This window comes from Peromyscus maniculatus, chromosome 16 (assembly GCF_049852395.1).
Source record: "Peromyscus maniculatus bairdii isolate BWxNUB_F1_BW_parent chromosome 16, HU_Pman_BW_mat_3.1, whole genome shotgun sequence".
NCBI classification, from domain to species: domain Eukaryota; kingdom Metazoa; phylum Chordata; class Mammalia; order Rodentia; family Cricetidae; genus Peromyscus; species Peromyscus maniculatus.
Window position 1 is genome coordinate 64683142 of NC_134867.1, and position 71144 is coordinate 64754285.

General features: G+C 48.8%; 1 protein-coding gene and 1 non-coding gene across 20 annotated transcripts; both read right to left on the reverse strand.

The window, feature by feature from the left end:
- Positions 1–1687: 1687 nt before the first annotated feature.
- Unc93a (unc-93 homolog A) lies at positions 1688–42388 on the reverse strand. 19 transcript variants are annotated; one of them, XM_076552910.1, is made up of 10 exons: positions 42327–42386; positions 37165–37711; positions 22048–22193; positions 17722–17903; positions 17025–17254; positions 15441–15566; positions 12671–12891; positions 10069–10204; positions 8912–9043; positions 1688–2079 (listed from the first exon to the last, which is right to left on the reverse strand). In XM_076552910.1, the coding sequence occupies exons 3-10, from the start codon at positions 22132–22134 to the stop codon at positions 1814–1816; spliced, it is 1380 nt and encodes a 459-aa protein (XP_076409025.1). In that variant the 5' UTR covers positions 22135–22193; positions 37165–37711; positions 42327–42386; the 3' UTR covers positions 1688–1813. The 19 variants fall into 19 exon arrangements, with proteins under 19 accessions (XP_076409025.1, XP_076409027.1, XP_076409029.1 ...); XM_076552912.1 differs by lacking the exons at positions 37165–37711; positions 42327–42386 and adding exons at positions 32776–33077; positions 33312–33464; XM_076552922.1 differs by lacking the exons at positions 37165–37711; positions 42327–42386 and adding exons at positions 9138–9170; positions 33154–33265 and having other exon boundaries at positions 1921–2079; positions 10069–10143.
- Positions 15192–15354, reverse strand: LOC121823300 (U1 spliceosomal RNA). The gene has a single exon (XR_006064715.1). It is a non-coding gene; the product is annotated as a U1 spliceosomal RNA (small nuclear RNA).
- Positions 42389–71144: the final 28756 nt, after the last annotated feature.

The window sequence follows — 71144 nt, forward strand, 5'->3', positions numbered from 1 at the left end:
CTCCTCTTACGAATGCTGTGCCATTCTCGGGATGTGACGCAGCGACTCGGGGTGTGGGGATTGTGCATGCATGAAGCACCTTTAGCTACAGGGACACGTGTGTAGTACAGGCAAATCTTTCCAGCTTCCTGTTTTAAATGTCCCCACCTCTGTCACTGATGCCCTCAAGGCACTAGCTGGGGATGAGGAAAGCTCACTGGAAGACAAAGTATTACTCTCTAAGGAATACTGTATTCTGTGTGGGAATACTAAGACATGCAGGCAATCCACAATCTTAGGCCAGGTTAGCCCACCCACACAGATGAGTTATCTGATAGCAAGCCACCCAATGCATTCATCAGGTAATGTCTGTGGTAGTTCCTCTCAGCCACTCCTGAAAAATAAAATTAGTACTGCTTGTGGCTCTGTCTCAGACCCATACCAGAGGACTCTACCATGACTGGGACCTGCTAGCAGCTCTGTGGTCTCCTCATGTTCACACACATGCATTTCCTATCTTCCTCTTTGTATTAGCGTTCTCAGGGTACACCTAAATCAAGTTCACCTCACACCTGTTCCCATGCAAGACACAACCCTGAGCCTCCAGGCTAGAGGGGATGCAAGGGTCCTTTGCCCTGTTGAATACCTTCTACATGAATTTGACGTCTTCAGAAATGGCCAAATTCCACACAGAGGTAAAAGAAAAGAAGACATGTCAAAACCACATGGGAGTCTGGGCAAAGGTGCCAGGGACTGAGAGAAAAAAAAGTGTGTGTGGAAAAAAGGCAGCTGTCACTGATAAAGCTGTTCAAGATGAGGAAGAGTGAAGAGACACGACTGGGATGATGAATGTGGATGGTGACTGTAGCGGACGGTGACTGTAGCGGATGGTGGCCGTAGGACTATATATGCTCACGTGTGGTATGTGACACTCGTGCCATGTCTGATTCCACCATAGCCATAGCATGAGCACCTGGCAGGTACTATGCATGAATTATGTTTGACTTCACCACAGTGATAGCTGAGCATCAAGCATACCGTTTGCAATCCTTCCAATGGCCTCTAACACGCACAATCCCTGACATGGCAAGTGTGTGTGTGTGTGTGTGTGTGTGTGTGTGTGTGTGTGTGTGTGTGTGTGTGTATGTGTGTGTGCGGTGTCTGTGTAGTCTGTGTCTCTGTGTGTGTGTGGTGTGTGTGTGGTATGTATGTATGTGTTTAGTGTGTGTGTGTGTGTGTGTGTGTGTGTGTGTGTGTTTGGTGTGTGTTTAGGCTAAAGGTTGACATTAGGTGATGCCAGCTGCTGTTAACCTTAGTTTCTAAGACAAGATTTTCACTGAACCCGGAGCTCCTGGGTCTGGCCAGCCAATGAGCCCGATGGATCTTTCTGCCTCTGTCCCGCCAGTGCTAGCGTTCCAAGTACACATTACCATTACCATCCTCCACCCCCTTTAACGTGTGTCAATGGTTCAGACTAGTGTTCTCATGCTTGGCCTGGAAATCTCTACTGACTGAGCCATTTCCCTGCCCCTGTACATAGCCATTGCTTTGTTTCCGTAGTACTAGGGACTGAGCTTGTGCATGCTTAGCAGGCACACCAGCACTAGGCTACAAAATTCCCAGTCCTTTGCATATACTCTTGATCTCTGTGAGTAGAAACCTGGACGGGAATTTGTTAAATTGAAAAAAAAAATACATAGAAACTACACATGGTCATCAGAATGTCCACATATTGCTGAAACAATCATGAATAACTGAGTCTATCTACTGAATGTCGCTACAGGGAACTGCTCTGCTGGTCCAGGCCGAGTTTCTGGCCGTGGCGTGGCTGCACTCACACTTCCGTTTTCATTTCTTCTTTTTCTGCCTGGCTTTTCTCTTCTGTAGCCACAGACTTGTTAGTAGTCTTGGGTTCCAGGTACTCAACAATCCCATAAGCCATCATGGTCACAGTCAAGACGCCCAAGAGAATGCCGAGCTTGGTGCTCACACACAGAAACGAGCTGTACCCGAAGGCGATGACGTACCCTAGGGACTCCCCAAGGCGGTAGTTGGCAAAGGCGGCTTCTTTGTTCCTCACAAACAGGACACCATAAAGAGCTGTGGAGCAGATGAGAGTGAAAACGCTGCATAAGACGCCAGACAAGACCCTGTGTGCAGGCGTGGGAGCCTGAGATCTGTCTGACTCCAGTGCCCATAGAAAATGCCAGGCACTGGCCTATAACCCAGTGCTGGGAGACGGGAGGGAGGAAAGCTGGGGCTTGCTAGCCAGCGGACTCAGCTGAATCAAGGAGAGACTCTGAAAAAATAAGATGGAGGGTGACTGAGACAATGCTGACCTCTGGTGCCACATGCACACATGTACATACATGCACACGCGTGCGCGCGCGCACATGTGCACACACACACACACACACACACACACACACACACACCACCCATAGACACCCACAGACGTACACAAAGACCTCAGACACGGTCCATTAAATTAATCCTGAACATAGACAAGCCTCGTCACTGCCAGTTTTCTTGAAAAAAAAATCTGGATTTTTTCTTCTTCTTAAAAAAAAAAAAGCACAGAATTATGCTGCTAAGTCAGGTGATGTCCTCTGGCAGTGGACAGTACAGGAGAGGGAACACAGGAGTCCCAGAGCAGTAGCTGCTGGACGGAGCCGGCCAGTCCTCACTCTAAAGATGAAGGAAAGCAAGGAGTTCAGTGTGTGTCGTGTGGAGTTTGTGACCCCTGGGGAAAGACCATAGAGTCAACCCAATCATAATGAAAGAGTTTATTGACTAGCTGCTAGCAGGGCAAACAGTCTCTGAGCCAAATTCGAGATTCCTGTGAGAAGAGTTGAGAGAAGAATTTTTAAAGAGGAAGAGCACGAGACCCTCCCACAGCTGTGCAAGCCAGCAAACGCTGGTCTGTTCTGCCAAGCGACGCGGCTAAGGCCACTCAATCTTCGGGTGCCCGCAGAAGCAAAGAAGCAGTTAGTCTTATAACAAGTAGATAGTCACGGCTGTACATTTGCACATTTTGGGTAGGGGGTTATTGAGTCGGGGTTATCGGGAACTTATCTTCCAGGAGCTGGAGTCAGAGACAAATGGCTGGTGGGTACCAAGATGCATGCCTGGCATACAATGGAGTTGCTTTAGCCAGTATAAGATGAGGTGGAGCTCGTCACCCATCCCCAGAACCAAAGGGTAATGAGTTACAGTCATGGAAGCCGTATTTGTCCTTCAAGGGTATGCCAGTCACTTGGGCAGTAGCAGTCTAGCAGGTGATACCCACTGCCCAGTGCTTAGAGATGGAGTCAATGCCACTCGGAAGTCCCCAGACTTTTATTACTAGCTCTGTGGCTTCTATTTTTATTTTGGTTTTTTGTTTGTTTGTTTGTTTTTGTTTAAGACAGGGCTTCTTTGTATAGCCTTGGCTGTCCTAAAACTTGTTTTGTAGACCAGGCTGACCTTGACCTCACAGAGATCTGCTTGCCCCTGCCTCCTGAGTGCTGGGATTAAAGGCAAGCGCCACCATGCTGGGCACGACTTCTCTTTTTTAATGTCCTCAGCAGTCTTGATTTTTTTTTTTTTCATTTTAAATTGACACAGAGCGCCTATGTGTGTGTATACATGTGTGTATTCCTGAGACCTCCTGAGTGGAAGAGCCTGGCAGAGAGATGGCAAGAGAATCCATGTTTGCCGTAATCCCCAGCCAAGGGTATTTTTTGTGGGTTACAGAAAACTCGAAACTCGCACAGCCTGATGCTTCTCTGCTTCTGAACAAGCGAGTCACTTTTGCTTCCGGTGCTGGGCAGGGCGTTTTTTGACAGATCTGGAAGAGAGCAGCAAGGATCCCATTGCAGGACATGGCTGAGTGGCAGGTGCATCTGGGAGGGGGTGGATGAGAAGAGAGCAGGCCCTGGTGGTTTTCTGTGGTCTGTCCACACCCCGGATTGCTGTGCCAGCTCCTACTTACACACTCTCCCCCTTCACCAAGACCACCCTTAGCCCCTACACCATCCCTAGAAATCCTGTTTGACTTCCCACCATGGTCCAGGGTGGAGGACCCTAAGACAGAGGACCCAGGATAAAGAATGCCATGAGGGAAAGCCCTGGAATAGATGGGGTCCCCAGAATGAAGGATCTTGGGTAGAAAGGCCCAACATGGAGGATCCTAGGATGGAGGACCCAGGATAGAGATGTTCTATATGGAGGACCCCAGGGAGGGAAAGTCAGAACTCCAGAACTGATAACCAAGGCTGATCCGTCTGGCAACTGGACCAGCGGAAGTGGCCCTGTCCCTTCCTCTCTGCCAACACAGTTCCCTCAGAAGCTACGTTCCAGACAGCCGAGAAGCTAAGGATTTGGGTGTGTAGCCTGAACTGCCTTTTCAGAAGAATCAGGCACCTGGGCAGAGCAAACCCCCTCCCTCCAGGAACGCCTGTTAATCAACCCAGCCCTGAGGGCGAGGTGTCCACGCAAGCTATCACTAGACAGAGAAGGGAGGGGACGAGGTATCCATTTGTCCACACTGGTAACAACTAGACAGACAAGCCAAGGGAAGGCACATGAGAAAATAGGTGTCCATACCAGCAACAATATCCAGATGGATGGGTGAGGGGGCATGGCAAGCAGGTGACCACCCCTGTACTAACTACACAGACATGGATGCCAAGTGCAGGGTAACACCCAACACAGGGTCTCAGAGCAGGAAACAGAGGCTTATGGTAAACTGGGACCCCAGGGCATCTGCCCTTTGCGAGCCACAGGGAGCCCATGTCCTGATGGCAGCCATCTTCCCCTGGTTATAAAACCCAGGGACCGGACTCTGGCTGGGTGCAGACTTGGTGCAGTCTATGTAGCTTGTCTGGATACATAAGACTATTGTGAATTAACCTGTTTGTTACAAAGAAATCTGTTTTGCCCTCAGCATCATCAGCCTGACCTGTCTGCCTCATCTATTCGGGGGCACTCGAGGCTAACGTGACTCAGACGGAGTCCTTAGTCTGAGGTGATGTGAGGAGCAAACAGGCATCTCATCTGTCGCAAAGACAGGTTAAACAAACAGGGCACTCAGAAGTCAGAGTCCGTGCACCCGTGAACTGGAAAGCGAGCCCCTTCAGCAGCTAACAGGGCTAACAGATGAGCGTTCTGTGTCTTGAATGCAGCACAGTGGCATGTGAGGGTTGCTATAGCAACTGCACCCGCCCTCCTCCCTCAGCTGTCAGAGAGGAAGAGCAGCTGAGGCACAGATTCACTGCTGGGAGGTGGAAACTCAGAAGCCCTCGGGGTACCCAGCCCCAGCCAGAGGAGCAAGTGTCTGAGCCCTACAACACACTACTAAACTGAGGAGTTTGAAAGATGCTGACTCAAACAGTGGGGGGCTGAGCTCATTCATTTCTCTGAATTAGATGAGAACATACCACCACGTCTGTCCTTTGTGTGTCTATGTGCATGTGTGTACAATTGGGGGCCAGAGGAGAACACTGAGCATCCTGCTCTGTCACCCTCACCTTATTCCCTGAAGATGGGGTATAGTCAGAAAGTTTCTCCCATCCTGCCAAGCCCCCCCCCCTTCACAGTCCTACAGCCCGCTTATAAAATAACCATGCAGAAGCTTATATTAATTATAACTGCTCGGCCATTAGCTCAGGCTTATTACTGACTGGCTCTTATACTTAAATTAACCCATAATTCTTATCGGTGTTTAGCCACATGGCTTGGTACCTTTTCTCAGTTCTGTCTTGTCATCTTGCTTTCTCTGTGTCTGGCTGGCAAGTCCTGACTCTTCCTCTTCCTCTTCCCAGAATTCTCCTTGTCTGCTTATCCCAACCTATACTTCCTGCCTGGCTACCGGCCAATCAGCATTTTATTTATCAACCAATCAGAGCAACACATATTCACAGCATACAGAATGCCATCCCACAGCAACAGGGTCTCTCACTATAACTGGAGCTTTCTGTTTCTCTGCTCGACTGCCTGGCCAGCAAGTCTCAGCAAATCTCCTGCCTCGGTTCCCCAGCACTGGTTCCATCCTGAGGATCTAAACTGAGATCACCACATTGTTCACGTTCTGACCCACTCTGCATTTCCCAAGCCCCACACAGTACTGCTTGTGAGGTGTGGCCAAAGCTACATGCAATTTGTCGCGTCGAAAAGGGGCAGACAACCATCTGGATGACGTGTGGGTGTGCTGTGGTGTGGGGAGCTGGGTGGAACTAGCTGCAGGGACGCAGCGCTAAAGCGACACTCCTCACTGGGGTGGCCGCCAGCACACACTTTCAAAGAAACCAGTTTGTCTTTTAACAACAACAAACACACTCTTACCTATACAAAGAAGGTTGAAATTGTTTCATTTTTAAAGTGTCCCTTATTCAATGGAGTCATTGTTCAAGTCACTCACTGGACTTGAGTGCTCATGATATATAGATTGGGTCTTAGGTGATTTGAACAGTTTAACAAAGGTGCCTTTGTGAGTGGTTTATGTCCAAATAAAGAAAAGGAGAGTGAAAGTGATTATCTATGTATTCCAGAGAGAAAGAAAACAAAATGTTTTTACTGTGAAAACTTTAAACCTCTGCAGTTCTGGAGGATGGGATAAAGCAGGCTGTCTGTCCGGGTGCCTTCTCTGCTTTGGTAAATGCTTTTGAGAATTCAGTGAGTTAGGAAGGTTGTCAGCATGCAGAGGATGGGACTCCGTGCGTGTTTCAGTGAACTCTCGGGCCTGGGTGCGAGTGCAGGGCTGGATGCCGTTTCTCTCTGGCACTGGCTGGATAGACTGTCTAAGATCCCTAGCTGATCTGCCATGTCACTGCTTTATAATTCTGGACTTCCAAGAAGAGCTAAAGTGAGTTTCTGATTACCCTGCCCCCACCCTCCCCACAAACACACACACACACAATGAACCCATATATTCCTAAGAACAGGAGTGCACCCCAGCCCATGAAAAGTCCAGCTGTTTGTTCCTAGTTACTGACTTTGGTCAAAAACGAACAAACAAAAAACTAGAGGAAGGCACCAGCCGCACACACACATTTGTCACTTGGGCTCCACTGAAGCCAGCTGAACTAGACCCCTATATCCAGCTGTGTGAGGTTTCTCTAAGGCATTTTTTTCCATCTCTTGTAAACAGACATCACATGGGGATGACAGCCAGGACAGCTCTGGAGGATGCGGTCCACCATCTGCAGCAACATGCTGTGATCTCATACAAATACAGAAGAAGTGGCCAGGTCTCCCATCCCTGGAAACCCTGGCCTCAAGCTACTGTGGGTTTTCTTTAACCAGTGTCTAAGCCTGAATGTGTCCTGAGTGTAGGCGGAACGGCACTGTAGTGGGAAAGAGGTAACTTCTGAACCATATCCATCTCAGGGCTCCCTCAGGCCTGGCTCACCCAGACCTTCCAGACTCCAGACACAGAGCCTGCCCTTCCCTGATTGTTAGCACAATCCAGGCCATTAGGTATTTGTGGGAGACTTAGGGCTGAGGGTTCTGACCTTGGCCTCATTACAACATAACCATCACCCAAATGCACATCCGGTCACGTATCCTGCACCAATGTCAATATCCACACAACATCCTGCCTTCTTCTCTGTGGGAGACTGGCTCCCACATTTATTTACCTCAGGGATTCTTGAGGAGTAAGGGATAAAAGATTTAGATAGAAATATAGAGGAGAGAGACAGAAGCACAGGATAGCCTCGGGAGGGCGGGAGGGCCTGGGTCAAAACCCACCAGCCCCTTCTGTCTCTGCTAAAGGGCTTTGTAAGAAATGTCAAGGGGTAGAGCAAAGACCACCACCACCACCACCACCACCACCACCACCACCACCACCACCACCACCACCACCACCTCCACCACCTTCACCTCCTCCACCACCACCACCCGCCCAGTGCAGCCAAATGTAGACCATCCCAGACACCTGGTAACCATGCAGGTGGTCAAGCCATCCCCTAATGCAGCTCTGCTAGATAAAGCAAGCTGAGATCTCACTAGGAAACCTCTGTGGGCTCCCACACTTCTCATCCTAGTGCCCTTCCTTTGAAAGTCCTCTCAGATGCTCTCTGGGTAGACTCAAGAGCTTCCAACAGATCCAGTGCCAATACCCTGGCATTTCTGCCACTTTGCCATACCACTGACTCTCTTGGAGTCTCTCTGGTGCAGCCCCTGGGCCTGGTGTCTCTACTCCACAGACCACGGGGACAGCGGCATTCCAGAGCTATGCGGTCCTCCTGTCTAGCCATGGCCCTCACTTGCTGGTCTTGCTGATCTCCTGATCATGCACTCTAACTGGGGAAGGTCTTTCACAGGTGGCTTCTACCATGGCTTCTTCATAAGTTATTTCAACTTTCTACCACTAGTCAGTTCTCCAAGATCAAGGGGTCACGTTCCCCATCTCTGGCTCTGTGGGTGAGGGGGGCATTGGACCTTCTCCCCTCCATTTCAGATGCTGACTGTCTATCAGGGGTATTCATCTCTGTCCATAGGCATATTCCTCCTCTATGTCCCTTTCTCCACCTCCTATGGCCTCATGTCCACAGGACACAGGGTGGTAGATGTACTAGTGTTCTGTGGCCCCTATCTGGATTCTCTATAGATCCTCCTTGCCATCACTTCCTCTGGTTCCTCATCTGTGCACAACTGTGAGCAACTCCAGGAGACCACATTGCTGCATGGAGCCCCTGGCCTCACCAGACCCTCCTTCTGCATCATGCATGCTCTGAGATAAGAACACACTTCAAACCTACAGCATGGTCCTTGAGACCTATCTGTTTCTCACCTCCCTTGGTTCCATGGTTGCCTTCTAATGGGGACTTCGACTAGACACACCCAGAAAGCTTGGATTCCACCTTAATGGCTGCCTTCCGGCCTTGCTACCCTCAAGACAGCTGACTGAGGGAGACTGAGGCACCGTGAGCCTGTGCTGGGTACTCACCATTGTTCTGTGTCTGCCAGACTGCATCTGCCATCCCCCACAGGCCAGGGATGATAAAGAAGACAGGTAGATGGGCCGGGTTTGGGTGCCACAGGAGGAGGGTGATAAAGCAGGAGAAGTGGATGACGGCACCTGGTCGGAGGAAACAAGACAGGACAGTGGGTGGCGTCGCCTCTGCTTCTGGTGGCCAGGGCCTCACGCAGCCTGGGTTGGGGACCATCTGTACCCATGTGCTTCCTCCAGACTTTCTAATGCTTTCCTGCAGTGCACAGACAAAAGGTGATGCAGAAAAAACACAGGTGTGTGAGTGTGTGGCTGACTCCAAAAGGGGGGCCCTCTGGACCATGAGGACCTACAGGACCCACAGTCTTATGGGGCTCTGGGCTGTGGAACCCTAGCCTGTAGCTGGGGGACCAGTAAGTTGTCTCCCAACAGTGTGAGCTAGGCTTCTAAAGAGTATGGGGTGGAGGAGGGGAGACCAGGAGAACCCTGAACAGTGATATCTGGGCTTGTTCCTTGGGGCATGACTTCTGTGCAGACCTCTGTGAGGCAGAACATGTACTTCCTTGTTGTGCGATAGAATATCGGTTTAACTATGTAAAGGTGTATTGCATTTGTTTATGCTGCATTTGTTTAACTATGTAAAGATGTGTTGCTGATTTACCTTGCCTGCCTAAGGCACATGATTGGTCTAATAAAAAGCTGAATGGCCAAGAGCAAGGCTGAAGAGGGATAGGCAGGGCTGGTGGGAAAGAGAAAAGAGGAGCTGGCCAGATGGTCAGCTGGGGGCCAGACAGTCAGACATGGAGGAAGCAGGAAAGTAGGACATACAGAATGAAAGACAGGTGAAAAGCTCTGAGGTAAAACAGATGATCAGAAACAGGCTCGCTAGCGAGAAACAAGCCTAAGCTAAGGCCAAACATTCATAAATTAATAATTCATCTCCATGTCATAATTTGGGGGCTGGCCGTCCAAGAAATCCAGCTACACTTCCTCTTGTTGGAGGAAGGCAAGGGGTGGCAGGGGGCACAGGGAGGGCAGGAAAGCATGCCACCTACAGGGCTCCCCTTTTCTAGCCTCTTCCACAGCCCCCACTGCCCCGTGTGTTTTTCTTTACATAGTACCCTGAGCACAGGCTCACTGGTGTGTCTACTTACCCAGCGCGAAGAGTGCAGCCCTGCCCGTGTACTTGGAGATCTTCCCATACAGCAGAGAGCACAGTGAGGAGGCACCTGAGAAGCAGATCATCACATAGCCCACAAAATGGATGCCCAGGGCACAGGTGGCAAAAGACTAGGGAGAAGCATAGAGCTGCATTACTGGTGTGTATAGGTCTCACTACGGCTTCAGTCTGCAGCTGCTGTGTGGAAGTTAACATGCTGATGTGGCCGAGGACCTGCCTCTCCCAGCCTAGGAGGGCAACACTGGTATGTAGGACAGGGTCTACTTTGGATCAGAATGGACAGACATCTTGGCAAACCCCTTCCTACACATTCTTTTCCATAGGTGTGATACACTATTTTACAGAGTGTTAACAAGGACATTGACATATCTCATAATTTTCTATTAGGCCTAAGGACAGGTGAGGGAAATGGAATCTCCATAGATGGCTAGGGAGGCCACTGGGCAGCCTCAACACTTGACCTCCATTACTGGCAGAATCGAGGACACTTGAAGACACTTGTAGGAAAGGCTGGGGACAAGAGGATGGCTGCCTTGGCATAGCTGGCTGAAGCTAGAATGACATGATGTCTGATGGGAAGGGAAGCCCACGCAAATCACCGAGGTGTTCTGGACGTTCCCTTTTGAATCTGTTAAAACCATCTTAAGAATGGTGCTTCTGATATCACACCTGGCTCCAAAGCACCACAAGGAAAGGCAATGACCTGGTGCCTGTTGGCCAGCCAGCCAGCCACAGAGCACAGTGGTGAGGAAAAGAGGATGAAGATGATAAGGACATGAGTAGATGGACATTTCCTGTAGCAACTGCCCTGTCCCAAATAACAGACTCAAAGGCTGGATATGAACTATAAATGATGGGCCAATAGCTCAGGCTTGTTACTAGCTAACTCTTACACTTAAATTAATCCATATTCCTTATTTACACTCTGCCATGTGGAGGTACCTTTATTAGCATGGCATTTCATCTCCTGCTCCCTCTGCACCTGGCTGGCGACTCTGGACTCCACCCTTCTCCTTCCCAGCATTCTCAGTTTTGCTTCCCTGCCTAACTTTATCCTGTTTAGCTATTGGCCAGTCAGCTTCTTTATTAACCCAATCACAGTAACAAATATTTACAGTGTACCAAAGGATGATTCCATAGCAGACATGCAGGGCGTGGATGAGGGAAATGACTGCAATGAGCCACCTGATGATGGAGAGTACATGAACATGATGAGAACCAGTGGGGGATCTAGACAGACAAGCACAGGAGGCCAGGGTGATTCCAGGCCACCCCAACCTCTCTTGCATCCACAGCCTCAGCCCCTCAGCCTGCAGAATGTGGCTGTGATATCTGAAGCTTTCCCTTGAGTTCCCTTAGCTGCTGCCAAGACAGTCTCCTTGGGCCCTCCCAGGCCATCAGTCTTCCCTTGAGTCCCTAAGCCTGAGCCCATGCCACCTTCCTGGGTGGTACCTCATTCCTTGGTTGCCAGGGTTGGTCCCTTTCTAACCTTCTTTAATAAAAATGCAAGACTGAGCCGGGCGGTGGTGATGCACGCCTTTAATCCCAGCACTCGGGAGGCAGAGGCAGGTGGATCTCTGTGAGTTTGAGGCCAGCCTGGGATACAGAGTGAGTTCCAGGAAAGGCGCAAAGCTACACAGAGAAACCCTGTCTCGAAAAAAAAAAAAGATGCAAGACTGATTCCTGTCCCCCTCACCTAACCCCCAAAGGTGGTACTGCTAGATAAACCCAGGACACTTAGATATCGCACAGGGCACACTTGTCCAGAGATAACTGCAGTTTATGGAAAATTGGGTTAGGTTGGATGGCTACTGTGTGCTCTGTTGTTCTGGAGCACTACTCCTGGCTAAGGACGGGGTAGAAATTTTCCTAGTGTGAGGAGGACAGGACAAGGTTTAAAGGTAGGACTGGGGAATGCCCTGCCTCCCCATCTGCCCTAAGACCACCATGAGCCAGTGTATACTGGGGAAGAGTCTCACCCAGGAGAGAACTCCCTCCTTCCCACAGCACCAGGATTCTTCAGAAAGACGGAGCCTGGGGACGGCCCCCAATAGAAGACAGAAGTTGTGATTTGTATCAGTCACTAGAGAACGGCCCACTCTGTGTGTCCCTGTGGCCCGGGTCGCCCCACATGGAAAGGACTTCTGTGAGCACAGAAAAGTTTAGAAGTCCAAGAGCTGAGACTGGCAAGCCACACGGTTTCTAGACCGGGGTACACCATATGAAAGCTGGCACAGGAAGGAATTTCAACACTGCTCGAGGGTTTAATATCTTCCCTTATTATTTAGCAGCACTGAGAACACAGGGTCAGCAGAATGGACATGAGTGTTACACACAGCTGCTAACAGCTGCCTCCCACCAGCCTTGCCCTTCCTAGGGAAGACATTGGCCAGTAGGAAGTCCTCCCTTCAGCTGAGAAGTTAGAGACGGGTGCCTCAAATCCGAGACTCAGCCTCGGTAGAACAGGGAACCCGATCCCACCCAAGGGCCCCCGGGCCCCTGGTCTTGGAACACCTTCAGGTCCCTTTAGGTAGGGAGGGCATGGGTACACAGCCCTGGGCTGCTTCCTCTCCTACCTTTGTGTACTCTCCATTCATGAACCCCTGGTTCATCCCACTGTACAGCGGCAGGAGGATCAGGAGGCGCAGACGCTTGTCGTTTTTAAACAGCATGAAGGTGGCCAGTAAAGTCGACCAGAGAGGTGGTGATCTGGGCCCTGCTTCTCTCTCGTTCTCCATTCTGTCTTCCACAGACTCGAGAAACACGATCAGCAGCAGGATAGCCAGGATACTGCTGCCTGGAAGGACACACAGACAGGTGTCGGTGCTGCCGGGGTCAGACGTGGCCCACCCCTCATCTCCACGGACCATGTATGTGTTAGGTCTACAGTTAACCCACCACAGTGGATCCGCACGGCTGTCACCCAGAGAGGAATAGCACGCTTTTTAAAGAAGATTAAAAACAAAAGTCCCCCAAGACAAGACAACGAGAGGAAAGCAAAGCGGTGTGTCAGTTGAAGAGGCACGTAGAAACCTATCCGTGCATTAAACACCCTGAAGGCCCCGCAGACATAGGCTGTCTGGGGACAGGCTTTGGAGAGGGGTGTGTTTTGAGGGACAATTAACAGAGGGCACCATGAGTCTTGGGACCTTTTACTGCATTTGTACTTTGAACGGTGTCAATGGGTTATCTGTGTGTGTGGCGGGGGAAGAATCCCAAACTGTTCATTTGACCCTGAACATTCTGCACATCTAAAAACTGCAAAATGCAATGAGCAAATGAATCTGTCTTTGCCATCCCCCCACCTCACCTCTCCAGTCACCTCCATCTCCCTGCACAGGAAACGGATGTTTATGTGGGTGTCCGGGCTTCTACAGAGGTCCTCCTGTCCCCTAGTGATATGAGGTGCCTTTTGTGACATCTTTTGAGCACTGCCATTCTACTTTCTGGCAAGGGCAGTTTCCCCTAGGGATTGACATGTCCAAACTCTAGGTGTGAGGTTCAGCCAGGGAGTGTGTGTCAGACTCCATCAGGACACTGTGGCCCAGCCTTGCTGAACTGTGGGCTTGGTGAAGCCAGCTGCCCTGGTAAATGTTTACAAAGATGGTTCACCCAGTCTCAGCGCCCATCATAGAACCCCCCCCCTTTCACACACTGACACCCAGAAAAGTCCAGATCTCTTCAAAGCTTTCTACAACTCAGCCACTTACCCTCCTGACTACTACGCACACACCCTCCAGCATCACTTTTAATGCAACATTTCAGTGTTGCTTCTTAGGTGCCCACGAGGCTGGATGGCTCTTGCCAGGGGCCTGTGGATGTGCCCCCCTCCACTGTGAAAGAACCACAAGGCCTCAAGAGAGGAGTCATTGAATCGCAATGACCCTTTACATGAACAGGTGTCTGGACCTGGGAAGTACAATGTGTCTTCTTTCCAACCATCCCAATGCTGGCTGGTAGTAAATATTAGAAAACACTTGTCTCTTCTTCATCACCATCAGGTAGGCAGCTCCTTCTCTGTGGCCTACCCTGCATCAAAAGACTTCAAGTTTGGAGAGGTCTAAAGAACGCCATCTCTAACAAGAAGCAGTGAGAGCCTGTGAGTGGAGGGTCTTGGTCTCAGAAGTCACATCCTCTTACTCAGAGGTGTGTGTATCCAATGCCAAGTGGTCCTTGACCTTCCAAGGCATGAACTGGCGTCCTGGAACTGAGACACTGCATTCTAAAGACAGACCCCAAAAAACATCATTATGAATGCAACACGTAGAGCCCTCGACAATCACTCCAGGGAGATGGCACTGTGGGCATTATTGCCCATTTTGGCCTTTCTTGTTTATGGTGACATGCTCGAAAGAGAGTCATAGCAGATTTCCAGGTATCAGAATAAGACAATGTCTCCTCCACCTGGCCTGGGGCACAGTCTCCTTGCTAAGCCCCTTGACCTGCTACTTAGAGGACAGAATTCTCCAGGGATACATAGTTCTATTGAACAGCACTGATGAATCATATTCATCGGTGCTATCTGTGGCTTCCCACACACACACACTTCAAAGACAACAGGGAGTGAGGTAGTGAGACCACTTGATGCTCAACGCCTGAATCATCTACTGCCTGACATGGTCGATCAGGAAGAGTACCCCTCCAGTTGATGAGCGCTGCCATTGCACACACCCAGGTTCTCTGAGGCTGTCTAGGCATGGTGGAGAGGAGACAGGGACATCATTTTAGCCCAGTACTTTCCACAGGCGTCTGGCCTCCCCACTGCAGAAAGGGGATGGGGTGGGTGCTGAGGAACCACACGCCAGGTGAGCCCTTGCTGTCCCCGCCACCACATGAATGTGAACAGGACATTTAATGAATAAATGTCTAGATCACAGATGATCAGGGACGGCGGTAACATGGAAGTTCCCGGGACATCTCCCTGGCCCCCACTTTTCACTCCCCTTTCTGCCCACATCCTCCTCTGAGAACTGTGTGCCCTCACCGTGCATGGTCACAGGTGGCTTTGTTGCACATCACTGGCCCCTGAGCTTGCTTTCGGGTCAGCCATTGAGATGGCCCAGCCCTACCACACGCAGGGCTTTCGCTTCCTTTATTAAAGGGCAGACACAAACATAGTCCCTCACTACCACAAACTATACGCTGTGTTCCCTACGCTTGGGGAGATCACAGGCGCCAACATATCCAGGCTGCAATGGACAAGCACTACCCTGGGAAAACCACCTTCCTGATTGTGGCATCGTTTCTGCCAGGGAAGTGTGGCAGGGGTCTCTACGGAGAAAGTTCATTCATGGGCTGGAGGAGAAGGGCCTTTGCCACAGGGGGAGGTTGGGCAGTTGTACACACCATTGAAGATGCTCAGCAGGGTGTAGATGAGTTGCTTGGAGGGCTTAGAGGTGTTATTGGAAGCCACGGTGGCCATCAGGCAGTCTTTGGCTCCACAGGACTGGAGCTGGGAATCTGGGATGGTCACTGAGGAGGTCGAAATCAAGACGACAAGGTGAGAATTCTAGTGACTACGCGGGATACCTGAGGCCAAAATCAGCAGTGAAAGCATGGTCACCTAGGACAGGTGACTTCATGTCTGTCCTGTTTCAGAAAAATGAGTGCTAACTCTCTTATTGGTTAAAAAACAATGGGTGTAGGCTGGGAGAGATGGTCCAGCAGTTACCCCCGGCTATTCTTGTAGGGGATCCAGGTTTGGTTCCTAACACCCAGCACTGGTCCACAATTGTATGTCACTCCAGTTCCAGAGAATCTAATGCCCTCTGGCATCTGTATGTATTACTTGCACATGGGGCATAACATACATGCAGGGAAAACACCTGTACTCATAAACTCATAAAGTAAAAATAAATACATATGGAGAGAGGGGGTTGGTTTGGTGGTTAATACCTGCCCAATGTGTCACACACACACACACACACACACACACACACGCACACGCACACGCACACGCACACGCACACACGTGTACACACACACACACACACACACACACACACACACACACACGCACACACAGAGTTGGAACTACTGTTATGGTTAATGATGTCAGCTTGCCAGGAGCTAGAGTCACATAGGAGACAGCCTCTGGGCATATCTGTGAGGAGTGAGGGACTATTATCTGGGATAGATTCGTCTCTGGGCATGCCACTGGAGAATTACCTTACTACTCAGGGAATGAGTAGTGGTCTGGCTGCATCTAAGAGCAGTCTATGTCCCTCCACCTGCTGTGACAGAGACTGGGTTTGATATCAGTCTCTGCAGCTTCTTGCCTGAGTGGTAGTGATTGTGAACAAGACCACATGCATGGCCCAGTGTCTTCCCTGCCTTGGACACACTGTCACCAGGAAGGGAAGAAGACTGGTGACTTCTGAGTTTCTGTCAGCATGTGCCGCCTAGGAGAAGCCAGACACATGGCCAGGGTGGAGGGAGAGAAGCCAACCTACTCCAGAGTTGTCTCTTCTGGAAAGCTCTGCTGCAAGAATGGAAGACTAAAGCCCCTAGCCTGGGAGTGGCATGGAGTGGATGCTGACTCTGACCCTGCGTGGGTGGGGTTGAGGGGAGACAGACATGGAACATTCCCCCAGTCATGGGATAAGGGGTCTGACAGATGGTTTTAACACTGGCTTGTGGGTCAGTTTTATAGGGAAATAAGCCACGTAAATTCTCAGCAACTCAGGACCCACATTACACTAGCAAGAGTTGGTGAGTGCTCAGTTCCCCCATGACACCTTTCCCCGAGGGGTTCCCCGACCTCCACAGGGTACCTGTGGAAAAGACAGCTACTTAGCCTCCTGACTGTCCCCAGACTGGCAGGGCCACCTGCCTCCACTGTAAGGTCAGGTATATAGGTGGAATTGGGACCTCACTTTGCTCTCATGGAGACCTAACTATTCCCAAGGCCTCTCAGCCCTCACTCTTTACCATGAGTGGGTGTCTGGCTGAATACCAGTGAGGAAATCAGGTTGCCACACACTCCAGAAGACTGGAACACAAGGAAGAAGACGCCAAAGTACTGGTTCACCACGTCCTTGCCCAGCTTCTTCTCTTTCTTCGCTTGCAAATTTCCCACGATGGTGATGTAGGTGCACTGAGATGCCCACAGGGGGGCCGCACCCAGGCCCAGCAAGATGGATGTGGGGATCAGGGTGTACCTGCAGAAAGACCCAGCAGAATAGAGGAAGGGATCAGGGTGTGTCCATACAGAGGCCCCACAGGATGGAGTGGGATCAGGGTGTGCCCAAAGAAGCCAGTGTAATCCCCTCTCAAAAGCTGGGGGCACAGGGAATGGATGTTTGTCCCCTGCTGGCTGAATCTCCCTGAGAATCATCAGACTCTCTAACCATTAGGGCCTTGAGGATGTGTGTGTGTGTGTGTGTGTGTGTGTGTGTGTGTGTGTGTGTGTGTGTGTTGGGGGTGGGGGAGTGAGGAGAGATTCCCAAGAAGAGGTACGCTCTGGGATAGGGAGCATGAGAAGAAGCCAGCAGGGACACGGGAAAGATAGAGAGGGTGTCATGATGCTGTCCCTCTGTAGAAGCTCAGAGGACAGTGGTCTGCATGGGTGCTCAGGGCACACACACTAAGGGAGGGCTGGCGGGGGTGGGGTGGGGAGGGGCTGTACCAGTTGGCGTAGAAGTTGGCCAAGGAGAAGGTCAAGTAGCAGCTCATGGAGCCCACCATGGTCCACTTGCAGCCAAACTTCTTGATGAGGAGAGGTGAGAGGAACATGGAGGAGAGCATCATGCTCCCGTAGATGGTGCTGAGTGTCGCCACCCCCAGGCCCCCCTCACTGTAGAGGCTGCTCTGTAGAAGACAGACCAGCCGTCAGAGGAGGGGACAGCTGAGGGGACTGTGTGGGGTGAGGAACCAAGGTGTGATTGGGTGCTGGGCCCAGGTTCAGGGCCCCTTGAGCCACCCTGATGCCAGCCTTCTTAAACAAGGACACTGCAGTCATGGCAAATAAAGCCAGCTGCAGGGCCAGGCTACCAGGGCGGAGGCATCCAGGGCTCAGAAATGGTCGCTGTGAGGCCTTCGGCTGGACTTGTGCTTCCAGTCTCCAGGTTAAGGTGGGAGGAATCCATAGTGGAGCTGCAGGGAAGACCTGCTCAGAGCAGAGACAGTGGCCGCCATCTGGAGCCCCGCGTGTCCGGAGCCCTGCGCTGTACCGTGATTTGTGCTTATTCCACAGGAGTACCTGGCATGCCGCTGATGTGAACTGACCCAAAGGTCAAATCCCTAACCAGACCCAAACAGCTCAAGGGCCACTCCTGGACTTTGTTGTCCAAGAAACCAGCAGAACCCTGTCTTCTTCTGTCATCTGTAAGAGAAAGTGAATGAGAGGAGGAGGAAGGGGGAGGAAGAGGAGGAAGGAAGAGATGAACAAAGTCCAGGAAGAGGGGGAGGAGCAGGAGGGAGGAAGAGGAAGGGAGGAATGAGGAAAAGAAGGAGGAGGAGGAGGAGCTAGAGGAGGAGGAAGGGGAGGACAAAGAAGATGGAGGAAGAGGAGAAGGGAGAATAGCAAGAAGAGGAGGAACAGGAGGAGGGAGGGAGGGGGAGTGGAAAGGAAGAGGAAAGGGAGGAGGAGCAAACAGGAGGAAAGGGAGGAGAAGGAGGAGGAGGAGAGGGGAGGAGGGGAAGAGAGTGACAGATGCCACCCCCCCACCCCCCCCCACCCCCCCGCATTGTCCTACCCATCCTTCCCACATTCTGCACCCACACGTGGCTCAGCTGTGCCCAACAGACACTGTGGCTTGCTCTAGCCAGTCCTTAAAATCCCTACAATTAACGAGGACTATGGGGGTCCAGCCCCTTGATAGTCCCCTCCCAGGGTCCGCAGAAGGCTCTATCAACCAGCAGAGAATCTTTAGGGTCGGTGAATCAGTCTACGCACTCAGAGTTCTTTGATCCATTCGCTTTAATTCCTCTGGCATAACATCCTTTATACACAGCTTCAGTTCTGTTCTCATGTCTAGCTCCTTTCTTGTCTGATTTCTCTCTATATTTATCTACTGTCCCCTCTATGTTCTATGTTAATTCCTTCATCTAGTTCTGTCCCTTCTAGGTTCTCATCTATCTAGTTCTTTCCCCTATAAGCTCCTCTCCTGTCTCCTTCTCTCTCATCTGGCTCTTCCTCATCTTGTTCTTCCCCATCTGGCTCTTCCTCATCTTCCATCTCGTTCCTCTAGTCCTCTCTTTTAGCTCTTCAATCTAGTTCTTCCCCATCTCAGCTCGTTCCTCTCAAGTTCTTACCCATCTCGTTCTTCCATTCTCTTCTCTCTTCTCCCTCTCTCCTCTGCTTTACAGTTATATATCTCCCCAAAATCACAATCCTCCCCTCCACCCAGGACACTCAGCCTGAACTTCCTCAGGCAGTGATTGTCCACTATCAGGATCAAATGGAGGGTTGATAAGAATTACAAAGAAGGGCACTAGTTGTTAATTACCATTTGTGACCCAAAGGGGAAGTGACTAATGAATCAACTAAAGGCTAAATATGGGTAATATCTAAGAAGAGGGGTCTTACGTGCACAACTATAACCTTAAATGTGTTTGGTAAAAGATGTTAAAAATCTATAAGTTGCTAGGTCAATGGGAGAAAATAAAACTGTCTTCTTTTTTCCTGTGGCTCCTATCTGTCCAAGCTGTCTGCCGTTTTTCTGCAGGGTGGGGGAAAGTGTGCTCAGTCTCTAGGCAACCTGTGTACAGCTAGATGCCTCTGGTGATAGCTAAAGGGAGATCTGGAACTGGAGGTAAGGTTTGGGAAAGGAGGAAGTTAAGCTTAATTAGCACATCCACCAGGCCTTCTCAAACAGGTAGCCTGGATGCTTAAGTCTGTTCTTAGAGAGTACAAAGGTATCTCTGATAAGGTACTTTCCTCCATCCAGTGATGGACCTGGCCGGATGCTACCAATAATGATAATTACAGGAAGGCTTGAACTGGGAGTTCTGGCTGAGCATAGCTGTTATCACAGAAGGTTATCCAAATATTCCTAGAAGTGGTTAGGTAAGTAGTTAGAGGTCTATAAAGTTAGTAAGGCTGTAAGAAAGGAGGGGTCTGAGCTAAATTGTGTAAAGCTATTACTTAATGTCTAACTGACCTAGGTGGTGTCCCCTTGTGGAATTTACCTGTAAGTCAGGAGACTTGCATGTGGGCTGTTATCATTGTTAGTCCACCTGGGACTAACAATGGGCGCCCACCTGGGTGGTGTTTCCTGTAGTCCTTGAAAGTGGCTAAGGGAGATAACTGGTTCCAGAGAAAGCCTTTCCTGAGGCTGTTCTCCAAATACCTGGAATGTGTATGTCCAGAGAGTGATCAGTCTACACTGTTAGTCCTTCTTAGGGGAAAGTCAATTGGGAAAACTATGAAGGCACACATGATTTTCATAACAGAATACAGCTGATATATAACAAGCCAAGTAACACCAAAAACTCCTTGGGATTTGGCTTCCTCTGGAGGAATTCCCTGATCTCTCCAGGTAGTGACTTTGCCATAACCAGCTGAGTTCTTATGATATATTTCTGCGGCCCGCAAGATACAATCTGTGTAAAAGGTGGAGTCGGGCACCTTCCCCTGAAGTGGGGTTGCCTGGGTACTTGGTGTTTATTGAGCAGCTAGAAACATGGTCCAGCCTGGCCCTTTTAGAAAGAGTTTTGGACGGGGCACATCTCACTCACAGCAGTGAGCGTGCCTGCTTTGCAAGTCTCGTGAACCCCTGAGAGCTCTGGTCAGCGTTGGGCTCCTCTATCGCCCACATCACTGCAGTAAATGAGGGAGCGGCATCTGTGAATGAAAACTGCTTTTGATAGTAGACCACTGAAAAGGAAGACCGCCATCGACATTTAAGTAGAGCCAGAATTTTAGAGCTAATGGCTCTTTCCACATGAACGCCCACACTCCAGTATCTGGGCTGGCATGTGCTAGACGAGCTCATCCGTGCAACAGACATACAAAGGCAAGCACATACAGACTGCACAGAGTAGACCTAATTACATAAGTGTACCACCGTCTCCCAGTCAGGCCAAGGATCGGCTTGGAAGTACTTTCCACTAGAGGGCTGTGCAAGACTGTGAGACAGACACAAGCGTCAAAGCATCCACCACCTTCAGCTGGTGAACACACAGGAGCCGTCAGAAACCACAGAGCAGGCATCAGCACTGAGCGGGTGCTGCCGGCACTGCATAGAACCCTGTCAGAAAAGAAAGGAAAGGAAAAAAATGAATGGAAGGACAGCAGGAAGGAAGGGAGAGAGAAGAAAGGAAGGAAGAAAGGAAGGAAGGAAGGAAGGAAGGAAGGAGGGAGGGAGGGAGGGAGGGAGGGAGGGAGGGAGGGAGGGAGGGAGGGAGGGGAGAGGGAGGGAGGGAGGGAGGGAGGGAGGGAGGGAGGGAGGGAGGGAGGGAGGGAGGGTGGATAGATGGATGAATGGATGGATGGACAGACAGACAAGACATATCCCACTTTTCCTGTAATTACCACAGGAAAAATTGTCAAATCCTCCTCAGGCCAAGGGGTTCAGGCCCACATGACCTAATGCCCAAGACCTCCAAGCCCAGCAGCCTCTTGGAGGTAGCTGCTTGGTTTCCATGCAGACTCAAGCAAGAAGGATTCCATAATGGTTCAAAATGCAGATGATTTTGTCAAAGTTCATAGTTTTGCTTAAAGCTTTTTGTAAGGTCAAGTAAGAATTAACAAACATTTCTGCCCAACCTCAAAGCCCAGAGCACCGAAAACACACAGTAGTTTCCTTCATCTCTTTTCAACCACTCAAAGGCAAAGTGTCCTCCTGCTTGTCCCAGGTCACATACACCTGAGCTGTGGTGTCACTCTGGGGGAACAAGACAGAATCTTGTAGCGCTTCATTTGGAAAAAAAAAAAAAAATCGTTCCAGGGAGTGTGGGCGTGTGTGGGGTGTGCTGAGGTGAACTGGAGAACATGATATGTAAATCTCACCTGCAGATTCTGCAGGCCTCCAAAGGCCGTGAAGTTAAAGAAGAATCCAAAAGAAACCACCAGGATATTCCGTAAGTTCTTCTCCATTATGCAGATAGATGTGTCACCACCAGTGGATGTCAGTGAATAAGCATGCTTGTACTTCCCTAAAAGAAACCAATTGGAGCATAAGAAATGGAGTCTGTACCAAGAGGCGATGGGTGATTGCTGCGGGCCACAGGAATATATCATAAGAACTCAGCTGGTTATGGCATAGTCACTACCTGGAGGGATCAGGGAATTCCTCCAGAGGAAGCCAAATTCCAAGGAGTTTTTGGTGTTACTTGTCTTGTTATATATCAGCTGTATTCTGTTATGAAAATCATGTGTGCCTTCATAGTTTTCCCAATTGACTTTTCCCTAAGAAGGACTAACAATGTAGACTGATCACTCTCTGGACATACACATTCCAGGTATTTGGAGAACTGCCTCAGGAAAGGCTTTCTCTGGAATCAGATTATCTCCCTTGGCCACTTTCAAGGACTACAGGAAACACCACCCAGGTGGGCGCCCATTGTTAGTCCCAGGTGGACTAACAATGATAACAGCCCACATGCAAGTCTCCTGACTTACGGTAAATTCCACAAGGAGACACCGCCTAGGAGAGGTGGACTTTAAGTAATAGCTTTACACAATTTAGCTCGGACCCTCCCTTTATATACCGGGACTTCCAGGGCACAGGGGGAGAAGAGAGAAGAGAATGGAAGAACTAGATGGGTAAGAACTTGAGAGGAACAAACTGAGATGGGGAAGAAGTAGATTGAAGGGCTACAGGAGAGTACTAGAGGAACGAGATGGAAGATGAGGAAGAGCCAGATGAGAGAGAAGGAGACGGGAGAGGAGCTGATAGGAGAAAGAACTAGATAGATGAGAACCTAGAAGGGACAGAACTAGATGAAGGAATTAAGACAGAACCTAGAGGGGATCGCAGACAAGTGTAGAGAGAAATCAGGCTAAAGATGACCTAAATATGAGAGCAGAATATAAGCTTGTAACTGTCACAGAATAATAAAGTATATGGACTAAGGAGTTTTGTGTACATAGATTCATTTCTTTTCATCAAAGATTAATTATCAGCTGGTTGTAGATTCTTCCCGGACCCTGGGAGGGGACTATCGAGGGGCTGGACCCCCATAGTGCCCGATAGGTGATGTCGTTCTGTATGCTATGAACATGTGTTGCTCTGATTGGTTGATAAAGCTGTTTGGTCAATGTTGAAGCAGAATAAGGTCAGGCAGGACACTCTAAAGAGAGAGGAAGAAAGAGAGAGTAGAGGAGACACTGCTAGCCACCACCAGGAGAAGCAAGATGTAAAAGTACCAGTAAGCCACAAGCCATGTGGCAAAGTATATAGATTTATAGAAATGGGTTAATTTAAGATATAAGAGCTATCAAGCGAAAAGCCTGCCATGGCCATATTTTAAAAATAATATAAGCCTCTGTGTGTTCACTTGGGTCTGAGTGGCTACAGGACCAGGCGGGACATGGGAATTTCATAAGTGGCTGTGAGACCTTGGTGCCAGGTGAGCACAGGGAAACTTCCAACTACAAAGAGGTCCCATTGTCTCTGAGTTGAAGGATGGCCACTAAAGCTTCGGATAGTTAATGCACTGGCATTTGCAGGTCCTGGTCCGAGTTATGCTTGTTCTCTGGGAAAAGATCATGACTCTCACCAATCAGCTCCTCTGCAATTGGTTTCCTGTTCCTTTCAGATAGGAATATCACATCTTGTGTACCTTTGATAGTAACTCCTATGTCTAGAGAAATTGCCAGTGGTGCAGAATGTGGACAGTTCTTCTGTCCTAAAGAACAAAGCAGGCAGCACACACCTTTAATCCCCACACTCGGGAGGCAGAGGCAGGCAGATCTCTAAGTTCGAGGCCAGCCTGATCTACAGAGTGAGATCCAGGACAGCCAGGGCTAAACAGAGAAACCCTGTCTCGAAAAACAATAACAACAAAAACAAAGCAAAAAGCATCAACTTTTAGATGCCTCATCCAACTTCTGAAAAATATTTAATGTGATAAGATCCCAGGGCCAAAGACTTAGTGCAGAGACGTAGTAATTTCACAATGTTGCAATGATGTTTTAAGTGATGAATATGGTACTTCATTACATGTAGAGAACAATTTCACATGTACCATTTCATGTGTAATAATTAGCATTTGAAATCTGGGACCCATCATAAGTCAGCCAAGCCCAGGTGCCACACACCTCTAATCCTGGCACTCTGGAGGCAGAGGCAGGCACATTTCTGTGAGCTTGAGGCCGGCCTGGTTCACTTAGAGTTCCAGGACAACCAAAGCTTCATAGTGAGACCTTGTCTCCCCAAAGCATCCTTCTACCCAGTTGTTAGTAAATTTAGCTTATTGCTTTTAGAATGTTCCCCAAGTGCTGTGTCCTTGGTCATTTCTGCCAAGTATGGACCAAGCAAGTGAATCTTACAGCTTTAGTAACTGACATGACCACCAATAATGGAGAGAAGGCTCTCGTAGCTTAACTGGTCCCTTTGAAAAGACAAGCCTTGTGGGATACAAGGTTTTAAATATTCACTGAACGTGGGTTATTATGCTGGTAACAGACATGAGAACAACATTCAGCTAGCAAGTTATTTTAATGTGTGTGTGTGGGGGGGGGCAAGACTACCCAGTCAGTGAAGCATTAGGACCTGAGTCTGATCCTCAACCCAAGTAAAAGTACCAGGCATGGTGGTGTGCCCTTGTAATACCAGGGCTTGGGAGGTGGAAAGAGGACACAGAATCCTTGGGACCCACTGACCAGCCAGTCTAGCCTAATGGGTAAGCTGCAGGCCAATGAGAGAGCCTGTCTCCAAAGAAGTAGACAGCATGCCCGAGGGTGACATTGGAAGGTGGCCTCTAGTTTCTGCATGCCAGTGCACCTGTGCACACGTGAGCACACACACATGCTTTTAAAAAGTGTTCTAACCCTGGAAACAGCCTGGCACCATCATCCGAGCCCTGACACATCTTCAGTCTCTAAACTTCAGTTTCCTCTTGAAAAAGGAAGCTGTTCAAGAGACTAACAGTGCAGAGAGCCCTGGGACCACCCTAAATCGTAGTAACCATCAGCAAATGACCATAAGACGAGACAAGCTAGAATACTCTATCTTTATATGTAATACTTAGCATCACATGACTATTGCATGCTAACCTTGCTACCAGTTAATGAACTTTTAACTTCCTTTAATGACGTCTATAATTTTTTGGAGATGTTTTAGTAGGCTTCAATTCCATCACCCTGTCTAATTACCCAAAATGACTTGTGTGCAATGGGAGAACTCCTAGTGTTTTCTTTTGCTTTTAGTTTTTTTTCTCCATTAGTTTCTCAAACTTACCAGGACTATGTTCTGGGTTGGCAATTGGCCCTGGAAGCAATTTCTAACACCTGCTGTCTCAGCTCCTCATGGTCCTTCTGTGACTTCCAGGGACCTCAGTGTCTGTGAAAATCCCCCAAGTTTCCCTTTGGCAATTCAGACCCAATGTCCTTTGAGCTGCTCTCCTGGCTGGGAATTGGTTGGTGACATCAATGTTTCATCATGTCTTTCCCCAAGTATTGTCGTTTATGTCAAGGGGGAATGTTGAAAATAGGAAACACTGAAATCTGTGAGAGATGTTTTTCAAGGGATGTCTAAAGCATTGTGCTGTGGGACGGTCTATATGTCAAATTTGCTCTGATTGGTCAATAAATAAAACACTGGTTGGCCAGTGGCCAGGCAGGAAGTAGGTGGGACAAGGAGAGAGGAGAATTCTGGGAAGCGGAAGGCTGAGGCAGAGAGACACTGCAGCCGCCGCCATAACAAGCAGCATGTGAAGACGCTGGTAAGCCACCAGCCACGTGGCAAGGTATAGATTTATGGAAATGAATTAATTTAAGCTATAAGAACAGTTAGCAAGAAGCCTGCCACGGCCATACAGTTTATAAGTGATATAAGCGTCTGAGTGATTATTTTATAAGTGGATTGTGGGACTGCGGGGCTTGGGGAACCTGGAGAGAAGCCCTCCAGCAACAAATGGCTGTGTTTACTTGGTTGGGTCTGAGCGGCTGTGGGACTGGCGGGTGACAAAGATTTGTCCTGACTGTGGGCAAGGCAGGAAAACTCTAGCTACAAATGGCGCCCAACGAATTGGCAAGAGTTTCCACCTAAAACCTGAGAAAAGATTCTAAAACGGAGCTAAAAACAGCTTCCTAATTGTCTCTCTCAAATGAGCAGCAGCTGCCGGTTTGAGTTACTGGCGGGTTCCTGGCGTGTGCGCTCGATCTGCAGTATGGCGGGAATGAGGCCTCTGCAAGTGGCACATTAAGCTGCATGGTGGATTTAGCCTTTGCTAGTACAAAACAAAAAGAGGTTTCTGGGTTACACGCTGCTTTGATAAGAAGCATAGACCCACTATTTCTGAGAATTGATGGCTCCTCAAGCTGGCGGAAAACGTACCACCGCCATGTTGGGAAGCTGAAGTGGGCGGAGCCAGCAGTCACAGCGTCTTCTCAGTCTTAGAATGGTGCAGTTTAAAGCAACAGGCTCAAGGTAATATAAAACATAAGCCATGTAAAGATGGCTACCACACAGAGAATCTGGATTATGTTCTCTTTGATATTCGTAACTGAAGAAAAACATTTGATTACAAAAGCTGTTGAGTTATGCCAAAATGTATATTTTAAAGGTACCTTCACTTCAAAATTTGGATGTAAGGATATGTTGCTTTGGAAAGGAGGCTCTGCTTTTGTTTCCACAGAAAGCCAGAGGCTATGGATTTGTTCCAGATTAAGATACATCAGGTTTGACCAGCCAAGGCCACCTGAAAGGTCTCCGATGATACCATGGCCCAGATGATCCAACATCCAGAATCGTTTCAAGGCAACTGGCTCAGACGATACGGTCTCACGGACTACTCCATGATCCTTAAATTTTCTTTGTGTCCCCATAAGATACAGCGCCCCCCTCCAGCAGGAAGTAGTTAGAGAAGCTACGCCCAATTTCCCAAATATACCAAGTTGGCTTTGCGATGTATAAAAGTTAAAACCTTCCTTTTAAAAAAAAAAGAAAGGGGAAGTGCTGTGGGACGGTCTATATGTCAAATTGCTCTGATTGGTCAATAAATAAAACACTGGTTGGCCAGTGGCCAGGCAGGAAGTAGGTGGGACAAGGAGAGAGGAGAATTCTGGGAAGCGGAAGGCTGAGGCAGAGAGACACTGCAGCCGCCGCCATGACAAGCAGCATGTGAAGACGCTGGTAAGCCACCAGCCACGTGGCAAGGTATAGATTTATAGAAATGGGTTAATTTAAGATAAAAGAACAGTTAGCAAGAAGCCTGCCACGGCCATACAGTTTATAAGTGATATAAGCGTCTGAGTGATTATTTTATAAGTGGATTGTGGGACTGCGGGGCTTGGGGAACCTGGAGAGAAGCCCTCCAGCAACAGCATTGCCCAATCTCTAATGTGAAAATGAGTTTTAGATGTAATCTTCTCATGGCCAAAATAAAGGATGCTCTTAACTGTTCCAGATCCTGACTCCTGCCTGGACTGACTGACGTATCCCTGCAGACCTATCTTGGATGGGAGGAGAGAATAGCAAGCTCCATACCTGGAAGCTGATCTGACCACGAAAGAGAACCGGACCACAGCCAAGCTCCCATGGTAAGGCACTCAGACAGGGACAGTACAAGTATCGGGCATCACACTGCCTTTCAGTTAGCATCTGTCTTAGGGTTTCCACTATGGTGATAAAATACCATGACCAAAAGCAATTTTGGGAGCATAGAGGTTTGAATAAGAATAGCCCCCATAGGCACATAGATGGGAATGCTTAGTCATTAGGGAGTGGCACTATTTGAGGAGGGTTGGGAGCTGGCCTTGTTGGAAGAAGTGTGCCACTGGGGACGGGCTTTGAGGTTTCAAAAGCCCAAGCCAGGCCCAGTGTCTCTACCTGTGCCTGCAGATCCAGATATAGAACTCTCAGCTCCTTCTCCAGCACCACGTCTGCCTGTGTGCCGCCATGCTTCCTGCCATGATGATAATGGACTAACCCCCTGACACTGTTAGCCAGACCAGATGCTTTCTTTTATAAAAGTTACTGTGGTCATGGTGTCTCTTCACAGCAATAAAACACTGACTAAGAGGGGAGGAAAAGGTTCATTTCATCTTACAACTCTTGGGTCACACTTCACCAATGAGGGGAGTCAGGCCAGGAATTCAACACAGGAACCTAGAGGTAGAAGCTGAAGCAAAGGCCACAGAGAAACACTGTTTGCTGTCTTGCTCTTTCTGACTTGCTCAGTTTGCTTTGCCAGCGGTGGTACCACTCCAGTGGGCTGAACACTCCCAAATCAATCATCAGTCAAGACCATACCCAACACCTGCCAACAGGCCAATCTTAGTCTTCTCGGTTAAGACTCCCCCTTCTCACATGACTCCAGCCTACATCAAGTTGGTAAGCAGACCAATGAAACTCCCAGAACTAGAACAGCATCCACATGGGACTTAAGCCATGGTCTTAAAGATGTGCTTAGACATGAGATCTCTTAATGGAGAGTGAAGGAAGGACCCAGTGCTTCATGTGGACCACAAGGAAGAAAAGCCTTTTAACCTCAGGATGCAGTGGTAGAATTTCTAGCCACTCCCCCAGCTACATGACTGCACATGTGCTGTCCAGTAGCCAGGCAAGATGCTTAGTCATCCTAGGGCCTTATGTTCTATGTAATCTGTGCTCTGTGTGATAATGTAATCTATGCACATACGTGGCATAGCTACTTAAACCCATATGAGCATGTGGGGGTGGGGGAGAAGATCTATAAAAGTGGGTTCCACTTCCCCTTCCCCTCTCTTCCTGTATGATCTTTCTGTAGGCCTAAGCACCCCCTTCTATTTCCTCCCCTTAATAAACTCTTATACTGGCTTTTCTTTCATGATAAAACAGTGCCATTTAATAAATAACAGCCAGATGCCTCACCAGCCATCAGAGGCCACTGTTCTGCCACTGTTCTGGACTTTGAACTTGACCATCACTTTATTCAGTAAACTCTCTGCTGAGAAGCTAAAGATCACTCCTAATCTAGAGGGAAGTCTGTGCAATGGCTTGCTCTTTTAGGGACAGCACGCGTGTGAACAAGCTGCTCTCAGTTTTCTTGGCACTCATGTTTGAAATCTAAAAGCCGTATCAAATAAGTGTTCATTGATTCTCTTCATTCCCTACAGGAAGAGGAAGCATGAATATTTAGAGGATGGAGATTCCCGCCTCCTTTAGGAATTCTAGGGTTCTCGTGCTCTAGGAATAAGCACACTCCGTGCCTCCTCCTCTTCCCTTACAGTTTGTGTCAGTGCAGCTGTAACCTGGGAAGAGGTTTCCTCTCAGTGTGCATGGCCAAGTGCCTGCAACCCCAGAGCTGCCTGCCGGCCCCACAATGTGGAGCAGCCTGGCTAAGCAAATGACTGCCTGAGTGAACGGGGAGCTTGCCTGGACTCGGTGTTCTTCCTCAGTGAGGCACAGCCAGAGCCAGTCTGAGCAAAGGCTCCATGATGAGTCTGAAGTCGACAGTGAGGCCAACTTTCCACCCCTTTCCAGAGAGTCCAGACCCATCTTAACAACAGACTGTAGAGACTGCCCTCACCCTCTCACTACTGATCGATCCCATGGAGCCAGCCCCAGGTCGGCAGGCAGCGTGTGGCCCGCTGGGCATCTGAGTCTTGATGTCTGTCAGGGGCTCTAGAACACACTTCTACTGTTGACATTTAAGTGGCTGGATGAGCCCGCCACTCTTGACTACGGACCCTGCAGAGACACTGACCAGGAAATCCAATCCAGTGAAGGCACAGCCACCCTGTACAGAAGGCCAGACCAGGGTCTGGGGCCCAGTCCTACCTTACCCCCTCCCTGCTGCCGCCACAGTGCCTGGCTAGCCAGAGCTCAGGGAATCATTCACTACTCAACTCCCACACTCTAAAGCATGACACCAGGCTCTGCTTTAGGATACAGCTGTGCATACATGCCTACACATCACACCTTTTGTTTTCTAAGTGTCTCCTTTTTCTCTCCAAACGCTCCTCCTCTGCGTCTATCCACGGATCCTTCCTGAGGCCGTTCTGCACCGGATGTCATTGCAGAGCTGGAATTGACTGCCTACAGTGTGGCCGGGAGCCTGTGCTTAGGGGACAAAGTGCCAGAGGAGAAGACAAATACAAACCAACCAACCAAGCAAATGCAGAAGCCGATGAAGCAAGCTCCCGTGACTGTAAGAGCTGGACCAAAGGGAAAGCGGCCAGCAACACACACATATCAGTCCACATCTGCAAGGGAGGTAGAGTAAACCCCACCACCAACAGCAGCTCTGATCCACAAATGTCCCCAAGGGCAGAATTTCTGCCATGGGGAAGGGAAAGCCAGGGTAGCGCCATCAGCTTAATGGAGCAGGCAGCTCACCATGTGCATCGTAACCAGCAAGTGCTATGAAAGGCCAAAATCTGGACAGCTAAGAGACACCTTCATTCGTATCCACGGCACTCAGACAAGGTGCCCACAAGCAGTTAACTGAGCTGGTGTGTCCTGCGCATTTTTGCCGTTGATTACTCCCTCTCCACAAGCAAAGTGGTGTTAAATTATTCTAGGAGAGCTCATAGGACCTGTTTGAGCCTTGTTCCCACGACATGTGCACACCCATCAGTAGTCTGTGCCCATGCTAGATAAACGTCATCCCGAGTCTGTTTCCCTAGCTTGGTGGCCTACTTTGATTCCATTTGTTACTGGGCACGCGGTTTCTTTAATCCTGGAGCATATTAGATCGCCAAAGAGGTTTCCAGGTTAAATTTTTCCCCCGTGAAACAGGATTTCTCTGTGTCGCTCTGGCTGTCCTGGAACTAGCTCTGTAGTTTCAGGCTGGCCTCAAACTCACAAAGATCCACCTGCCTCTGCCTCCTGAGTGCTGGGATTAAAGGTGTGTCGCCGCCGCCGCCACCGCCACCACCACCACCACCTGGCTTCCAGGTTACATTTTTAATGCACTATTCAGAACCATTGTGTCTCCTCCAAAGTCCAAGGGTTGGGCAACACTTGTTTTTGTGATAGCAAATAGCAAAGTCTGTTTGTAAAGTGCCACTCTGCTGGCAATGATCAGACCAGAACTATTGAACCAATCTTAGGGATGATTTGGGGGTAGACTCCAGAGTCAGGGAAATTACTCAATGTTATTAAGGCCATTTATAAAGGCCACTGTGGTGTGGAGAGATGGATCAGCAGTAAAGAGCACTGGCTGCTCTTTGAGAGGTCCTGAGTTCAATTCCCAGCAACCACACGGTGATTCACAAGCATCTGTAATGAAATCTGGTGCCCTCTTCTGGCCTACAGGCATACCTGCAGACAGAACACTACATGATAAATAAATAAATCTTTTTTAAAAAATTGAAAAAAAAAAAAAAAAAGGACCAGTTGTTGCTCTTCCAGAGGATCTGAGTTCAATTCCCAGCTCCCACATAGTGGTTAACAACTGTCTGTAACTCCAGTTCCAAGGGATCCAATGCCCTCTTCTGGCATCCATGGGCACCAGGCATGCACATGGTACAGAGACATATATATATAGGCAAAATACCCACACACATAAAATTAACAGGAAAAAAATTAGTGCCTGGCTTGAAATATATAGGTAAAGCTCATTTTCACGAAAAATCACATATGTATATATGTGTGTACGCACGAATATTGTTGCAGGATATTTGATCGCACTGTGAACCCTGAGATTGTGTTATTTACTGGAAAAACCTGTTTCTAGCTGTGGTGTAGTTCAGCCCTAGCACACACCTTTAATCCAAGAGCTTTCTGGTTCAATAATGTAAACAGGATTTTAAAAAGTCAACCACAGGTCAAGAAGCAGAGCAAGCAACCAGTTGACAGGAAGTAAACATGGGATAAGAAAAAAAAAAAACATAGAGAGTAAGAGGAGGACAGATAGAGAGCCACACAGGAAGTAGAAGGGAGGGACATTTGTTTGAGGAGAGTTTTTGAGGTGGTGTAGGAGAGAGAGGTTTCTGGGACATTGGCTGAGGACGGTCAGCCGGGTGCTTTCTCTGCCTCTCTGAGCTAGCAGGCTTTCACCCCAGCATCTGGCTCCTGAGTCTTTACTGGTAAAATCAAATGACTGAGATTTTGTTAAAAACAACAGAATATGTTGTAAAAGCATGCATCTGTGAGACACATCACATTGTGTATTCAGTGTGTGTCACGTCTGTGTATGCGTACTGTGTGCACCCACCTCCATACAATGAGTTTCTGGTTTGATGCATCAAGCTCTCCTCTGGGCAATTGAACTTACATAGGGAAAGGCGTGCACCTTTCTGTGTGTGATGTATCTACATACTCTTTTATCCTCTTGGAAGATCTAATTTTACAAAGAAAAATATTCTTTTTTTTTTTTTTTGGTTTTTCAAGACAGGGTTTCTCTGTGTAGCTTTGAACCTTTCCTGGAACTCACAGAGATCCGCCTGCCTTCTGAGTGCTGGGATTAAAGGCATGCGCCACCACTGCCCGGCCAAGAAAAATATTAAGGGAACAATACTTTCAACAATACATTTTCCTAGGAAGAACTCTGCAAAGAAAACTAAGACACCCACTGAGTACGAGCAACCCCTTTCTGCAAGAGTCTGCTGGGGTCAGCCAGGGTCATGATAGGCCCCATGTCTGACCTCTTTCCAACCATCATATGCAGATCCAGTCACAAGAGTTGCTTTATTTTCCTGGGTCACCCGTGTGCATGATCTCTGTTCAGCCTGCTTCGTGAAGGCATCTGTCCACACCCAAGCCTAGGGACTTATTCAGACGTTGGAAGGAGCATGCCAGCACTCGCTTAGAAATGCTGAAGGTGGGCAGACTCAACCTGTTCTGCTTGGGCCTTACTCTGCACTGCTCTCCTTCCTGCAGGTCTCCTGGGTCATCCCCTGGGGCACATGGATGGGAAACACCTTTTGGTTGGGCTGTTTACCTAGATCTAAAAGGAAGCTCCAAGTTAATTCCTGAGCCCAGATAAACCCTGGTAGACAGCTGTGCAGACTGGGACTGCTCACCTAGCATGTGTCTCCTGAATTCTGTGCCTTAGGTATGGAAGTGGCTGGTCACAAAACCAAGCCAGACCCCTCCTCCCAGCCTAGACCTCTTGGGTGGCCAATAGGACTGGGTCATCAGCTGCCTCTTCTAAGGCAGACAAACACACACCAGGCCATACCTTTTGATCTGTCCCTCTTTGGTGGTACTGCCTAGCAGGGTCTTGAGGCTGAGATGGCCCCGCAGGGGCAGGGAGGCTGACACTCACTCAGCCGAGGAAGAAATCAGGGTAAAGCAGGCCACTGAGAGTGGCCAGGATTGTGACTCATAGGGGAGGCCAGGGACTTGCATTTCCAGCAGAGATTGGGGGGGCTTCCCGTTGCTAAGGGTGTGGGGCTTCCCCATAGTGATGTCAGAGCCCCCAGAGAGACACACCCAGTGAGACACACCCCCAGGGTGTGCTCAAACAGTTGTAAAATGCATGGCCCATTTTCAGTGCTTAGAGCCTCTCAAAGAATCACAGATGATGGCCGGGCGGTGGTGGCGCACACCTTTAATCCCAGCACTTGGGAGGCAGAGCCAGGAGGATCTCTGTGAGTTCGAGGCCAGCTTGGACTACCAAGTGAGTTCCAGGAAAGGCGCAAAGCTACACAGAGAAACCCTGTCTCGAAAAACCAAAAAAAAAAAAAAAAAAAAAAAAAAAAGAATCACAGATGAGCAGAAGACCTTAGGCCCCTGTCTTCCTGAGCCAGCAGCTGGCACCTGCTCGCCTGGGCACTTCTTAGTTTGTCTTAGGGCTGAAGAGGTATAAGCTACTGACTAACTCACCCTACCTAGAAGAAAGGGGAAAGGAATTCCAAGCCCCAGGAGAAGGGTGGATTTGGGGTGGGGCCTATGCTGGACATGCAGGAAATATTGTACCTCCCTGAAGAATTCAGCCAATGAGGCATTGGGAGAGGGGTGGAAACTAGGATTTTAAAGGACAGTTTTATACTGAATTGGCACACCGGACATTTTTTTTGCTTCTTGTCCTGACTTCTGCAAAACCAAAAATAAATCTACCTGGCTTTGACTACTCAGAATGTCCAATGCTTTGACTATGAAGCGAGGATCGTTTCTCACACCAACTCTGGTCCGTGTCTGAACCGGGCAGGGGTCCTGAAGCTGTGTGAGGACACTGCGGACTCAGTCACGTGACCTCGAGTGAGCCAGATGGTACTTTTAGCTTACCCTGGGTGTTTAGCTTATAGCTGGCATTGACCAGAACGTCTCTGTGGCCAAATAAACCATTGCACTTCTCAGGTAGACCTCATAAGTCTACTTTGGGAAGCGGAACGAGAGCTGGGCTCAGAACGCAGGGTGGACACCTAGCCCGTGCTCCAGCCCCATGAACCAGCCATTTCTCTCTGTTCAGCCCTCGCCTACGCTTAGACTTTCCCTGCCCTGTAGTTCTCTTAGATTCTAGGAGCTTCTGGACTCATTTTCCCTCTTTATTGAGCACCTACTGTGTCTTAGTCACTGTGCCCGACTGTGTCTGGGGCGCTGAAGAAGCCACCCGTCCTTGAGGTCCACAGGGAACAATGTGAAATGGAGCCGATGTTAAAGGCACAGAACAGCCCTCCTTGGGTTCTGGAAGAAGGAACAAGTGCGATGCCTCTGTGCTGATCTTGAGATCTCTCCTTCTACGGACAGTGCTCAAACAGCCCTGGAAACTTGTTCCACAGGACAGCCCAGACTAGGGAGCGTGGGGAGCCAGTAGGGTCTGTGCCCGACCAAGGTGGCCCAGGGTTGCTACTCTCGTCAAAGTAGCAGGGATCTGAGGAGTTTGTAACCTAGTCCTTCCATTTCTTCAGACTTGTAAGTGAAGAACAAAACCCGAGCCCAGTGTGTGTGTGTGTGTGTGTGTGTCTGTCTGTCTGTCTGTCTGTCTGTCCACATGTGGCTGCACGTACATCTCCCAGTGCAGAGGAGGAAAGAGGTTGAGCACACAGGGATTTCTTCATCACACCAGTGCTTCTAGGGATCCCTCCACCCGGCCTCTCTGTCCTGTCTTCCACCCACCCTCCATTTCATGTGTCAGACTTACTCCTTTGCTCAAATCAGAGAGGCAAGAAAACCCAGAGCTGCGAGGAAAACCCCGTCCTTGAACATTTGCTACACTTTCACTCAGCCATGCTGACGTCTGCTGCACCCAGGCTCCAAGAACACAGGGGTGGGCATGCTACCAGCCCAGATCTCCACTCCTCGGCTTCTGGGTTGTAGGAGCGGCCTCACCACCGTTGCTCGGGTGGGCTTAGTACCCGTGTGTTCTCCTGCCACCTCGGGCTCACAGGCAGTCAGTGCCTGCTCCACTAGGGACAGGGCCACACACCTTTCCTTATAGCAGGGAAGGTCGCTGAGATTAGAACCACTTGGACTCAGAAAGCAGCAGGACACAGAGAAGAGCATATCCAGGTCAGCAGGTGCCTGAGCCATCTCCAGTAAAAACTCACCCTTTGCAGCCTGTCCACCACTAGAGACCTCCAGAGGTCTAAACCAGGCTCCAGACATCCTCAGTCTCCACTCACTCCCTGCAGTCCTTGTTTCCCACAGAGGTCTGAGGCCAGGCCATTCCCATTCCAGGTCCTCCCTAACTCAGCGGATCTCGACCTTCCTAACGCTGTGACCCTTTATACAGCTCCTCATGTTGTGGTGGCCCCCAAACATAAAATTATTTCGTTGATACTTTATAACTGTAATTTTGCGACTTATGAATCATAATGTAAATATCTGATGTGCAGAATATCTGATATGAGACCCCAGGGAGGTCACAACCCACAGGTTGAGAACCACTGTTTGGGCCTAACAGACAAGTCACCTGACAGGTTGTTTTTGCCCGTGATGTCCCACACATTCACCTGGAACTCTGAGAAACAGTGGGGAGCTTTCTAAATCTTAGTGAGAAGGTAGAGTGCTCATCTCTGAGCCAGCCCCAGCCCTGGTAGGGAAAGGGTCCTCACCCAGGGGAATCAGGAATCTGACTGTCTCCAAGTACCCCCCAAAATGGACACCCCCCACTCCCTAGCTATAGGAGGGCCGGGTTGTTGTGTTTTGTGGAGCCCCTGCCCCTCTACATACCTCCCTCCAGACCCTAGAGCCCACCTGCAAGGTTCTTCAGGGGCCATGCACTCTGGGACCTTGTTCTGGTGCTGGGCGCCAAGTGTCTGCTGCCCAAGTGAGCTCTGATCAGGGCCTGGTCATCAGGAGCCTACCTAAGGTTGTATAGGCTATGGATGGCCTCAGGGCTTCATTCACAGGCATGAAGGCTGGGTGTGACCTCCAGGGCTCCTCCCACAGAAATGGCCTCCCCAATCTTCTCTCAGAGAAGACTCAGTAATTACAGGAATTTCCTCATCAGTGGAAATCTCCTGACAGCAAGCTGTTTGCTCTCCGGCTTTGCCCAGAGGAACAAATATGGCCATGTTGCCATTGATGATGGCTCTCTGCTATGGAGGAGGGAAGTTTCTCCTCTCGGTCAATGAGACAGGACATTCAGGCTTAGGTCAGTGGCAAATGTAACCAGGACCAGCTTTCCTCCAAATCACTGCTGAATCTTCCTAAAGATAAAGTACTTACCATGCCCAATTCTACCCTTAAACAAAAGTTTCTCAACTTTCTCGGTCACACTCCAAAGCAAACTTCTTGGGAAAGAGTGAAGGAGGCAGGTCAGGGTCTATCTGAGCCAGCCAGCTAGCCACAGATGAAAGTCACCCCAGGCAGGGTGCTCAAAGAGTGACCCCAGGCCTACCCTTGTGGATGGGACAGGCTAGAGGTCTGAGAGAGCAAGGCACCTGTACCCAGCCACTGGGGCTGCAGGGTGGGAAAAGTCTACCACGTCAAGCTTCTTCCAGGTAGGGCCAGAAGCTCAGGCTTCCCTCCCCAGGAGCCATACTCAGCACTCCCATTATACTTAGTACTCCTACCACACTCAGTACCCTGTCACACTCAGTACTCCCATTACATCTTTCCAACGTGTCCATTTGTCTGTCTGTTACCTGAAACGAGTTGCGTTCCTGGAGTCACATTTGCAGAGACTCTGCCAAAGCCGTAAAACACAAAATCTGCACCATGCTGGGCTTCCACTGGGGATGCTGAGCACAAGCTGCTGCTGCTGCAAGTCCTTCTGTCCCATGGGCTTCTCTGTGGGACCCTGGTTTGCCTGCTTTGAGCTACTTCCCCTAATGCTCTTTGGAAGGACACATTGGCATTTTGTCAGGTGCCAGTGTTGCGGCCAAGGGTCCAGAGGCAAAGCTGGGGATGGTCTTGATCTTTGGTTTCACGGACTTCTCATGCGACGGGAGGTGGTGTTACCAGGGTCTGTGTTGTGGCGTTCCCTCCCAAGGGGGCGTAAAGGTTTGGTTGCCCCTGCAGAGGGCTCGGAAGTTGGTCTGGAGAGCCGGTGTCTAAGTTAAAACTTGAGGGATGTTCCAAGCAGCCGGAGCAATGGAGCCTGGGGCCCACGGCAAGCCAGAATGGTGGCAGGAGGCAGGCAGGGGGTCGGATGGGAGACTGAAAAATCAGCCAGCAGCCTGTGGGAGAAGCCTGGAGAAGCAAGAAGAGTTTGTACTCCACCGGAATTTGCGAACAGGCAGAAAGCCAAGACTGCATTTTCTGATAGTGACCTCTTCTGAGGGGCTGTTTGTCTCTAACTCACAGACAGGTTTTGTTTGTTTTGTTTGTTTTTTATTTTTGATAGAAGTCAGATTATTCTATACCTTTTCTGCTATTTGCATTTTAACTTATTAAAATTCTTGGCCATATTCGCATATGATACAGGCCCGCCTCTCTCTGCGGTGCTGGGTGGCTGCCGCACTGTACGACGCTAACATACTTGACCTTGCAGCCAGCCCTCTCCTTATATCCACATGCTGCTTCTAGAAGCCGACATGATCCTGTGCCAGTTTTAAAATGTGCATGCAACTCAGAAGAGGCTCAGAGCCACATAACTGCTGAGCATGCGCCAGCAAGATGCAGACAACTCTGACCAGTTGGCCTCAAAGACTGCTCTGCCCCACTCCCAGCCCACAGCACAGGTCTGCTCCCCACATGCTCCTGCAGCTCTGCACTCCACACGGCTCCTTGCAGCGTCGTAGGTGCCCCTTAAAGCTCCCCACGATTCCCCTGCTCCCGGCAGTTCCTAGCACTGTTAGACGTGGCTCGGCTTTCTGCCTGCTGATTGGAAGACATAGCCTATTGTATTATTTTTTATTATTGTTGCTACTAGTGGGGGGGATGTGTGTGTGTGTGTGTGTGTGTGTGTGTGTGTGTGTGTGGTATGTGTGTTTGTGTGGTGTGTGTGTATGTATGTGTGGTGTGTGGTGTGTGTGTTTGTGTGGTGTGTGTGTTTGTGTGGTGTGTGTGTTTGTGTGGTATGTGTGGTGTGTGTGTGTATATGTGTGGTGTAGATATGTGTGGTGTGTGTGGTGTGTGTGGTATGTTTGTGTGGTATGTGTTTGTGTGGCATGTGTGTATTTGTGATGTGTGTGTGTGTGGTGTGTGTGTATGTGGTGTGTGTGTGGTGCGTGTGTGTGTGGTATGTGTGTATGTGTGTATGTGTGTGGTGTGTATGTGTGTGTGTATGGTGCGTGTGTGTATGTGTGTGTGTGTGTGTGTGTGTGGTATGTATGTATGGTGTGTGTGTGTGTGTGTGGTGTGTGTGTGTGTGTGTGTGTGGTGTGGTGTGTGTGTGGTGTGTGTGTGGTATGTGTGTATGTGTGTATATGTGTGGTGTGTGTGTGTGTGTGTGTGTGGTGTGGTGTGTGTGTGGTGTGTGTGTGGTATGTGTGTATGTGTGTATATGTGTGGTTGTGTGTTGTGTGTGTGTGTGTGTGTAGCAGTAACGCCCGCGTTACCAATACGCGTTCACCATGTCCGAGCGAAGGGCTGCGGATTAAAAATAGAGACAAGAGACAGCGAGTCATTCGTACGTTTGGATGTCGAATGCCGTTTATTGCAAGAGGGAAGAAACCTTAAATACAGGCTTACAACACAAATGGAGGATCCCCTGAGGGCAGAAGTTCGCTACCAATGGTCTACATTCTAGACCCAAAGTTCTGCATTCTTGCATCTAAGTTGTTTACACCAAATACAGGATGCACCTAAGTTGTTTACACCACAAGCAGGATGTAGGAACAAAGAACCTCCGGTAAGCTCTCCGATGATCCTAAGGTGAGAAGGACACCGGCAGGGAATCTGAATAGGAAGGACACCTGGTCAGCAAGCAAGGCTACAGCCACTCACAGTCGGGGGTCAGGGCCCATGGCGCCCACATGTGTGTGTGTGTGGTGTGGTGTGTGTGGTGTGGTGTGTGTGTGTGAGTGTGTGTGTGTGTGTGTACATGGAGCTATACACCTATGCTTTTAGAGGTCTATGTCAGTTATCTTGCTCTACTGTTCTCCACATTATTTTTGAGACAAGGTCTCTGGCTGAGCCTAGAACTCACTGGCTGGGCTAGCTGGACATTGAGCCCCAGAAATCCCCCAGTTACTGGCTCCTGGCGCTGGAATTACAGGCCAGCTTCTGTGCCAGATTTGTTTATGTGTGTCTCAGGGATCTGAACTCAGGCCTCATGATTGTGTGGCAAGTGCTTTACCAATGAAGATGTCTCCTCTTTCTTCATGTTGTAAATTTTTTTAAACTTTAAAATCTTTGGTCAACATGGAATTTCTGTTGTGCCATGCAGTAGGGCATGAGGCCAGCTTTATTCTTTTCCTTCTCAAGAAAAATGATTGGAAATGTTTTTACATCCTGGCGCAATGTGGCTTTTCTCCCAAATGGTGCTTTAAACAACATGCTCCTATATAGGGCGTGTTTCAGGCTCTGTTTTATTCACCTTCCCCGTGTGTCCCCACAGCAAGGACATGTTTAAATCACCAAAATCACAATCCTCCTTGTTATGATACACACATGCTGGTGGGTAGAGCCAGGGTGCCCCACGGCGGGTGAGAGACAGAGATGCCCTGTGGACAGTGTGGGGGGAAAGAAGGGGAGAGAGAGAGAGAGAGAGAGAGAGAGAGAGAGAGAGAGAGAGAGAGAGAGAGAGAAGAAGAGGAGGAGGAGGAGGAGGAGGAGGAGGAGGAGGAGGAGGAGGAGGAGGAGGAGGAGGGCATGGGGTTTGAGAGGTGTGCCCCTCATGGGAGGGAAGCAGAAGAGGGAGAAGAGAAGAGAGAGAAACGGGTGGTGTTTTCCCTTAAGAACAGGGTGTTCCCTCAGGGCATAGGGTGGCGCCAGGGGGGGTCAGAACATTAACACTCCTGTCTCAGCCCCACTCCCCGCTCAGTGCTGGGGCGACAGCTAGGAACCACCACTGCTGACATGCTGGAGTTTTCTAAGAGACCGCTGCCCTCAGTGAGGGAATGGAAGGAGAGGAGAAAGAATCACCGAGGGCCTCTTTCCTTCCTGCTTGCTTGCTCTGCTTAAACATCTCAGTGATTAGAGGCAACACCTCTTCCTGGCCCAGAGAGCTCCTGGCTGCCAAGGGCCCTTCAGGGTTGACCCCGGCACCCAGGACATCAGCCTACATTGTTTCAGGGAGGGCATTCTGGGAAGGAAGAGCCTCACAATACACGGATTGGCTCTTCCTAGTGAAGACGCCTCAGCTGACGTCATCATATAACCACAGCCTGGGGGAAAGGTTGGGCCCGGAGAGACCGCTCCCGAGGCAGGTGGGCATGGGCTGCCTAAGAAAGCTAGCTGAGCTGGGCACGGTAGAAACGAACAAAGAAGACACGAAATGAAAAGTAACCCGGCGAGGCAATGTCTTTTTGTAAAAAGTGTGCCGGAGAAGCCAAACAGGGTCGGTGAGCACGTGGGAACGAGGGCAGGAAGTACCCTCCATCTTGTTCTGGTGTGTGGGGGGCACTGTGTCTTTTCCCCATGGGCGGTGTGGCCTACTTCACAGTCTTTCACAACTACTAGTTTCAAATGGATGGGCAAAGGAAATGAAGGGAAGCTGGAGGGAACCTGCTCCAAGCCACCGCGTTCTGGGAACACAGTGGGGCCTTTTATAAACAAACACCAGCTGGGGGAGATTTAGGGAACATTGGCCTTCGGTGGTCCAGCTACCTTTGATAGAAATAAAACAACAACTACAAAATAATATTTTCATAGTGATGCACACCGCTAACACCAGGACTCTGGAGGGGGCGGCAGTTGGTGGAATTAGGAGGGCACAACGGAATTCCTGGTTCCACGGTGGGGATTTTTTTCCCACAGATTTATTCTGTTTAGAGAGGCTACCATTGTACATATGTTCATCCTTTACCAAAGGTCACACAAAATTTCCCAAAGGGAAAGGCATTAATAGTGAGAATCATTCATAATAAAAGTAAAAAGGTGCTGGAGAAGTGCGGTCTGCAATGTCGAAATGCTGGAACTTGGTCAAGCAGCAGGCGTCGACATGTGGTCCACGCCGCTTCCCCAAGCTGCTGTTGGTTAGGATGTTTTATCACAGTAACAGACAACACCCCAGGACAACCCCAAACCAAAGCACAACCAGACAAAGAAAAGCAGTGGCCAGTTCAAAATCTGATCCATAGTTCCCCCTGAAACAGGATTTTCTATGCATCGGACAAGCATGCCATAGCCAGCCAGGGAACAAATTTAGATAATCTTCCTGTGAGTCGGATAAAGGTTATCTACAGCTTCAAAGATCCAGACAAAGATTTCCATTAAATGGTGTTCACTAGAACTGATTAAAAGTCGCACCCAAATCAACAGGAGGAGAGCTATTTCTTTTCTTTTCTTTTTCTTTGAGATTGTAGTGCCCCACACCTTTAATCCCAGCACTCAAGAGGTAGAGGCAGTCAGAGTTCTGTGAGTTTGAGGCCAGCCTGGTCTACATAGCAAGTTCTAGAACAGCCAGGGCTGTGTAGAAAGATCTCATCAAACAAAACAAAAGTCAGATCCCAAACCAAAACAGAAGAGAAAGCTTCTGCCAACTATACAGAGGACCTTTCCTAAAAGTTACAGCTCTCAGGATAGGTGGTGGTGTTTTTGTTCATTTGGGGCCTGCCACCTAGCTCCCACATAAATCGCACATGGAGTCTTACTATGAACACCCAGCCTTAGCTTGTCTTCTTTCTTGCCAGCTTTCCTCAGCAAAAATCAGCCCATGTGGCTTTTCCCGTTCCCTTGCTTCTGTAAATCTCACTCTTACCCCGTGGCTCGCTGTGTAGCTGGGTGGCTGGCCCCTGACGTCCTCCTTCTCTGGCTACTTCTTCCCTTTTTTCTCTTCCCAGATTTCTCCTATTTATACTCTCTGCCCGCCAGCCCCGCCTGTCCCTTCTCCTGAGTCATTCTTGACTGTTCAGCTCTTTATTAGACCATCAGGTGTTTTAGACAAGCACAGTAACACAGCTGCACCGGGTTGCACAATGCAACCTAAAGAAAAGCAGCACACCTTAAAATAAGATTCCACAACAGGTAGGACTCGTTTGGGTCATTTTGTAATCCTGTTCACACATAAAACAGAAACGAAATAAAGATGAGGCATGGTGTTGCATACCCATAATCCCAAATAGTGGGGAGGCTAAGGCAGGAGGACACCAAGTTCAAGGCCTGCCTAAGCTACAGAGTGAGTTCAAGGCCAGCCTGGACAATTTGTTGAGATTCCGACTCAAAATTAAAGAATTTAAAAGGGGGGCTTGGGATAGAGTTCAGTGGTGGAGCACTTGTCTAGAGGGTACAAAGCCTTGGACTCAGTCCTTAGCAGGAAAAAGAAAAAGGGATGGGGTGGGGAGTAGGAGAGAGGGAAGAGGAAAAGGAAGGGAGGGAGGGAGGAAGGAGGGACAGAAGGAAGGAAGGAAGGAAGGACTATCATCCAAATGTTCCGCATGCACCATGAAGGCCATCCCACAGCCTCTACACTCTAACCTGGGCAGAGTAATTCAGGGCCTCACACCCAGCCAGGCCAGCACAGCACAGAGACTCCCTCGGGTGCCGCTTTTCATGAGCTGAAGCCCTTGTCCCCAGAGAGAGTTTCTGGTGGCCACCAAGTCCTTTTCTTCTTGGAGATGGGCGGTCTAAATTCTTCCTCGTCATTGACAAGCCAAATTCTAGAGCAGGCACTAGCAGGATTTGTTTCTGTTTTTGTTTTTTTTCCTTTCTGAAACTTGGAAATGGAAGAGAAATACCTGCAACAGCATTCTAAGCAAACACACAGGAAGACAGGAAAAACTATGCTACAATTGCACAGGATCCTAGGACAAGAGACGAGGAGGCCTAGTGCTGGGGGACCCCTGGGAGCCCATGCACCAATGCCGACTGTTTTCCTCCTGACTTCTGGTTGCTCGCACACGTTGCAGCACTGTGCTGTGAGTGTACTGTCCCTGAAGGATTGGAGTATACCACCTCAGTGGGTGCCACTCTGGCTGGCACAAGGGCCTGTTTTCAGCTGGTGGCAACTGAAACAGCACACCAGGGTGAGATCTCTGCTCCTCTTTGTCAGGTTCAAATCCTGGTAGTTAGAGAAAAGCCAGCGCTCCTGAGGAGTCTGTGAAGCCATTTCCTTATCTCTGGCAGAAGGGACAAATGACTATCTCTGGTGGCCGTTAGCATACCAAAGCGTATGCTGGTCTCCAGGCTCCTCAGTATCAACACATACCTGTTACACATTTCAGAGTCCGTGCGGCCAGCCTGGCTCTGTCACCCAGCCCCTCACTCTAAACTTGTCCAGTTCGGAAGCCTCCCTCCTTCCAGCTTCTCATTCTTTTTACAATCCTGCTCTTTTGACTGCTCTCTTTTCTTCCTCTCTTGACTCTCTCTCTTAGCTGCCTCTTGTCTCTTCCCTTCTCTTTCTCCCCTCATAGCCAAGTCTAGACTGCTGGCCATGTTCAGTCTACTACGTTCTCTCTCCGCTCTGGATTCTTCCCGACGCCTTCGGTGGTTCTCTCCCTGATACCTATAATAAAACCCTTCTCCTTAACCATACCTTGGAGCAGTCATGTGCCCAGTGTATACACTTTCCATCTGCCCGAGCAAACAGTATAAATTCCCCCGTTAGGTTGTCCCAGCCGCTCCACTTCCTGACCCAGAAGGGAAAACTACAACCTACTACAAAGATGAACCGGCAACAGGAAAGTCCATGTAAACAGCCTGACCATCCAGCTCTTACCTTTCATCAGTTTGTCCTTGTTCGTATTTGTCAAGGGAAAAAAGAAAAAAAGTAAACACAGAATAGAATGGAATCGACTCAACACACATTGGGTAGAATCAAGAGGCCTTTGCTGGGAGGACTTCAAATACAACTCCCAGCTGACCTTCTGAACTGGACTTCAGATACCCAGTCACTCCAGTGCAAGGGGGGACCTTGAGCCTGGGCCAGACCACAACTTCCTGAAACACTGTTGGCCTCTGCTGACCTTATATTTCACAGATGCCATCTCCAAGCTGCCCAGAGAGGTGTCCACACACAGGCTGAGAGGACAGCCTGGCATTTTCAGTACATCATGACCCCTGACCAATAAATAGGTCATGTGCTACCCACACCCCTTTGTGGCTTAAAGCTTTGGAGGCAGCTGCCGCTTTGTGAAAGCCCAGGGCGTATTTCCAAAACTGTTTGAATCTGTTTTTCCAAGTCACAGTCAGTATTAACCCCAAAGAGATAGAATTATGTTTGTTCTCAATCAGGTTGACTTTATTGCAGATTGACATTTTTCCCACACTTGCTATGTAAACTGTAGCTAGAGTTTTCCTGGCCCTGCCTGGCCCACAGTCAGGACAAATCTCTGTCACCCGCCAGTCTTGCAGCCGCTCAGACCCAACCAAGTAAACACACAGAGACTTATATTATTTATAAACTGTATGGCCATGGCAGGCTTCTTGCTAACTGTTCTTATAGCTTAAATCAACCCATTTCTATAAATCTATAAGTTGCCACGTGGCTCGTGGCTTACCGGCATCTTAACATCTGCTTCTCCTCATGGCGGTGGCTGGCAGCGTCTCTCTGTCTCAGCCTTCCTGTTCCCAGAATTCTCTTCTCTGCTTGTCCCGCCTATACTTCCTGCCTGGCTACTGGCCAATCAGCACTTTATTTATACAGAGTGACATCCACAGCAGTAAACTATCTCAGGTGACTTAGGATCTGAAGCAGCTAGTCCTAGATCCACAGACTGAAGCAAAGTCTTAATCCTATTTGCTCAGCCCTATTTTTCCAGGAAAGACATCTGCCTCTCTTCTCATCGCCCTTCCCAGAGGCTGCAAAGTGGCCCTCATTCTGCTTTGGTTAAGAGATACAGCCTGGAGGCAGCCAGAGAGTCAAACTTCCAGCCAGTTTGCCTGCTTGTGTGCCTCAAATCCATGCTGAAATCCTGACTCCCAAGGTGAGAATTTGGAAGTTCAGGGTTTGGGGAGTGTCTTAGTCAGTGTTCTGTTGCTGTGAAGAGACATCATAGCCATGGCAACTCTTACAAAATAAAGCATTTCGCTGGGGCTTGCTTACAGTTTCAGAGGTTTATAGCTGGGAACATGGCAGCAGGCAGGCAGACATGGTGCTGGAGAAGTAGCTGAGAGTCCTACATCTGAATCTGTAAGCATCAGGAAGAGAGTGACACTAGGCTTAGCTTGAGCATTTGGAACCTCAAAGGCTTCCTCCAGTGGCACACTTTTTCCAACAAGGCCACACCTCCTAATCCTTTTCAAATAGTGGCACTCCCTGGTGACCAAGCAGTCATGGGGACCATTCTCATTCAGACCACCACAGGAAAGACTATGTCAAGTGGGTGAAGCCTTCAAGGGAGCCATGCCCTTATAAAGGGGGTCTCAGAGGGCTCACTTTGCTCTGTGAGGACACAGTGAGAAAACAGAAGTCTGCAGCTGCTGTGGGATAACCTTCTGTATGCTGTGAATATGTGTTGTTCTGATTGGTTAATGAATAAAGCTTGCACTGGCCTATGACAAGGCAGCTTAGAGGCAGGCAGGAAATACAAACAGGTATACGGAGAGAAGAAAGGAGAGCAGAAGGAGACAGACACCAACCACCGCCCAAGGACCAGCAAGATGCCAGCAGACCGGTAAGGCCACGGCCATGTGGCAACTTATAAATTAATAGAAACAGGTTAATTTAAGATATAAGAGCTAGCTAGCAAGAAGCTTGAGCCATAGGCCATCCAGTTCATAATTAATATAAGCCTCTGTGTGTTTACTTGGGTTTGAGCAGCTGCAGGACCAGGTGGGACACAGGAAAACTTCTGACTACGTGCAACCCTGAGAAGGGTCCTCCTCACAGCTTGGCCACCATGCTGTCAGTCTATCTTGACCTCCAGAGCAGTGGGGAGCACAGATCCTTCTGCAAGGCACTCAGCTGTGGTGATGGCTGTGTTGTGCCAGCCACAGTTGGCCAGGGCAGAGCATCTCACATCAACAGCCCCAAGAGCCACCCATATTTCTGCCCAGGGCAAGTCTTGCTGTTAGCAACATAAAGAAATGTTCTGTAGTTTGAGAGGCTTGGAAATAATCATAGTATGCCCATCCCAACCTGACCATGCTCAGCTTACATATTTGCTGATGTTTTTTTCCAAGCCTCAGAGCATTTCACTTGGGTCCAAATCAAAAGGAAGACTCATGACATGAATCTTAAAGAGGAACACAGTGTCCAAGAGCAACGGGAACACAATGTCTTCATCAGAACTGGACAGGACATGTGTGAGAACCTAGGACCAAGAGAATCACACAGAATAAACATGACAGAGCCGGCATATGCCAAACTTACAGGGTAATATCACACTGAGTGGGAGAAAGTAGAAGCATTTTTTCCCTAATCTGGAATGGGAAGAGAGTGTCCACTCTCTCCACTCTCATTCAATACTTTGCTTGAATTCTTAGCCAGAGCCATAAAGGAAGAAAAGGGAGTAAGAGAGACATGAGTAGAATGAACCTTATCATCCAGTCTTCTACTTGGAGACCACAGAGACTTTGCCAGGCTCTGAGATCTCATAAACACTGTCCACAAAGCAGCAAGATGCAAAAAAAAAAAAAAAAAAAAAAAAAAAAAAAAAAAAAAAAAAAATTGATTCTTCATTTGCAAATAAAAAATTCACTAGAAAGTCAGAAAAACAATCCCTTTAACAATATTATCAAAATAAAACCTAGGAACAACCAAAAAACAAAACAAAACAAAAGAACAGCCGGGCGGCGGTGGCGCACGCCTTTAATCTCAGCACTTGGGAGGCAGAGGCAGGCGGATCTCTGTGAGCCTGGACTACCAAGTGAGTTCCAGGAAAGGCGCAAAGCTACTCAGAGAAACCCTGTCTCAAAAAACCAAAAAAAAAAAAAAAAAACTAGGAACAAGCATGACCAAGGACACGAAAGACCTCTAACGAGGAAAACATGAAGGAGAGAAAATGAACATCCTCTAATATGGAAAGACTTCTCATGCTCATGGATTGGCAGAATTAACAGTAAAAATAGCTATGCTACCAAAAGGCAATCTTCAATTTCAATGCAATCTTTCATCAGAATTCTAATGAAATTCTTCAGGAAACTAGAAAAACAAAACAAAAACCATAAAATTAAAATGAAAACACAAATGACCCTAAGTAGTCAAAGCAATCCTGTGCAAAACAACACTATTGGAGGCAATTTAATTCCTGATTTTAAATTATATTATGGAACTACAGCAACAAAATCAGCATGGCACTAACACAGAAATGGATGTGTATGTAGACCATTGTAATAGAAAAGAGGACCCTGAACTAAATCTACAGAGATGGAGCCATCTGATTCTTGGCAAAGATGGCAAAAACAGACATTGGAAATAAGACTTTTTCAAGTGATTTGGAAGAATTCACAGGGAGAAGAATAACATTCTATGTCCATTCCTCACCCTGTGCAGCATCAACTCAAAATGTATCAAACACCTTCATGTAAATCTGAAGCAAACTCCTACAAGAAAACAGAGGGGAAGCATTTCACTATCTGGGCATAAGCAATGACTTTTTGAAGCAAACTCAAATAGCTAAGGAAATCACAGAATTCCTTAGCAAATGGAGCTGCGTGAAATTGAAAAGCTTCTGTACAGTAAACAAAACATTGGAGTAAAGAGATGGCCAATAGAATTGAAGAATTCATGTGCCAGGGGTTAATACATAAAGAGCTAAATAATTAAACACCAAAAGGACAAACCATTCAATCTACAAATGGCCAAATCAAACACTTTTCAAAAGAAGTCATAATTGCATGAAGGGGTCCAATGTCTTTAGAAACTGGGGAAATGAAGTCAAAGTAATATCTAGAGTCTATCTAGACAGCCAGTCAGAACGGCTACGACTAACAAGAAAACAAACAAGTGTTATCAAGGATGAAGGGAAAGGACCATAAACACCCTGGTGTGGGAGTAGAGCCACAGCAGGGACAAGATGCTGGTGTCTGAAAGACTAAAACCTGAACAACCGCATAGTCCAGCTGTAGCAGTTCTGAGAATATACCCAGAGGAGTCAACGTGAGTTTTCCAAAGAGACACCTAGACACCTGCATACCCATGTCTATCAATGCACTGGGTCACACCAGCCAAACTGTGGAATCAGCCTGGATATCAGCAGTGAAAGAATGGATAGTGAAAATGTGGTCTCTTACAAGTGGAGTTTTATTAAGCCACAAAGAGGAATGAGTGGCGTTTGGAGATTATCCTGTTAAGCAAAATCAGGGAGTAGGCTATCATGGGAGGCTTATGGGAAAGCGTGAGTGTGACCATTAGAGGTGGAAATGAGGGAGGGGAAGAGGCGAGGAAGGGCAATGGAGGGCTGGCTGCACATGGGCAAGATCGCTACATACTATAACAGTTCCCCAGACCTCAGTAGGCTCCCCGACCTCTGCACAACTGACTCCAAGATGGAGGTACCGTTCAGGCCATAAAACTCAGCATGTAGACAGCACTACCTGCCAAAACAAAAACAGAGACCTAATCCATGAAAGCCCATAGCGTTGTGTGATATTTTGTTTGTGTGCTGACAAATAAAGCTTGCCTGGAGATCAAAGGGTGGAGTTAACCACTAGTTAACCGTAGAAGCCAGGCAGTAGTGGCACACACCTTTAATCCCAGCACTTGAGAGGAAGAAACAGGAAGATCAGAAGCTCAAGGCCACCCTGGGCTACACGAGATTGAACCAATCTAAAAGAGAAACAGAGCCAGGCACTGGTGGTGGTGCACACCTTTAATCCCAGCACCAGGGAGGTGGAGACAGGATCTCAGCCCCCCATTTGGTCTGAGGATCTGTCTGTAGTTCTGCTTCTGGCTAATTGTTTTTGTTAACTGAGGTATATCAACATAGGGTATAGTTTTTGTGCTTAAAAGCTCACCCCGAGAAAGACTCAGGGCTACACTGGGATTCTGAACACCCAGTGTAGAAAAAAATTTTATTGGCTTAAACCCATGTCTGAGTAGTCCTCTTTGGTGGGTACCCCCATAACACCACATGTGTTGGAATGCCATGAACTCTCTTCCTTTTTGGGGGCACAAAGGCTCTTGTCCCCATAGAGCACTAGGAAACCAGGAATGTGAAACTGGAAGGGGCTTCTCCTCCCCTTCCACCCAGAAGCTGGGAGTGGACCTCCCATTGTTAATGACCTGGCGACCTTTTTCCTATCTGTGGATGCAGACCTCATGCACTCTTTGCTATAAAGGCTGACTTCGCCTAAAATGTTTATCCTCGACTCTCCCTGCCTAGATCCTTATCTTACGCTCCCAGTTAAACCCATCCACAGGGTTATTTATGTCACAGGTGCTTTGTGGCCTGCTGACCGCTATGCTATCAGAGACTGCACTAGACTCTAGGCCTTTAGCTATAGAACCCACCCTCATGGTCACAAGTGCTTTACAAGGTAGTTGTTATGTAGTCACACCTTAAGCTTTATTGTGCACCTCGAATGGGACTGAGTGGACTGATGGTTGCCTGGAAATTTTTTCCCAGATTGTGCTATGATTTAATCATGCTGGCCATGAACTGCTTGGCATCAGACGACCCAAGTCTGATCTGGGTTGATGAAGTCAGTCTGCACCAGGTTTTGATTCTCACTTCTTGGCTGTTAGCTTCCCTGCCTGGACCTCTGTAGGGTCCCCCTCAGTTGTCCCCCCAATAGCACAGAAGGAAGCTCTGTCTGCAGACCGACTGACCTAACCGATAGAGCTGCAGTGCTGTGGAGAGGATGAACTGCTGCAGGCCCAGCGCCTAGCTGTCTTTTCTAGTTCTAGCTCAGAACAGCTATTTCTCACCCAGCTCTGGAACTAACATCTTGGGACTGGTAGAAAAACATCTTTTTTGAATCTATTAACTTTAGAAGATCTGTAGCTTCCACTAACCCAAAAGCTCAGATAGCATCAGAGGCTTATAGAAAAGTTTCCTCATCTCACTGTACCTGCCTCTGATGCATCCATCAACGTACTTTAAACTTGCTTTGATTTATGACTTTCTTTGTTCCGTAAAAACTTACGAAGCTGCTTCCACTTTGGAACGTGAAACTTGGAGTAGCCTAAATCTGTGTTCCCGGGGCCGTGGTCACTCAAAATGACTCTGAAATAAACTCTTACTCCCTTTACGAGGACAGCTGTGGTTTTACGTGGACCTGTCTAAACGAAGATCAGAATGGCAAACTTCTTGAGGATGGTATGTCACAGGTTTGGGGGCAGGGCATCCCACAGGTTCCAGTGCGAGGTGGGACAGGGAGAAGGTGTAACCAGAAAGACCCCACTGCGAGTAGGTGCGTGGGGCTTGAACACGAAGCCTGGTGTGGTCTCTGAGGGCTGTGACCATGCTGGTGAGGCACACCCGGCCACCTTTGTGCTGATATTTTGTTAAGCCACCTATCCAGCTCCAGCAGGTGCCAGGGAGATGCCGTTCCATCCCCTCTGACTGCCCGACTCCCCCGGGACATGGCTGTTTTCAATTTTGGGGTGCTTGCTCTAGTTTCTCATTCTCAGGATGACCTTGATCCTGGGAGGACCGGGGGTGAGGAGGCAGCAGGTGCTAAGTTCAACCGGCCCAACAGGAATCTCAGACAATGAACATTCCTGTGCCTGGCTCCCGCACCTCTGCAGTGTGGCAGGCAGCCCAGAATCTCACTGCACGGCATCTCCCCCGCGACTCTCTCAGGCCCTGGGCAAACCCGCTGGCTCCCACTTGGCGGTTCCTGTGGTTTGGCAAGAAGAACCAGGGCCTGGCTGGCCTTGTGCTCTTCTGGGATTGCAGGTGGTAGCGTGGGTGTGAGAGACTTTGCCTTTTCATCTGGGGATGCTCCTCTCTAAGGAGCTGCCACAGCGACTTTCCCCCACCTCTGTGAGGAAAGCCTGGTAGTAAGGTTTCTTCTGAAGCAGTGTTCCTGGGTACCAGACACCACGATGGCAGAGCCATGGCATGGGCGGCTGCTCTCATTACATCCAAAGTCAGGAAGCAGAGAATGAACAGGACGTGGGGCTGGCCTGTCAAACTTCAAGGCCCACCCACTTCTTCCAGCCAGACCCCACCTCCCAAAGATTTCAAAAGTTTCCTCGATACCACCACTGGCTGGGGACCAAATGTTCACACCCCGCAGCCTGTGAGGGATATTCCACATTCAAGCCAGGCCAGGTGTGTAGGGAACACACCTGCCAGAGGCTAGCAGCCGTCCCCTGTCCTTGTTGCCTGCATGCCTGGTGCAGCTTTCTTTAGAACGAGAAGCCAGAGGTCGGGGAGGCGCCAGAGCTCAGGGAGGCGCCGCTACGGCTCCCAAGGTCCCACCTAATGATGGAGCCTTCTCCAAAGGCTGCAGGTCAGCTGAGAATGCTGAAGTGAGAACAGTATATTTTAGGCTAAAACTGAGGTCAGCCTGACCCTCAGGCACATACGCTACTCACAGGAACTTGTGCTAACCTGCATCCTCTGTTTCTGTAACCACTCTACTTCCTGGTCTAACAGAAACACCGTGGGGACACAGCCGTGCCCCGTTCTTATTTAACGTTCATGTCCTGCTTGCTAATAACCATCACTGCGTCAACAGGATGTAACAAGCATGGGTTTTAACCTGTATAAAGTCTCTGCTCACTCAGCTCAGGTCTGCCTCTAGACTTGTAGTCATGTTGTCACGAGTGTGTGCCCTTCATAGAGAGTTCGTCCTGGTCTCCTTCTCCTGGGTGAGGACAGCCCAGCTACAACAATGCCACTAGGGAAAGTGTCCCCTGTCCCCCTATCCAGGTAGTGTCATGGGTCCTCCCAGGAACCAGCTTTCCATCAAACCCCAGTGAGCTGGCTACTCTTATGTCAGCTTGACACGGAAACTAGAATTATCTGAAGGGCAACTCAATTTAGGATCATTGAGAAAAGAACCTCAACTGAAAAAAGATCTCCATAAAACCCAGCTGTAAGGCATTTTCTTAATTAGAGATTAATGGGGAAGATCCAGTCCATTGTGGGTGTTGCCATCCCTGGGCTGGCGGCCCTGGGTTCTATAAAAAAAAAGCAGGCTGAGCAAGCCAGTCAGCATCACTCCTCCATGGCCTCCAGGTTCCCGCCCTGTTTGAGTTCCTGTCCTGATTTCCTTCAACGATGAACAGTGCTGTGGAAGTGTAAGCCAAATAAACCCTTTGCTCCCCGACTTGGTGTTTGGTCGTGGTGTTTCATCGTAGCAGTGGCAACCCTAACTAAGACGGTCAGTCAGTGTGGGGAATGAGACAGGGAAGGCCCCGTGGAGGCAGTGGGAGGCTGGGTAGCAGAGGAGAGAATAAAGAAAGCAGCAAGCTGTCTCCTGCCCTCCATCCTCCATCACCTACCCTGAGGCTCTGGTTCAGTGCACAGCTGGTCACTAGGGCACAATTTCCTTGTTTCCCAGTCAAAGCTAGAACATTCCTATGCAGGGAAGGTAGTGTTTTCCTTCATGTCTATTATCCCAGCATCTTTGACAGGATCTCTGCAAAGCAGACAGGTTAGGGAAGAAACAGATAAATTCATCAGCTGGTGGGTTGTGCATCCACGTAGGAGGACTCAGATCTGCCCTCCCATTATGTTTCCTGGGGTTCAACCTCCAAGATCAGATGATTCTCCCACCTAAACTTCCTAAGTAGTGGGCACCACAGGTACACGCCACTCACCGGCCGCTGTGATCCTGCCTCCAAAGGTGTCAGCAGGGAAAAGCCCCGTTTTTATAAATTTCAGGTAATCCAAAACTCCATTCTTCATGTTTGTACGCTGCCTCCGGTTTAGTGGGAACCCTCCTTCGGCTCCCCTCTCTGCTCATTCCAGACCCCACCCCCAGCAAACCCACCAAGCAGCAGCTCCTCCCCCAGGGCTACTCAAGACCCTCGCCTACAGGGTATGTAAGGTCTGGGCCACAGACCTGTCACATGATTTCTTCTTCTTTCCCTGAGATCACCCAGGAATGCTTTGCTCAGTAAATCTGGATTTTTTTAATGTGGCTAGATTTGGGTTATTGCATTGGCGGAGAAACCCACTATCAGGGATTTCAAAATACTTGTCACCTCCCAGGACAAGACAGTGGCTTTGGAACTGATTCTAGGGAATGAGTTCTGATTCTAGGGAAATGACTTGCCCCAGCCTTGGGTCCTGTGATGGTAGCTACATTAGCGGGGGCAGATGCTTAATTTGCTCTGTGTAGGTGATTTCAGGCCTGAAGTGTGGGGCAGAGGGAAAGTCCATGTCACATCGTCAGGCTTCTCTTTGTCCCACTGTGAAACCTGAACTAACAATCTTATCTAGAGCTAGATATGAAGGACTCTTGGGGGCTGTGTAGTATGGTGGTTATACTGGCTATGGGGTTGTCTCCACTCTTCACTGGTCATGTGACTTGAACCAGACATAGACGCTCTTTTAAGGTTCTTTTCTACATTTAGGCTCGTGGCTGCACGCAGCAACCGGCTAACACTTGCATATGTAAGTACCTGGTTTGCAGTGGGTGAGTGATGAGGCATATGTGTGCATGTGTGTTGCATGTGTGCATACACTTACGTTAGTCAAGTGTCACTTAAGAAACGTGGTCCCACTGACCTGTTTCTCCCTTTAGGAGTGATTCCTGGGTGAACGTCTGATATATAACCCCTGTGTCTTCACTGAGAGAAGAGACTCCGCTTCCAGGCTGCTGTGGTCTGAACAGACCTCTGTGTCTCCTCTTGACCATGGGGACCCAGCTCTGTGGGGTCCCAGAAACTGTGTGTTGCCACCTTGTGTATCGGGGCTGTGTTGCCTCAGTGGGTGATCCCGGCTCCCCTCTGGAAGTCATTATGACCTGCACCCACCTGGTTCTCCTTGCAGAGATGTGTAATTAGAGGCTCTCACAGCATAGTTCCCATCTGGCTCCAGCTGGGACGGACCCTGTCATGCTGGTAATTATAGGACTCGAGCCTGCTGTTGCTAAGTGGGGGTTGATGCATGGATCTGTTCGCTTGTGTTCCCAGGGAGGAAGAGCAATGATGACAGACAGCTTTTCATCTACCTCTCACAGGGATGGCCTGCACGGTCAAGGCCACGAGAAGCTGTGTTTAAAAACATTGATCCAGAAACAGATGGTCCCTAGCTCCCAAGATGCCAGACCCTTTAATACTGGCTGACTTGGGAAGGGGTGCGTCACTGTCCTGAATTACAACAACTGGGGCCGAGGCTTTGGGATGCAAGGAGGTGCATTTGTAAGAGTAACATAAGCCGCCATGTTGAGCTGCCTTCTGCAAGGCCGGTCAGGATTCTCGGTGTCTCCACCCTTCTTCTGGTCTTCCCCATCAGTCTGGAAAAGAGGAAGGAGAGAGAGGTCATCCATCCTCAGTCTGCAGAGAACAGAGGCTCTTCTGCTCACAGGGTGTGTGTGGCAGGAAACTCTGGAAGTGGCACCCTGCATGGTACCAGGAGGAAGGAAGGAAGGTGGGTTTGCTGGACGCATCCCAAAGCCACATACTCTGTAGGGCTTCGGTCTGCCCATCAGTCACCCTGGACCCATCCTGCTGCTTCTTGGCCTTGTTTTTCTGAATCCTGGGGTCCTCTTGGTGCAGAACAAGGACTTGCCGTAAGATGTGTGTAACGATACTGTGCAACCAGGCCTCCCAGAAAGAAACAGTGCTGTCCCGAGGCTGCCTGGCTAGGGCAGGGGCTGAGCTCAGCGGCCCACCTCATCCTCCAGCACAGGTGGCATCCGAGAACTTGAGGGAAAGGGACAGGGAGAAGCTGCTTGTTGTGTGGATGTCAGAGAGGGTAGTTTTAGGGTGCCGTTGTGTAGTTATGGACAGTGTGGCCTCTTCACAGGCCTTGTGGTTGTTGGTTTTATTTTTCCCCCTAGTGGGTGATTTCCACATTTTGGCTGGAGATTTTGAGCTTCTGATGTCAGAAGGTCGCAGACTGGAGTGGCTGACTCCCTCTGCATGTCTGTTCTTGAATAACTGGTCCCAAGCCATCCTTGAAAGACAACCATTATACTTTGTTATTTTAGGGAAGTGTGTCTGAGTCTGTCCGGGCATCGGTATTTCATTCCCCTCAGAGTGGAGGTGATGCCCCCATGACAGAATGAGAATGTCTGTAAGAAGATGTCTGTGCAGGAGAGTGGTGGCCCGGGAATGGTGGAGGGCATCAGGAGAAACCTGCCCTGGCACTCGGAAGCTGAGCTCAGTGGCTCACCTCGTCCTCTAGCACAGGTGGAATTGGGGAACTGGCAACAGGACAGGCCTCCTGCCTTGAAGGGAGTGTGTGACCCCAGCTTGGCCTGCAAAGTCAGCTCACACTCTACCCTGCCTCACCCCCACATGGCCTCACCTCCACATGGTACATCTGGTCTCTGGCTGACCCCCCGCAGCTTGGCAAGCTTTTGGAACCTGGCTGGGCAGAACCAAAGGTGGAAATGAGCCAAAGCTGGCCCTGCTACCCTGTAGTGGAACCTGAGCTAGATGACTGTGAGGGGTGTGGCTGAGAGGGAGCCGTAAGGAGTGACTGCCCCATCACAAACATCTGCTCCGGGGGCCTCTGGTCCTGAGTCTGCAGAAGCCTAGGAAGCATCTTGGACAACGTGCAGACAACCTCGGAGCTCAACTCTCTGGCAGAAAAAGATAACAGATGTAAGCAGCTGCTGGGCTGACTAAAGCAAAGAAAGTCTCTGGGGCAGTCGTCTTGGCTCACTGGTGTAGAGAGTGTGCCGCTGGGGCCCCACTAATCACCCCTCTCCTGCTTTTGGGGAATGAGACCTATGCTCACTGGACACTTTCTCAGCAGGGAGGAAGGGCTTGCAAACCATGCCTTTGAGTCCACAGTAGTCTTTGATCCCAGTCAAAGCCCTTTGGAGGTGAATGGAATTTCAGCAAGACTTCTGGAGAGAGGGGTTATGTGAGACACGGGACAGGAGTTGAACAATGTTCTTCCAGAGGACTCATCTTTGCAACCCAGACCCTAGAAAAAGACTTTTGAAAGCTTTGATTATGGAAGCTGTCCATGATGACATCCAGGACGACCCTGCTTCAGACTGGCCGGGTCTGGTTCCAGCATGTAGTATCAACCTCTTCCAGAGCCATCAGCAAGGTGAGGCTGATACATCCTGGACATTTCCACGCTTTCTTTTTGTTTTCTGAAATACAACTCCATTTAAGAATAATTTAGTTTGGAAGTAGTGGCACAAGGCCAGCCTGATCTACAGAGCAAGTTCTAGGACAGTCAAGGCTACACAGAGAAACCCTGTCTCAAAAACCAAAACAAAAAACCAAACCAAAAACAAATAAACAAAAGATCTGGGGAGTTGGAAGATGCCTGAGAGCCTGGATTCAGATCCCAGAACTCCTCTAAAAGCCTGGTGTAGTACTGCCCGCCCTTAACCCCAGTGCTGGAAGGTGGAGGTGGGTGGAGCTTATTGACCTGCCAATCCAGCTAGATCAATGAGTTCCAGGTTCAGTGAGCCCCATCTTGAAAAATAATTTGGATAGCAATCAAAGGAAACACCTCACATCAACTTCCACCCTCCATACCAGTGGTTCTCAGCCTTCCTAACGCTGTGGTCCTTCAACACAGTTCCTCATGCTGTGGTGACCCCCAACCATAACATTTTTTTGATACCTCATAACTATAATTTTGCTACTGTTATGAATCATAATGTAAATATCGGATATGCAACCTTTTGTGGGGATCGAGACCCATCAGATTGAGAACCACTACTCTATATACACATGCACCCACATGTGTACAAGCACCCACGTACACACATCCGCAAACCTGCATGAACAGGTACATACATCATATATACACACACACAAAGAGTATATTTTCCCTATTTGTTCTTGGTTCTGGGGATGGAACCAGGGTTTCAGGTTTGCTAAGCATATATTCTACCCCTGAGCTATACCTCAGCACCATGCTTAGGACTCTCTTAAACTCTTTAAGTATTTTAGTTTTTAAAATAAAGCCAGGTGGCACATGCCGTTAATCCCAGCACTCAGAAGGCAGAGGCAGGAGGATTTTTATGAATTCAAAGTCAGCCTGATCTACACAGTGAATACTAGATCCTGTACGAGCGCGCGCGCGCGCGCGCGCACACACACACATACACACACACACACACTAAAAAAATAAGCCCCATAGAAATGCCCACACCCAAAAAGCGATGCTGGAGGCCATTTGTGACTAGCACACCTTAGCTTTATCATCCAACCCCTCAAAGCATCACATAGCGCGGCCTTCCGACATTGAGAGAGGACTCAATCACAGAGCTTTCCTAAAAACATTTCAGCGCCACCATTTTTATCTGATAGAGAAGTAAAAGGCATGATGTGTAGCAATATGATGTGTCTTCAGGTGTACGAATGGCTGGGTTCGCTCGACTATCTGAATGGCTCAATTGTCCGCCGGCTGGCCATACACAAAATGTGTCCCTATGGCACACATTTGAGACAGGAGCTGACTCAGAGAACATATGCAAATCGAATGGTACAAAACAATGAACAGGGTCAAGTGGAGCCAGCAGCCATCTGTTTCAGCCCCCGGGGTCTGTTCCAGGAACATTCAATGCAAGCGAAGACTATAAAGAATGTGAAAAGACTGGCATTAGCAGTCAAAGCAGGCCTGCACTCCGCGCACATGCGTAGCTGGGAAGGAATGCCCACTCCATTCTAATCATTTCGCATTCCGGGGGCCAGCCTCATGGTAACATCATGGGGAGCTGTGACGCTGTAGCTGTGAGATGCCCTAGTGACCACCTTCAGATGGAACGGCATCCCGGGAGGGAAGAATGGAAAGCGGAAGCTGAGCTCCGTGAGATGTAGGAGAGGATGACTGAAGTTGCAGAGGGGGCTCCGGATCCACCTCAGCGGGAGCGGGTTTAGGGGACCCGGAAGTCAGTAAAGAAACTTGGACTTGTTATGAAGTTGTCTGGGGGCTAGAGAGATAGCTCAGAGGTTAAGACTGCTTACTGTTCCTGCAGAGGACCTGAGTTTGGGTCCCACATCAGGCGTCTCACAATTGCCCGAATCTCCAACTCCAGGGGATCCGATGCCTTCTGACCTCCTCAGGCAGATGCACTCATACGGTGCACATAAACCCACACATGTACACACAAATGCATGTAAAGTAAGTATTTTTTAGGTTATTATGTGGCCATTCCGCTCTTCACACACTGGCCAGCGACCATGAATGGACCTCTGGGAGTCTCTTCCTTCACACAACGTGAGTTCTCACAGTGTGAATCACACACCTAACTAAAGCTTGACATCAAGAGGGAACACATTTGCATGTTCCCGTGGGAGGCGTCAGAGCCATTAAAGAGGAAAGGTCAGGGTGAGACACTTCCCATTAGGAGATGAGGAGCACCTCAAAGTCGTGCCCAGTCTGGGTATGACTTAAGGGAAAATACACCCACTTCTTCACGTAGGTGGCCAGGCTGTGGTTTGCCCCGAAACATCTGCAGAAGGCCTGAAGTATCCCTGGGTGGGTTCCATCCCTTCCAGAACTCTATGTAGACTTTATGGCAGAGAGCTTCAGCTATCATGTACTTCCAAATTACTGCTCAGAAGGAGAAAAACAGGCCGTAGAAATGGATGGAGGAATTCATGTTAGGAAACATTTACCAAGCTCCAGTCGCCTTCCTTACACTGTCTTCCTTAATCCTCAGTCTCTCTTCCAGGCCCCAGTGTGTGTGCAGTGACCGCCCTCTGGTGGCAGAGCCAGTGACAGTGCCTTCTCCTTGGGTCATCCAACTTCTTGCAACCTGAAAGAGATCATTAACTGATGAACAATAATTTATGATGATGTAAAGGATCTTTCCTAATTTACAGGTAGTTTTCAGGTGTGGCAGTTAAAGCTCGTCCATTGGTTACTTCCAAGTAAATTAGATAGAAAGCAATTAGTTCTTGGTGAGGGAAGGAGCTGAAAGGAAGTTCGTCTGAACTGTAGCGCCCCCTAGTGACATGTGTCTTAATTGCAGGCAAAGTGTCTAGGCAATGGACAATCCCTTGAAGGATAAACACTAGAAAATTTTGACTGATGTGACTGAAAATTTGTTTTCTTTTAAGTTTTGTGTATTGAAAACTAGTCCTCCATGTAGGGTACAGAAGGTCAGGACCTTTGTGAGGTGACTGCGTCATGAGGGCAGAGGCCAAGTTAGTGCCCTTTGACAAGACAGCTTGGGAGAGTCTTTGTGTTTATTTCAACTTGTGATGACATGGTGGGAATCAGGAAGTAGGAACTCACCACACACCGAATCTACCTTCATCTTAGACATCCAGAACAGTGAACAGTCAACTTCTGTTCTTTGTAAATCACCCAGAATATAGTATTTTGTTATAGCAGCCAGAACAGATGAAGACATAAAACTGGTATTTGATGCTGCTATAATTAATGCCCATAAGTATGGATGTGGACTTGATACAGCATAGTATGTAGAGGGCGGAAGAGTTTCCTGTACTGCTGGAAAGAGCCTACATTGCCCTAAAACACTTGGGGTGGTTCTGGTGGCTGTAGTGAATCCAGATCTTGACCCTGAAAAGAATGTTGATCTAGTCTTCCTCCTTCTCCAGTTTTCCCTTGGAGCTGGGATGTCTGGTCCATGCCTGTGTTCTTGTAGCTAAATAAAGACTTTCTATTGGCTTGAGCTGTGTCTAGGGGTCTTCTCTGGAGGATGCCTCACAACAAAATAGCTCTATATATCACAACCTGGCAATTTAAAAAGTGGGCAATTGCCAATGTTGTTACTGTAAAGATTTTTCAGGAGAAACATGAATGCTTGATTATACTTAAAGTTCAGCAATCTGCACGCTCTCCTTGGAGACTCAGATATAGATTATTTTCTGAAGTTCGGGAATACTAAGAGAATTGTCATAGGAAAATTTGTATTTAAGGGCAGCCTCATTGCTTTCAGTTAAAGGGCACACCTCTGAAGCCCTGGGGCAGATTTGAAAGTCAACACTGTAAAGAAGATGAAGTGGGAGGCACAGGTCCTGTCTCTGTGGTATCAGCATGCCTGGATAGGTTAGTTCTGGCTCTGACTCTCATGGTTCAATCCTGGAATTTCTGAAACAAGCAGATCTGTGAGCATGTGAGGAATATGGGCACACTGAGAGCAAACATCTTTTCCAGAAAAATGTTAATAAAATATCAAAAGCCTGAACCTGATCAACTGGCCTAACACAGGCCTTCTCTCTCATGCCCGAGGACTCTCTCCTGCTCTCTGTTGTCTGTTGCTGCATAAGGAAACCACCCCAAAACTTGCCGTCTCGAGCACCACTCACTTCCTTGCTCAGGATCTGCAGGTCTGGTTGAGCATGGTTGAGCTGCATCTTCTGATTTGACAGGTGCTGAGGCTCCATTTCTGGAAAGTCTGATGCACACAGTGGGTGATCAGGAGTGGAAATGTCTTGCTGAGTAGATGCTGTTCTTGCCACGTTCTTACTGACAACAGCAGCTTGCTCAGGAGGCATCATCACAGAATCTGTGAAGCAGCTTCAACCATAACACCATGGGAGTTCCGCTGTGGAAGGTAAAGTTTGGTGTGTGCATAGTATATAACTGCTCCCCACCCTGTACTTGATTAAACGTCTTTGGTATAAACTAGCATGAGATGGCCTATACTTGGAATGTTATTATGGTATGTATTAGTTACTTTGCTATGGCTGTTGATCAACACCATGATGAAAAGTAATTTAAGGAAGAAAGAGTTTCCTTTGGCCAATGGTTCCAGAGGGAGAGAATGTCCAGGAAGGCATGGCAACAAGCAGCCCCAGCAGGAAGCAGACTGATCTGATCTTATCTGCTCACAGGAAGCAGAGTGGGAACAGCAGATGGGGTAGGACTATAAAAGTCTCAAAGCCCACCCTCTAGTGACATACTTCCTCCATCAAGCCTGCACTTCTTAAAGTTTCTATAACCTCCCCCAAAAGAGTGTCACCAAATGAGAACCAAGTAACCAAATATATGAGCCATGGAGGACATTTGTCCTTCAAACCATCACAGGGAGTTTGGCAAATGACTGTATGGTCTATGTTGAAAATTTTTGCATACATCTTCCAACCTCTCTTCATGGCTTTCTCAGTTCTTTGGGGAGGATTTATTGGTTGCATTGGGTAGAGGCTGATTCATCTTCTAAATGCTTATGATTCCTAACTATATCTGAACACCAGCCCACTCCCGCCCACATCTGCATATTGGTGTTTGCTTTAGGAAATGCATCTAAGTAGTGGCATACCATCACATCCACTCTCACCCCTAAAACATCTCTGAGAAACAGCTGAGTCTGTGGGTCTCTTAGAGGGGACTCTGTCATTTCAGGGGTCCATCCTCATAGGTGAATTAGTCTGAGTTTATAAGTATGCTCTCTGGGTTAATTACACACTTAAGCTATGCAATTATAAAAAAAACTCCTGAATGGTTTGTGCAACCCACAAAATGCCATCTTCTCCACTCATGCTGACAGTCTTGCTCCTGTGTATAGGGGTATCTCTTCCAAACAAAAAGCACACTGTGGTTCCATGCATGTTCTATCTCATATGATAAACTACCGGTAAACAGCAAGGAATTCAATGTGAACCTTTTTGATGACCACCAGGGAAAGCCACACTCAAAGATCAATGTGGGTCACTATGATGAGATCTGAGTAATCAAACTTCCTCTGTGTTTTAATTCAAGACACAAAATATGCCAAATATTTTAAGTAGTTGATATGCCTTCTGAAATTGTGAATAAGGGCAGTTAACCAAAGAGATAAATAGAAAGTGCTTCCCAATCTCCTGACACTGAGGAATGGCATCCATCCCAGGAGGGCTGCTGTCTGAGAAGATATTGAAGGAGAGATACTCTGGAGGAGGGGTGATGGAGGGACCATGCCGAAATCGAGTTGCTGAAAGAAGTTTACTGAAGAAGGGATGCAGGCAGGATGTTGGAGGAGGGATGCTAGAAGAGAGATTCTGGAAGGATGCTGAAAGAAGGTTACTGAAGGAAGGATGCAGGCAGGATGCTGAAGTGGGGATGCTGGGGGAAGGATGTTAGAAGAGAGATGCTGGAGGAGAGATGCTGGAGGATGTTAGAAGAAGGATGCTGGAGGAGGGATGCTGGAGGATGTTAGAAGAGGGATGCTGGAGGATGTTAGAAGAGGGATGCTGGAGGATGTCAGAAGAGGGATGGTGGAGGATGTCAGAAGAGGGATGGTGGAGGATGTTAGAAGAGGGATGGTGGAGGATGGTAGAAGAGGGATGCTGGAGGAGGGATGCTGGAGGAGAGATGCTGGAGGATGTCAGAAGAGGGATGCTGGGGGAGGAATGCTGGAGGATGCTAGAAGAGGAATACTGGAGGAGGGATGCTGGAGGATGTCAGAAGAGGGATGCTGGAGGATGTCAGAAGAGGGATGGTGGAGGATGTCAGAAGAGGGATGCTGGAGGATGTTAGAAGAGGGATGCTGGAGGATGTTAGAAGAGGGATGCTGGAGGATGTTAGAAGAGGGATGCTGGAGGATGTTAGAAGAGGGATGCTGGAGGATGCCAGAAGAGGGATGCTGGAGGATGTCAGAAGAGGGATGGTGGAGGATGTCAGAAGAGGGATGCTGGAGGATGTTAGAAGAGGGATGCTGGAGGATGTTAGAAGAGGGGTGCTGGAGGAGAGGGCTGGGGGATGTTAGAAGAGGGATGGTGGAGGATGTCAGAAGAGGGATGCTGGAGGATGTCAGAAGAGGGATGCTGGAGGAGAGGGCTGGGGGATGTTAGAAGAGGGATGCTGGAGGAAGAATGATGGAGGATGCAGGAGGGATTCTGGAAGAAGGATGGTTAAGGAGAGATGTTAGGGATGCTGTTGGTTCCCTGTAACCTCAGTCTTTGGTTCTGGCCTATCTTGTAAACATGTGTGAAGTTCACTGCTTCAAAAACAGCCTGACAGCAATGCTCCTGGGCCCCACCTCAGCTCAAGGCAGGCGTTTGTATTTCCTTCCCCAGGCTGAAATTTTGCCTGGAGCATAGATGGGTTGTCTCTTACTCATTAGTCGGAATGGATTCACATCAAAGGGCATTTTAAAGTCGATCATCATTAGCAGTGCCACAGAGAAGATCTTTGACAAGGACAGGGAATTTAGTGTGAGCAGCTCATTAGAAACGGTGTGTGGGGGGGGGGATTTAAAGTGCAGCAAAATGCAATCAGTTGTGCAAAGATTCCCTGTGCCACTTAGATGATAATGTTCTTGTCACCACACTGCTCTGCTCCTGCCTCTCAGTCAAGAGCAAGCAGAGGCAATGGGGCTTTTCAGAGCCCAGAGCTGAGAGACAAAAGCTTGCAGAACCTGTAGCCAATGAGAGGTGGACCCTTTAATGAAAATAACAAGACACCCATTAACTGCCTCCGAACTGCTGCGTGTCCAATTGGTGTCTCTCTTGACAGATGCTCTCTGTCCCCTGCTGAAGAGTACAACATGGGGGAGAGGAATTTAGGCAGCGAGGCTTCTTAATTAGTCAGATTTCCATGGCCCTAACAAAACACACGAGGCTACTACTTGTCAAGAGCAGCAGTTATTTAGCAGCAGGACAAAAGTCCAAGCATTATGGTTCCACTGGCTCTAATGGGGCAGGTGTGGGAGTGTGTAAGGGAAAACATTACCACAACGTGTGAGAAAAGGGCAGGCTCATCTCCTTTAAGAGTGCTCTTGAGGGTCTTTGAGCGGGTTCCAAAGACAGATGCAAATCCCTTCCCAGGGCAAGGGTCCCAGGGACCTCCTTTCCGATCTAACCTCTAGATGTCTCACCATTTCCCACTGTGATCCTGAGGGCTGAGCCTCCAATGCAGGAAACCTCCTGTGAACCTTGGAGACTCCCCTCAGAGCACCAGCCTCTGAGGCCGGCCTCCAACTCATGTCTTTAAATGAGAAAATGTTGAACTGTTTGGGCTCCCAAGGTTTACTCCATTTCCACCCTGGGAATGTGTAGATGTAACCAACCGTCTTATTAAATAAGAAACACAGAAACAATGTAAAAGAGAAAGCCGAGAGGTCAGAGCTCAGAGCTAAAATCTCACCCTTCCGCCTGCGGTGTCCCAGCTTCCCGAAAGAGACCTATTTCTTGTCTGTTCATCTATTTATAGTATTTTGTTCTGCCTTCTCATTGGTTGTAAACCCAAACACGTGACTGCCTCGTCACTGTCTGAATGTACAGCCCCCTAGGTCTTAAAAGCATATGTCTCCAATGCTGGCTGTATCCCTGAACACACAGAGATCTATGGGATTAAAGGCGTGTGCCACCACCGCCACACTCTTGCTATGCTCTAATAGCTCTGACCTCCGGACAACTTTATTTATTAATATACAATCAAAATCACATTTCAGTACAATTAGATTACCACCACAGGAATGAGGTGGAAGACTTCTCAAATCCCTGTTTCTGCACTGAGGTCCAAGTGCCCCCTCTCACCGCCACCTCCTAGAGATGCGGCTGTTACGGGGTGATGTAACTGCCATGGCTGGCTTCCCTGATGCTGTGATAAGACACTGACTAAAACCAACTTGGGGAGGAGAGAGTCTGTCTGGCTTACAGGTCACAGTCCATCATCAGGGGAAACCAGAGCAGGAGCTCAGAGCAGGAACCTGGGGGCGGGAACGGAGACAGAGACCATGGAGCAGTGCTGCTTACTGCCTTGCTCACAGCCCAGGATCACCTGGTTAGCACTATCCATAGTGAGCTGGACCCTCCCACGTAGATCATTAAAAAAAGAATGCCTCACAGGCTTGGCCACAGTCCACTCTAACGTCGTAATTCCTCAATTGAGGTTCCCTCCTCCAAGATGATTCGAGTATGCATCAGGTTGACAAAAACTAGCCAGGACAGCAGAGGAATGCTGAGCGGCTTCAGTCAGATGGATAAACACCGCTGTCCTGAACTTACTCCACTTAAAGCAGGCATTCTTTTGAAGAGGGTGACACAGGCAGCCTGTTTGGTGCTCTCTTCCGGTGTGTTGCTCAGCTACTATAGGCAAGAATCACAGCGCAGTGAACTCAGACCTGTGAAGCCTGTCTCTAATGCTAACAACCACGTGAGCCTTGCATTTCTTGTCTTCCGTGTCCTCATCTGTGACATGGGTGGTGCTTTTCCAGTGATGATGTCTTAGACTATTGACACCAATGCCTCTGTCCTCTGTGTAAGAATTATGCACCCCCTTTTCTACATGATTTTCCAGTATGCTCCTAGCAGCCTGGGTGTTCTGGTTCTATTTCTTCACTATGATAAAATACCTTGACAAAAAGCAACTTATTTTTTTGAGATGAATAAGTACACCTACTGCTGCATAGAGCACTTGCTGTGTTAATATTTAAGCCAGAAGCATTTTCAGATTAACAAATGACACCAGAAAGTGATGTGTATCGCAAAGTAATGTACTCCAAGCCTACTGCAAAAGCAGCCGGCTACAAGGCGTTCTTGTTGAGGTAACTGTCCTTGCTTTCCTTGAGTCGAAACCTGCCTGTAGCTGGGTGTTTATTGTGGTCATTGGAGCCCTGTTCTGACCTTCAGGAGCACACCCTCCCTCTCAGAGACAGACAGCTGGAGCATAGCAGTTCCTGCTTCCCTACCTTCTCCCATTTCCACCCATACACCTGGCAGCCACTGAGAAGTGTGGCTAAGGAGTGGTCATTTACCAAGGCCAGCCTTCACTCTGCTGGCCCATTTGCACTCTCCATCTCCTTCCCTGAGATTCATCTACCTTGATTTTGAAGAACAACACATTCTTCGTCTTTTAAAAACACCCCGTACCTTCCCTCTCAGGAATTTCCCTGTGATGAAAGTGAGGGAGTTTTCAGAACTGAGCACTTGGGTCCCTCTTGAGGTCCCCTCCCTAGGCTACCAGCACAGGGCAAAGCTGGGCAGTGCCATTGTGAGGCATTCCTGGGCAGCAGGACCAATACCCACATGTCCTACTGTTCTACCCCAACCCCTTCGCACAGGTACAGTTTGCCCTACAGACCCGTGGCTGCTCTGGACCCCCAGAGCTTTGCCCTGCAGACCTGTCCCTAAAGTGCAGGACTCATACCAATCAGAGCATGAGAAAGACTGTGCTGAGCACAAAGACACGGAGCCTCTCTGTCTGCAGGGCTTGCCTGGAGGTCTTTCCAGCCTGGCAAGCTACTGAAAGCTAAAGGCCTGAGGTGAGATGGGGCATGTGATGGACTCTTGGGCCCCAGGCTAATCACAGCAACACATCTTCACACAGTGTGCAAACACCCCACAGCGGGTCCCAGCCCCTCCCTCTCTTCTCTGGCACTGTACAACATTACCTCAGGCCCTGCAGGGTGGGAGCCTGTGGGAAGTCCAGCCCTGACCTTTCAAAGGGTCCTTAGGTAGAGGAGAGAGGGATAAGAAAATATCAGCTAGAAAGAGAGACCTAGACAACAAGGAGGACGAGAGAGACACAGGATAGCTTCAGGAGGGCCTGGGTCAATATCCAACAGCCTTTACTGCGAAGGGCTTTTTATAATATGCCAAGGGGAGGGGCAAGATCAAAGCACACCATACAGCCAAGTGCAGACCCTTCCAAACACCTGGTAATCATGCCTGTGGCCAAATCATCTCCTTATGCAGCCCTGCTGGGTAAAGCAAGCTCAGATTCTCTGACCCTGAGTAAGTTCTCACCAGGAAGCCTCTGTGGGCTCCCACTCTGCAGGACATATGTCCCATGTTGTCTTCACACACTGGGCTTCTGTGTGCTGGTCATCGACAGCGTGCCTCCAACTGCCCCACAGTGGGCTGGGTGGGGGGAGTCCCTATCCTTTCCATCACATTTATTACCCCTTCAGGCTCCTCCCCATCATGGAACTCGCCCCAATGTCAACAGTGACAGGATAGAGTCCCCACCGTGGGTAGCACCTCTTTGGATACTGTAGCTAGAGTTTTCCTGCCTGGCCCACAGTCAGGACAAATCTCTGTCACCCGCCAGTCCCAGAGCCGCTCAGACCCAACCAAGTAAACACAGAGACTTATATTGCTTACAGACTGTATGGCTGTGGCAGGCTTCTTGCTAACTGTTCTTATAGCTTAAATTAATCCATTTCCATAAATCTATACCTTGCCACATGGCTCGTGGTTTACTGGCATCTTCACATGCTGCTTGTCCTGGTGGTGGCTGCAGTGTCTCTGACTCAACCTTCCACTTACCAGAATTCTTCTCCTCCTTGTCTCACCTATACTTCCTCCTGCCTGGCCACTGGCCAATCAGTGTTTTATTTATTGACCAATCAGAGCAACAGATTTGATATACAGACCATCCCACAGCACTTCCCCTATGGAACAAATCCACAGCCTCTGGCTTTCTGTGGAAACAAAAGCAGAACCTCTTTTCCAAAGCAACATATCCAAATCCAAATTTTGAAGTCAAGGTACCTTTAAAATATACATATTGGTTTAATTCAACATCTTTTTTGATCAAATGTGGGTTTTTTTGCAGTTAAAAATCCCAAAGACAACACAATCCAGATTGTCTGTGTAATATTCATCTTTACGTGGCTTTTTTTATATTAATTTATCTTTTTTTTTTTTTTTTGGTTTTTCGAGACAGGGTTTCTCTGTGTAGCTTTGCGCCTTTCCTGGAACTCACTTGGTAGTCCAGGCTGGCCTCGAACTCACAGAGATCCGCCTGCCTCTGCCTCCCGAGTGCTGGGATTAAAGGCGTGCGCCACCACCGCCCGGCTAAATTATCTTTTTTTGTCTCTTTCAAGCCTACATATATTTTACACACATTGTAAATGATTTTATCTGAATCAGTCTTATTGTGAATCTATTGCTTTAAACTGCAGCATTCTAAGACTGAAACGGCGCTGTGGCTGCTGGCTCCACCCACTTCAGCTTCCCAACATGGCGGTGGTACATTTTCTGCCAGCTCTGGGAGCCATCAGCTCTCAGAAATAGTGGGTCTATGCTTCTATCAAAGCAGCGTGTAGCCCAGAAACCTCTTTTTTTGTTTTGTACTAGCAAAGGCTAAATCCACCATGCAGCTTAATGTGCCACTTGCAGAGGCCTCATTCCCGCCATATTGCAGGTCGAGCAAGCACATCAGGAACCCACCATAGTAGCTCAAACACACAGGCTGCCACTAACTTGAGAGAAACAACTAGGAACTGTTTTTAGCTCCATTTTAGAATCTTTTTACTCAGGTTTTAGGTGGAAACTCTTGCCCCACGTTGGACGCCATTTGTAGCTAGAGTTTTCCAGCCTTGCCCACAGTCAGGACAAATCTTTGTCACCCGCCTGTCCCACAGCTGATCAGACCCAACCACGTAAACACAGAGACTTATATTGCTTACAAACTGTATGGCTGTGGCAGGCTTCTTGTTAACTGTTCTTATAGCTTAAATTAATCCATTTCCATAAATCTATACCTTGCCACGTGGCTTGTGGCTTACCGGTGTCTTCACATGCTGCTTGTCCTGGCGGGCTGGCAGTTTCTCTGACTCAGCCTTCCACTTCCCAGAATTCTTCTCCTCCTTGTCCCGCCTATACTTCCTCCTGCCTGGCCACTGGCCAATCAGTGTTTTATTTATTGACCAATCAGAGCAAGAGATTTGATATACAGACCATCCCACAGCAGGATGCCCCATGGCCTCCAAGAGGCTCTGCAACTTCACTGACCTCCTCTGTCAGAGCAGCTTCTGGTCTCTCAGCATAGCTTGCGACGGTGAGACCAGCATGCACAGATCAAGGAGCCAAGACGACTGAGCCAGCAAGTATGGTCAGGCTGGCCCTTGGGCTGTCAGAACTGAGTCAGGACAAGGAGAATCTTTTCATGGATGTTCTGGCCTGCCTAAGAGCTTGAAGGACGCTGTATTGGGAGACCAGTACCTGATGAGTATCTACGACAGGGTCTCTCCCTTTCTCATTCACATTCTGAGATCCCAGCCTATGTCTTCAGACAGGCCCTGGGTTCTCTGAGAGATTGCGGGGGATGTGGCTGGTTCCTCTCTCCAGAGCCCCCAGATGCTCAACCCTAACACCTTAGATGGCTCCCTTCCTTCTGCATGGTCTGAGTCCCAGCATATCTGGATCAAGTGTTTACCTGGATGAGACAGTCCTCTCAGAGACAGCTGAGCAGACACGGTGGTGTTTAGAGGCAGTGGTCTGGCAAGGAGGAAGTCACCCGGGTTTCTGGGCGTTTTTCCAGTTTTATTTCTCCAGTTGAACAAACTTTATGATTAAAAAAAAAATCAAGCAGATAAAAACAGTCTTTTCTTGCATCAAGTGGTCGATGTCATTCCAGCCTTCAAGAGTTTCAGCCCTTTCCCAGGGTCCCACCAGATGAACAGGAAGGTGGAGTGGGTGCTTCCTGTGTCCCTGCTTCCTGTCCTGTGAAGGGGACCCCGGCCGGGTAATGCTGAGTGCACAGGAAGCAGGATGGCAGGTTGGGGACAGCGGGCAGGTGGCCGCATCCCGGTTGGAACTTTTCGTTCAAGGCACAATCGAATGTGCCTTCAAGTCCGCTGTGACCTACATTTTAATAAACTAATCAAATGTAGGGGGACTTTGTGTTGTTGCTGCTGCTGTTTAATTAGGAAAAGCAGGGTTCTGCCTTCCTCCTCTGAGACCTTAGGATTTTTAAATAAAAACCATTCTTTAAACAATTTCAATGAGCCCCATGCTTGTGTCCGTTTTAATAATTCTTGGCGGTTAATAGAACTATGCAATTTAACACACAATATGTTGAATGGCGCCTAACACAGTATTTAGAATAGGTTTTTTTTTCCCACACCAACTGCTTTTTATTATCAAGTTTCAGAAACCTTTCACAAAATGCTTAAAAAAAAAAAAAGCCAAAAAACTTTACAACCACAGCTAATGCAATTTTTTTCTACTGTTCCCAGTCAGCTTCAAACCCATTGTGTGCAAAGTCCATTTTTCCATGCATCTAAATGAGAGATGCAGGTTATGAATTCTTTTTTCTCTTTGTAGCAGCGTACGCAGGTGCAGCCAGACACGAAGCTTGTTTAGAATAGTTTTTAAAAATCTTCCCTCTCAGGGGCTGGAGAGATGGCTTGTCAGTGAAGAGCACTCACTGCTCCTGCAGAGGGCCCAGGGAACCCAGCATCCACATGGGAGCCTACAACCATCAGTAACTCCAGAGCCAGGGCATCCTGTGCCCTTTTGTGGTCTCTGTGGGTACCACTCATGAACTAAAGCCTCCTCACCTCCACCCTCATCACCAGGCCCCCGTCACACTCCCCTTAGGAAGTCCTAGCAAGCCTCATTTCTTGTTCAAAGAAGTGAATGGCTATTCTGTTTTGGTTTTCTTGCCTCCCTCCCTCCCTCCCTCCCTTCTTTTTCTCTCTCTGTTTTCAAGATGGGGTCTCTCAATGTATCTCCCCCCCCCCCCCGCTGTTCTAAAAATAGCTACATAGACCAGGCTGGCCTTGAACTCACCGAGAGATCCTTCTGTCTCTGCCTCCTAAGTGCTGGGATTAAATATGTGTGCATCACCACACCTGGGCCCATTTCTGTTTTCTTCATGAAGTAAGAACAGCTTGGGAAAATCAAGCACAGACATCCAATGATTCTAATTGTACCTAGAAGTATGCTATTTCAAATAACTTCTCTTTTTTATGT

What these genes read in the sequence shown, in the direction of transcription:
- Unc93a (XM_076552907.1), bottom strand. An exon ending in GCCAACTTCTACGCCAACTG is followed by an intron (nt 17,255 to 17,721) that starts GTACAGCCCCTC and finishes GTCTTTCTGCAG; the next exon opens with GTACACCCTGATCCCCACAT. An exon ending in TGAATGGAGAGTACACAAAG is followed by an intron (nt 10,144 to 12,670) that starts GTAGGAGAGGAA and finishes TCTGCTTCTCAG; the next exon opens with GTGCCTCCTCACTGTGCTCT.